General features: G+C 55.6%; 4 protein-coding genes across 11 annotated transcripts in view; all 4 read left to right on the top strand.

Moving 5' to 3' along the window:
* The window catches only part of LOC121272855 (cyclic AMP-responsive element-binding protein 3-like protein 4), a 73,232-nt gene extending 64,115 nt beyond the window's left edge, over positions 1-9,117 (top strand). For all 5 annotated transcript variants that reach the window (XM_041179686.1, XM_041179682.1, XM_041179683.1 and 2 more), the window contains 5 exons: positions 2,060-2,166; positions 2,883-2,951; positions 4,215-4,299; positions 6,014-6,110; positions 8,068-9,117. In XM_041179686.1, the coding sequence (XP_041035620.1) occupies positions 2,060-2,166; positions 2,883-2,951; positions 4,215-4,299; positions 6,014-6,110; positions 8,068-8,465 (756 nt within the window). In that variant the 3' untranslated portion in view covers positions 8,466-9,117. The remainder of the gene's footprint in view (positions 1-2,059; positions 2,167-2,882; positions 2,952-4,214; positions 4,300-6,013; positions 6,111-8,067) is intronic.
* Positions 9,118-20,865: 11,748 nt separating this feature from the next.
* jtb (jumping translocation breakpoint) lies at positions 20,866-31,721 on the top strand. Of its 2 annotated transcripts, none has more exons than XM_041179808.1 (7): positions 20,866-20,951; positions 22,939-23,093; positions 24,604-24,858; positions 28,191-28,231; positions 30,617-30,702; positions 31,101-31,180; positions 31,345-31,721. In XM_041179808.1, the coding sequence occupies exons 3-7, from the start codon at positions 24,728-24,730 to the stop codon at positions 31,499-31,501; spliced, it is 495 nt and encodes a 164-aa protein (XP_041035742.1). In that variant the 5' UTR covers positions 20,866-20,951; positions 22,939-23,093; positions 24,604-24,727; the 3' UTR covers positions 31,502-31,721. The 2 variants fall into 2 exon arrangements, with proteins under 2 accessions (XP_041035742.1, XP_041035744.1); XM_041179810.1 differs by lacking the exon at positions 20,866-20,951 and adding an exon at positions 22,266-22,301.
* Positions 31,722-31,734: 13 nt separating this feature from the next.
* LOC121272932 (prostate-associated microseminoprotein-like) lies at positions 31,735-38,615 on the top strand. Of its 3 annotated transcripts, none has more exons than XM_041179812.1 (3): positions 31,735-31,782; positions 37,188-37,296; positions 38,097-38,615. In XM_041179812.1, exons 1-3 carry the CDS (start codon positions 31,752-31,754, stop codon positions 38,269-38,271), a joined length of 315 nt encoding a protein of 104 aa, XP_041035746.1. In that variant the 5' UTR covers positions 31,735-31,751; the 3' UTR covers positions 38,272-38,615. The 3 variants fall into 3 exon arrangements, with proteins under 3 accessions (XP_041035746.1, XP_041035747.1, XP_041035745.1); XM_041179813.1 differs by lacking the exon at positions 31,735-31,782 and adding an exon at positions 35,051-35,306; XM_041179811.1 differs by lacking the exon at positions 31,735-31,782 and adding an exon at positions 36,244-36,387.
* A 1,455-nt stretch (positions 38,616-40,070) lies between these two features.
* LOC121272862 (leucine-rich repeat and immunoglobulin-like domain-containing nogo receptor-interacting protein 1) lies at positions 40,071-41,838 on the top strand. Its single transcript, XM_041179696.1, has one exon. It carries the CDS (start codon positions 40,071-40,073, stop codon positions 41,742-41,744), a length of 1,674 nt encoding a protein of 557 aa, XP_041035630.1. The 3' UTR covers positions 41,745-41,838.
* The last annotated feature ends 28,302 nt before the right edge of the window (positions 41,839-70,140 follow it).

The following is a 70,140-nucleotide window of genomic DNA, read 5'->3' as shown; positions in this document are numbered from 1 at the left end:
GTGAGTGAGCTTCGCAAAGTAAAGGAAAACCTGTTGAGAGACCTGCACACAATTTGTACCTCTGGAAAATGACAACGAGAAACAGGAAGAATTTAATGCCTCTCTGAACAAACTGAAGAACCGGTTAGCAGAGAAGACGCAGAAATGTTCAAGGTTCCAGGAGGAAGCCAACAGATACGAGAAGGAGACAGAAGAGCTGAGGAATCAGCTGAATGAAGCTAAAGAGGCTTTGAAAGCAAAAGCCGAAGAACTTTCCAAGACGCTGGTAGATAATGAAGTCATGGGGAGCTCAACTACCGAATTAAGACAAGTTGAGATTGCATTTGAGAGAAGTCTGGCCCACAGTGAACTCAAAAAAAAGGCCAAAACTAAACTCTGGTAGGAAGAAGACAAAAAGAAAGAAGGTTCCAAAAAGACAATAAAAGGTGGGAATGAAAAAGTTAACAACACGACAATGCAATAACAATAATAAAACAACGTGAACAACTTATGAAGACAGAAATGGAGAAGCAACGTCTTCATACAGTATTACATGTTAAATGTGTACTGGAGAACTTCAAACAGGAGCATGTTCAGAATGACTTCAGAGATGTGGCACTAATGGTGCGTTTATTATTTCTCTGAAGAAAATCAGCCTCCTCAAGGACTTCTGCAAACTTGTTTGCCCTGAAAGGGATGATAGAATGCCCCTTGAAGATCAAATAGAATTGGTGTCAAATCCACTGTGGGACCGGTTCGAAGGAGCTGCCAAACTGGTGGCCAATAGCACCTGTAAACACTTGAAGGAAACAATAAGCAAATAATTGAACTGTGCTTACTTTGATAGTATTCCAGTCCCTCACGGTGGGTTTGCTGGATGATGATGCTGAAGATAACATCAAATAGATACAAGTTACTTCCAAGGCCTTATCTGGAAAGGATTCTGTAGAGAAATATGAGGAAGTAACTCATCATCTGGAATTTGCCAAAGGTTGCACTCAGCCAAGAGCTGCTAAAAACAGAAAAGAGCACGCAACGACAGGAGGATGAAGCACCATCTTCGGATAAGTCTAAGCCTGATACTTCCCAATTCGGAGGGAAAGGTGGAGAAAAGTCAAGGGAACCAAAAGGTGACTCATGACTTGCATAGTCGTGAGCGACAATTTCCTTTTGGGGAAGCAGTATATGTAAAGAATTTCAGTGGAGGACCGAAGTGGTTACTTGGTAAAGTAAGCTCTGTGACCGGACCATTGTCGTACCACATGGAAGTGGATGGTGGATCACCCATAAGCATGTGGATCATTTAAGAAGAAGGGAGATACCCCAACAAAATGATGTTCCACTTGTATCCATTGCTGAACCTGTGGTTCCTGTTGAAGTTGCTCAACCAAGGATAGACACGCCCGATGTCTCTGCCGGAATGGAAGACACTGAACTGCCTGTGCCTGCACTAGGGGCCATCAAGCTTCGAATTAAACTGTAGGTCTTGCTCCCACAAATACTCAGGAGAATCGCTCTCCTCTTTTCCTCCACCCGTGATTTCGCTGGCTTGAAAGCAGAACACAAGATATTCTATATATTGAGACCAGTCATCTGTGGCTGGCTTAAAGGGATTGATTCTGTCAAACTGTGGCATCTTGGATGAGTATATCTCCCTTTCTTTTTAATTATCTTAGATACTCACAATCGCTGGGCGAGGTACAGCACCAGATCTGATTTATCATCATCGCCAGTTTGTTATCAAATTGATTTTCCAGGCAACTTTTCTTGGTGGACATGTTTAACTTTATTTACAAGACAGCAGCAGCAGCTACACTTGTGCATCAAACTCCATAACTAAAGAAGAATTCTCTCCTACAGGTTCCCCGTGCTGCTAACTCATTGGTTTACACAGATCATGTGATCTTACAACACAGGATTAGTCTTAAAGCTACAGTCCAAAGTTTATCAGAACTACAATTACCACAGCCTCCTTTCTTCCTCCCCTCCCTCCTTTTCCTGTAATGTACAGAAACAAACCTCCAGTTTGCTATCACATTATTCCAGTTTAAATGACCTACTCTCTTTCTCCTTTCCCCAGGCTGAGGAACGGATTTTGAAGAAGGTGCGGAGAAAGATCCGGAATAAGCAGTCAGCACAAGAAAGTAGGAGGAGGAAGAAGGAATACATTGATGGGTTAGAGAGCAGGTGAGGGGCAAAGACAGGATCAGGTAAGGGAAGGGGTTCAGAGAGCGAGTGAGGGGAAGGGGTCTCCACTGACTTTATTTTTACTCATTCACGGGGGGATGTGGGTGCCGCTGGCTGGGCCCAGCATTCACTGCCCATCCCTAATTGCCCCTTGAGAAGGTGGTGGTGAGCTGCCTTCTTGAACCGCTGCAGTCCGTGTGGTGTAGGTACACCCACCGTGCTGTTAGGGAGGGAGCTCCAGGATTTTGACCCAGTGACAGTGCAGGCCACTGGAGGGTGAGATTGCCATTGTTATTGCCGGAGCCAGGGTCGATTCCGGGTGGTCCGTCCGGTTTCATTCCCTCTTGACTTTCTAGTGGTTTGATACAATTGCTCGGCCATTTCAGAGGGGCAGTTAAGTGTTAACCAGGTTGCTGTGGGTCTGGAGTCACGTGTAGGCCAGACCAGGTAAGGACGGCAGATTTCCCTCCCTAAAGGGGCATTAGTGACCCAGATGGATTTTTACGACAGTTCACAATGTTCCATGGTCATCATTAGACATTTAATCCAGATTTTTTTTTATTGATTGAATTCAAATTCCACCATCTGCCTTGGTGGGACTCAAACCCGTATCCCCGGAGTATTACCCTGGGTCCCTGGATGATTAGTGACAATACCACTTTGCTACTCCCTCCTCACTGTGTTCTAACACACTCTATCGCCCTCTCTTCTCTCAGGGTTGCTGCCTGTACAGCTCAAAACCAGGAGCTTCAGAAACAAGTGCTACAGCTCGAACATCACAATGTGTGAGTATCCATCATGGCCACTTCCTCAAGTCTGCACTATCACTGGGGTCTTCGTCAGTGCTGACCCTCCGACAGTGCAGGACTCCCTCAGTCCTGACCCTCCGACAGTGCGGCGCTCCCTCAGCACTGACCGTCCGACAGTGCGGCACTCCCTCAGTACTGACCCTCCGACAGTGCGGCGCTCCCTCAGCACTGACCCTCTGACAGTGCGGCGCTCCCTCAGCACTGACCGTCCGACAGTGCGGCACTCCCTCAGTACTGACCCTCCGACAGTGCAGCACCTTCTCAGTTCTGATCCTCTGACAGTGCGGCGCTCCCTCAGCACTGACCCTCTGACAGTGCGGCGCTCCCTCAGCACTGACCCTCCGACAGTGCGGCGCTCCGTCAGCACTGATCCTCTGACAGTGCGGCGCTCCCTCAGTACAGACCCTCCGACAGTGCAGCACCCTCTCAGTGCTGATCCTCTGACCGTGCGGCACTCCCTCAGTACTGATCCTCCGACAGCACAGATCTACCTCAGTGCTGACCCTCCGAAAGTGTGGCACTCACGCAGCACTGACCATCTGACAGTGTGGTACTCTCTCAGGACTGACCCTCCAACAGTGTGGTGCTCCCTCAGTACTGGCCCTTCAACAGTGCAGCACACCCTCAGCACTGACCCTCTGACAGTGAGGCACTCAGCACTGATCCTCTGACAATGCAGATCTACCTCAATACTGACCCTCCGACAGTGCGGCACTCCCTCAGTACTGACCCACCGACAGTGCGGCGTACCTCAGTACTGACCCTCCGACAGTGCGGCACTCCCTCAGTACTGACCCACCGACAGTGCAGTGCTCCGTCAGCACTGAACCTCTCAGTGCGGCGCTCCCTCAGTACGGCGCTCCCTCAGTACTGACCTTCCAACAGTGCAGTGCTCCCTCAGTATTGATCCTCACACAGTGCGGCGCTCCCTCAGTACTGACCCTCCAACAGTGCAGTGCTCCCTCAGCACTGATCCTCACACAGTGCGGCGCTCCCTCAGTACTGACCCTCTGACAATGCGGCGCTCCCTCAGTACTGACCCTCCGACAGTGCGGCGCTCCCTCAGTACTGACCCTCTGACAGTACGGCGCTCTCTCAGCACTGACCCTCAGACGATGTGGCACTCCCTCAGCACTGACCCTCCGACATTGAGGCACTCCCTCAGTACTGACCCTCCGACAGTCCGGCTCTCCCTCAGCACTGGCCCTCTAGTTAATATCTGACATTTTGTATCTCTAGGTCTCTGCTAACTCAGCTACGTAGGTTACAGTCTCTGATTAAAGAGACTTCGAACAAGGCGGCACAGACCAGTACCTGCATCATGGTGAGTATCCGACAATGAAGGCAGTGCTGGGCGGTACACAGCAGGATCCCACAGGCTCAATGCTGCTGGATGAGCTCAGTGACCTCGGTCACCCTGGGGCAATGATAGGGGCTGAACGAGGCAGGCTTCCTTTCACAAATATCCAGAGTGCAGCAAACACCCCTTACTGCTACAAAGTCGAAGGTGCCTGGCAAGGATCGGATTGCTCTGGGCCCTGATTCCACACACAGGCAGCTGGTACCCACTATCAAAGCTAACTGGTGGAGAATGAGCGAGCCCAGTCCTCACTCACCCAGTGTTAGTGCACAGGTTGCTGAGCAGTGATTCTCTTCCACTTTCCCCCAATCCCCACCACCAACCAACCTGTGGCACTGAGGCAAATTTCATGCTGAGCTGCATTCAGCAAATTGGCAGAGTGTTCAGGGATGACAGGATTACACCAGGGCCTGCTCCTTCACCATCTGAACTAGCGAGATTGAACAATAAGCCTCACACAGAGAAGGGCGCTTACCCAGACTGTCAGCACATAGCCACGGGACGAGATTTTATATCAGCTGACCAAAAGCTTGGTCAAGGAGATCGGCTTTAGGGAGCAGAGAGGTTTAGGGAGGAAATTCCAGCGCTTAGGGCCCCAGGCAGCTGGAGGCACAGCTGACAATGGCAGAGGGATGGGAATTGGGGTCTGGGCAAGAGGCCAGAATTGGAGGAGCGCCGAGACCTCGGAGGGGTGTAGGGGCTGGGGGAGGTTACAGAGATAGGGAGGGGTGTAGGGGCTGGAGGAGGTTACAGAGATAGGGAGGGGTGTAGGGGCTGGAGGAGGTTACAGAGATAGGGAGGGGTGTAGGGGCTGGAGGAGGTTACAGAGATAGGGAGGGGTGTAGGGGCTGGAGGAGGTTACAGAGATAGGGAGGGGTGTAGGGGCTGGAGCAGGTTACAGAGATAGTGAGGGGTGTAGGAGCTGGGGAGGTTAGAGATAGGGTGGGGTGTAGGGGCTGGAGGAGGTTAGAGATAGGGCGGGGTGTAGGGGCTGGAGGAGGTTACAGAGATAGGGAGGGGTGTAGGGGCTGGAGGAGGTTACAGAGATAGGGAGGGGTTTAGGGGCTGGGGGAGGTTACAGAGATAGGGAGGGGTGTAGGGGCTGGGGGAGGTTACAGAGATAGCGAAGGGTGTAGGGGCTGGGGGAGGTTACAGATATAGGGAGGGGTGTAGGGGCTGCGGGAGGTTACAGAGAAAGTGAGGGTGTAGGGGCTGGGGGAGGTTACAGAGATAGGGAGGGGTGTAGGGGCTGGATGAGGTAACAGAGATGGGGAGGGAAGCAGGGGCTATATGAGGTTCCAGAGATACGGAGGGTTATGGGCTGGAGGGGTGCGGCTCTGGAGGGATTTGAAATCAAGGATGAGAATGATTAGAATGATGAGGTTGGACTGAGAGCAAACAGTCAGTTGGTACAGGGTTGATGGGTAAAGGGAATTTGGTTTGAGTTTGGATGATCTGTTTAAAGCAGAGAGGGTGAAAGATGGAACGAGTTGTTGTTGATGGGTCAGAAGCCCTGGTCAAACTGGAGACTGATCTGCTTCAAGCTGATACTGTGCAGTTCAAGGTATAAACCAAAGCTGTATTATTTCTCAGCTTCAATTCGAGTACTGTGTCTAAATGTGTCAGAATCTCGGTCAGACAGCACTTACTCTCTTTGTTTACGATCCCACTGCAACAGATTATGACTTTCTCCCTGATGCTGCTGATTATGCCCAGTTACAACCTGATCCGCTTGGAAACTCCAGTCAAGCAGCAGGGATACAAACCCACTGGAGGTATAGTATTTAGGCATGGTGACATCCTGCTCTGTCTCACTGGATTAGCAACAGTGAATTGTGCTGGAGGCAGTCTGTACAGGCGCCCTCATTACTGACCTTCCGACAGTGCTGCCCTCCCTCGGTACTGACCTTCCGACAGTATGGCGCTCCCTCGGTACTGATCCTCCAACAGTGCAGCACTCCCCCAGTAGTGACTCTCCAACAGTGCAGTGCTCCCTCAGTACTGACCCTCCAACAGTGCAGTGCTCCCTCAGTACTGACCCTCCGTCAGTGCGGCATTCCCTCAGTAGTGACTCCCCAACAGTTCAATGCTGCCTCAGTACTGACCCTCTGACAGTGCAGTGCTCCCTCTGTACTGACCCCCTGACAGTGCAGATCTACCTCAGTACTGACCCTCCGACACTGCGGCACCCCCTCAATACTGACCCTCCGACAGTGCGGGAATGAGACGGTTGCTGAGCTACTGGAACCACGGACACAAACAGCTCTTCAGAGATGCTCCCCAAAGACCTGAGCACGAAATATAGGCTCCTCTTTACACAGCAGAACTGAGGGAGCACCACACTGTCGGAGGGTCAGTACTGAGGGAGTGCCACACTGTCGGAGGGTCAGTACTGAGGGAGTGCCGCACTGTCGGAGGGTCAGTACTGAGGGAGTGCCGCACTGTCGGAGGGTCAGTACTGAGGGAGCGCCGCACTGTCGGACTGTCAGTACTGAGGGAGCACTGCCCTGTCACTCCCTCAGTACTGACCCTCCAACAGTGCAGCACTCCCCCAGTAGTGACTCTCCAACAGTGCAGTACTCCCTCAGTACTGACCCTCCGACAGTGCGGCACTCCCTCAGCACTGACCCTCTGACAGTGCGGCATTCCCTCAGCACTGACCCTCCGACAGTGCGGCACTCCCTCAGTACTGACCCTCCGACAGTGCGGCGCTCCCTCAGTACTGACCCTCCAACAGTGCGGCACTCCCTCAGTACTGACTCTCTGACAGTGCGGCACTCCCTCAGCACTGACCCTCCAACAGTGCGGCGCTCCGTCAGTACTGACCCTCTGACAGTGCAGCACTCCCTCAGTACTGACTCTCTGACAGTGCGCACTCCCTCAGCACTGACCCTCCAACAGTGCGGCACTCCCTCAGTACTGACTCTCTGACAGTGCGGCACTCCCTCAGTACTGACCCTCCGACAGTGCAGCACTCCCTCAGTACTGACCCTTCGACATTGCGGCGCCCCCTCAGTCCTGACCCTCCGACAGTGCGGCACTCCCTCAGTACTGACCGTCCGACAGTGCGGCACTCCCTCAGTACTGACCCTCTGACAGTGCGGCACTCCCTCAGTACTGACCCTCCTACAGTGCGGCACTCCCTCAGTACTGACCCTCTGACAGTGCGGCACTCCCTCAGTACTGACCGTCCGACAGTGCGGCACTCCCTCAGTACTGACCCTCTGACAGTGCGGCGGTCCCTCAGTACTGACCCTCTGACAGTGCGGCGCTCCCTCAGTACTGACCCTCTGACAGTGCGGCACTCCCTCAGTACTGACCCTCCGACAGTGCGGCGCCCCCTCAGTACTGACCCTCCGACAGTGTGGTGCTCCCTCAGTTCTGCTGTGTAAAGAGGAGCCTATATTTCGTGCTCAGGTCTTTGGGGAGCATCTCTGAAGAGCTGTTTGTGTCCGTGGTTCCAGTAGCTCAGCAACTGTCAGCCCCTTAGAAAGGGACAGGGGAAGGCCTTTTGGCTCCACAAGCCTGTTCTGCCCCTTATCGAGATAGTGGTGGAACTCCACCTGTCGCTTTGGTTCTGTAACCCTCAATACTGTTCCCCAACAAAAGCTCAGCAGATGAAGCGAACAACGGGAATAAGAGTAGCAAATTAAGGAACTGTTCTGTGAGGTTAGAGCTTTGTTATCCCTGCACAGTCTCATTCCCGGTTTCTTCCCACTTTCTTCCTCTCAGTTATTTCCAGGACAATCCTAACAGATCTGGAATCGACCCAGATATCGGAACTGGCTGAGAGCTCTCTCTCTGATGTCCTGGGATCTGTAGAGGTGCAGGAAGAAGCTGCCCCATTGGCTGACAACCTGAGACCCAACTCCCAAGACGGGCCAGTTATCAAAGGGAGCCGGTCAGGTCTCCTGCTCAAAGCCCGGGTTCCCCCGGTTAGTCACCTGGAAGATTCAGATCTCCAGAAAACCAGCAAGAATTCTTCGTCTGGACGACAGGAGGATTCGTCCGACTCTGGCACTCCCATCCCGAGCCCTGACCTGCTCCGTGGACACTCCCCGACTCCCAGCTCACCACACCCGGGCCAGCCATCTGAGACTACGAAATCTGGCCGTGCGGATGAGATGTGAAATGGGCTTTTCCATCTTTCAGACCTATAGTAGGGCAACTGGGTCACTACCTCAGGATCAGGTGCCTCTGTCCCTGTGTGAGGGACAGGCCACCGAGTGACCCCCTGTGTGAGGGACAGAGGCACCGAGTGACCCCCTGTGTGAGGGACAGAGGCACCGAGTGGACCAGTCAGTGGGGTATCAGCCACTGATGACACCGAACTCTAACCCCCACGCCGGCTCCCAGACACTTCATCTATACCTTGTCCCATCTTGATGGGACAAGCTGCTGATTGGACACTACATTTCTTTTATTGGTCTGGTATTTCTTCTATTGGTCTGGTATTTCTTCTATTGGTCTGGTATTTCTTCTATTGGTCTGGTATTTCTTCTATTGGTCTGGTATTTCTTCTATTGGTCTGGTATTTCTTCTATTGGTCTGGTATTTCTCCAATGGTCTGGTATTTCTTCTATTGGTCTGGTATTTCTTCTATTGGTCTGGTATTTCTCATTAATGAGGTTTGTAAATAGTCCTTCATAAAAATCCAAACATCCTCTCTCTCACTCTCTCCATGTGTGTTTGAGAGTGTGAGTGAGTGAGTGTTTGTGAGAGTGAGTGAGTGTGTGTGTGTGTGTGTGTGTGTGTGTGTGTGTGTGAGAGAGTGAGTGCGTGTGAGAGACTGAATGAGTGTGTGTGCAATGGAGTGAGTGTATGTGAGAGTATGTGTATATGTGTGTCTGTGAGAGTGTGTGAGAGAGGAAGTATAAGTGTGTGTATGTCTGAGAGTATGCGTGTGTGTGTGTGTGTGTGTGTATGAGTGTGTGTGTCTGAGAGTATGTGCCTGAGCATGTATGAGTGTGTGTGTGTGTGTGTGTGTGTCTGAGAATGTGTATGTCTGAGTGAGAGTTTGTATATTTGAGTGCGTGTGTGTATGTGTGTGTGTGTGTGTGTCTGTGAGTGTGAGAGAGTGTGTTTGTCAGAATGATTGTGTGTGTATATGTGTGTCTGTGAGAGTGTATGAGAGAGTATGGATGAGTGTGTGTGTCTGTGAGTGTGAGAGAGTGTGTTTGTCAGAGTGTGTGTGTGTGTATATGTGTGTCTGTGAGATTGTGTGAGAGAGTATGGATGTGTGTGTGTGTCTGAGAGTGTGTGTGTGTGTGTCTGAGAATGTGTATGTCTGAGTGTGAGAGTTTGTATATTTGAGTGCATGTGTGTGTGTTGTGTGTGTGTGTCTGTCTGTGAGAGTGCGTGTGTCAGAGTGAGTGTGTGTGTATATGTGTGTCTGTGAGAGTGTGTGAGAGTATGGATGAGTGTGTGTGTCTGTCTGTGAGAGTGCGTGTGTCAGAGTGAGTGTGTGTGTATATCTGTGTCTGTGAGAGTGTGTGAGAGTATGGATGAGTGTGTGTGTGTGTCTGAGAGTGTGAGAGAGTGTGTTTGTCAGAGTGAGCGTGTGTGTATATGTGTGTCTGTGAGAGTGTGTGAGAGAGTATGGATAAGTGTGTGTGTCTGAGAGTGTGTGTGTGTGTGTCTGAGAATGTGTATGTCTGAGTGTGAGAGTTTGTATATTTGAGTGCGTGTGTGTGTGTTGTGTGTGTGTGTCTGTCTGTGAGAGTGCGTGTGCCAGAGTGAGTGTGTGTGTATATGTGTGTCTGTGAGAGAGTATGGATGAGTGTGTGTGTCTGAGTGAGTGTGCATGTGTCTTAGAGTGTGAGATTGACAGAATATCCCTCTCTGCATCTATATATATCTGTATCTGTTCTAGAATGCTGTTTACATGAAATAAATTGTTTTGACATGTATATAAAAGCAAACTCTGGAGTTCCTGAAGGAAGTTGGCAGTATTTTTTTAATATAATGTATTGATTTATTTGGTTCCTGGTATCTGAAAGCTGCTCCCAGCCCTAGTATCACCAGCCCTAGTGTTTATTTAGTTCCTGGTATCTGAAAGCTGCTTCAAGCCCGAGCTGTCTTCACCATCTGTGCAAGAGGCAGCACCAGTCTTAACTTCGGGAGCAAAGGGAGAGTGTGATCTGCTTCCTGAAGGAGATCCGCTAGATTCTTCACAGTAGAAGATACACAAAGTAAACCAAGAGTAGTAGAATTGGGGGGAGGAACGTACAACAATCACGATCACTAGAGGAAGAGTACTAGGGAAACTAATGGGACTAAATGCTGACAAGTCCCCTGGACCTGGTGGCCTGTATCCATGGGTTTTAAAGGAAGTAGCTGTCAAGAAGTGGTTGTAATCTTCCAAAATTCCCTAGATTCCAGAAAGGTCCCAGCAGGTTGGAAAACCTCAAGTACGACAAATCTATTCAAGAAGGGAGGGAGACAGAAAGCAGGAAGCTATAAGTCAGTTAGCCTACCCGGAAGGGAAAAACAGTATAAACTGGGAATTGAGAGTACTGGTCCAAACCATCATTTCCTTCTGGGTAATGTCTGTCATTGGGAAAATGTAACAATCCACCATTAAGGAGGTAGTAGAGGACATTCAAAGTCACAAGACAATCGGGCAGAGTCAACATGGTTTTGTGAAAGGGGAATAAATTTGTTATTTTGAGGATGTAACATGCAGGGTGACCAGATGAACACGTGGATGGAGAGACGGTGCAGCCGGGAAGGATTCAGATTCTTGAGGCACTGGGACAGTTCTGGGGAAGGTGGGACCTGTACAAACCGGACGTGCTGCACCCAGGCAGAGCTGGGACTAGTGCCCTTGCGGGGGCTTTTGCTAGTTCTGTTGGGGGGTATTTAAACTAATGTGGCAGGGGGATGGGATCCTGGGAGTAGGATCAGATAGGTCAGATTCAGATCAGAAAAATGGAGGTAGAACATTAGCTAGGGACGTTGAGATAGACATGGAGTTACAGGAGAAGCAAAGTTTAAAAAGTGTCCAGCAAGGGAAATTGACGGGGTTAAACTGTTTATACTTCAATGCAAGGAGTATTACAAACAAGGTAGATGAGTTAAGGGCACAGATAGACAGACACATGGCAGCAGGATCATTGCTATAACGGAGACCTGGCTAAAGGAGGGACAAGACTGGCAGCTAAATATCCCTGGTTATAGAGTCTTCAAACACGATAGAACAGGAGATAAAAAAGAGGTAGCACTAATGGTTAAAGAATCAATTCCAGTTGTGAGAAGGGATGATATACTAAATGGGTCAACAAACGAGGCTTTATGGATTGAGCTTAGAAATAAAAAAGGGGCAGTCACACTACTGGGAGTATACTACAGACCCCCAAATAGTGAAAGGGAGATAGAAGAACAAATATGTAGGCAAATTTCTGCTTGTAAGAACAAGAGGGCAATAATAGTAGGAGACTTCAACTATCCTAATATCAACTGGGATTCAAACAATATAAGGGGCACTGAGGGAGAAAAATTCATGCAGTGTGTCCAGGGAAATTGTTTCAACCAATTAGTGACAAACCCGACGAGGAGATGCAATTCTAGACCTAGTCTTGGGGAATGAAGAAGGGCAAGTGGGTGAAATGACAGTTGGCGACCATATCGGGGACAGTGATCACAATTCAGTCAGATTTAGCATTACCATGGAAAAGGACAGAGATAAGGCAGGAGTAAAAGTCTTGAACTGGGGGAAGGCAAATTTTGCAGAAATGAGAAGGGACTTGGCTGAGGTGGACTGGACAGCACTGCTGGAGGATAAAACAATGGAAAACCAGTGGGAAGCACTAAAAAGCGAGATCCTAATTGTATGAAGTAGACATGTCCTCTACAAAAATAAGAGTGGTACTGCCAAATCTAGACCCTCCCCTGGTTGTCTAGAGGAATACAGGGGAAGATCAAACAGAAAAAGAAAGCATACGATAGGCACAAAGAACTAAGCACTGCAGACAGCCTAAATGAATATAGGAAGTGCAGGGATGAAGTAAATAAGGAAATCAAAGAGAGGGCATGAAAAAAGATTAGCAGGTAAACTTAAAGATAACCCAAAGATGTTTTACCAATACATTAATGCTAAAAGATTAGCTAAGGAAAAAGTGGGACCTATCAGAGATGAAGATGGAAACTTGTGTGTAGATGCAGAGGTTGTGGAATGGTTTTGAATGAATATTTTGTCTCCGTGTTTACAAAGGAAAGGGAGGGTGTAGATATAGCAATCCAGGAGGAACACTGCGAGATATTGGACGGGATAGTCATAAAGAGAGAGGAAGTACTCGAAGGGTTGAAATCCTTGAAAGTTGATAAGTCGCCAGGGCCAGATGGATTATTTCCGAGGCTGCTGAAGGAAGCCAGGGAGGAGATAGCAGATGCTCTGAGGATGGATTTTCCAATCTTCACTAGATACGGGGGAGGTACCGAAGGACTGGAGAAATGCAAACGTAGTTCCATTGTTTAAAAAGGGATCAAAGGAAATGCCAAACAATTATAGGCCAGTTAGTCTTACATCGGTGGTGAGCAAATTAGTAGAATCAATCCTGAGAGATAGGATTAACTGTCATGTGGAAAGGCATGGACTAGTCAGGGATGGTCAGCATGGATTTGTTAAAGGAAGGTCTTGCCTCACAAATTTGATTGAATTCTTTGAGGAAATGACAAGAAGGGTTGATGAAGGTAGTGCAGTGGATGTTGTGTACGTGGATTTAAAACATTTCACAAGGTCCCACATGGCAAATTGGTCAGAAATGTAAAAGCCCTTGGATTCAGGGTAATGTGGCAAACTGGATAAAAGGTTGGCTTTGTAACAGGAAACAAAGGGTAATGGTCGATGGATGCCCTTACGAATGGAAAGTTGTCTCAAGTGATGTTCCACAGGGCTCGGTGTTGGGACCCTTGCTGTTTGTGTTCTATATTAACGATTTGGATATGAATGTGGGGGGCATGATTGGGAAATTTGCAGATGACACAAAGATTGGCCGAGTAGTGGATAGTGTAGAGCATAGCCATAATTTCCAAAACGATATCGATGGGTTGGTGGAGTGGGCGGTAAAGTGGCAGATGGATTTTAAATTAGAGAAGTGTGAGGTCATACATTTAGGGAGGCCAAACAGTTACAGGGATTACACAATAAATGGGAATATACTAAGTGAGAGATCTTGGTGTACAAGTACACAGGTCTCTGAAGGCAGCAGTTCAAGTAGACAAGGTTGTAAAGAAGGCATATGGAATGTTGTCCTTCATTGGCAGAGGTATAGAATATAAAAATAAGGATATAATGTTGGAATTATATAAAGCACTGGTGAGGCCACAACTGGAGTATTGTGTGCAGCTCTGGTCACCACATTACAGGAAGGATGTAATAGCTCTGGAGAGAGTGCAGAGGAGGTTTACAAGAATGTTGCCAGGGTTAGAAAAGAGTAGCTACGAGGAGAGATTGGATAGGTTGGGGTTATTTTCCTTAGAACAAAGAAGGCCAAGAGGTGACTTGATTGAGCTGTACAAAATTATGAGGGGAATAGATAGAGTGGACAGGATAAAATTATTTCCCTTGGTGGAGAATTCTAGAACCAGGGGACATTGATTCAAGATAAGTGGCAGAAGGTGTAGGGGGGACATGAGGAAGAACTCTTTTATGCAGAGGGTAGTGGGTGTCTGGAATTCGCTGCCCAAGTTGGTGGTAGAGGCAGAAACTCTAAACTCTTTTAAAAAGTACCTGGATGTGCACCTTAAGTGCTGTAAGCTGCAGGGCTATGGGCTGGGTGCAGGAAGGTGGGATTAGAAAGGGCACCTGGGTATCCTGGGGCTGGCATGGACAAGATGGGCCGAATGGCCTCCTTCTGTGCTGTAACTTTTCTATGGTTTTATGGGTGGATAAAGGGGAATCAGTAGATGTAGTATATTTGGATTCCCAAAAGGCATTCAATAGGATGCCATAGAAAAGGTTACAGCACAAGATAAGAGCTCATGTTAGGGGTGTTAGGGGTGATATGTTAGCAGAGATAGAGGATTGGCGAACAAACAGCTAATTCGGGCACAGTCAAGGTATATTCCCTCAAAAGGGAAAGGGAAAGGTAGAGCAGACAAATCCAGAGCTCCCTGGATAACAGAAGAGACAGAAATGAGGATAAAGAAAAAGTGACAGGTGTCAGGTAGAAACTACAATTGAGAACCAGGCGAAATAAAGAAGGTTCAGAGGAGAGGGGAAGAAACAAATAAGAGAAGGAAAGAGGGAGTATGAAAAGAGGCTGGCAGCTAACATAAAAGGGAATCCCAAATTCTTCTATAGGCATATAAATAGTAAAAGGGTGGTAAAGGAGGAGTTGGGTTGATTAGGGACTAAAAAGGGGATTTACACATGGAGGCAGGGGGAATAGCTGAGGGATTAAATAAATACTTTGCATCTGTCTTTACAAAGGAAGAAGTTGCTACACAGGCCATGGTGAAAGAGGAGGTAATTAATACACTCGAAGGGTTTAAAATTGAAAATGAGGAGGTATTGGGTAGACTGTCTGCACTTAAGGTTGATAAGGTACCAGGACCAGATGAGATGCATCCAAGGATACTGAGGGAAGTGAGAGTGGAAATTGTGGAGGCTCTGGCCATAATCTTTCGGTTTTCTTCAGACTCCAGGGTGGTCCCAGAGGACTGGAGAATTGCAAATGTTACACCATTGTTCAAAAAATAGTGTAAAGGTAAGCTCAGCAAACACAGGCCAATCCGTTTAACTTCAGTTATGGGGAAACTTCTAGAAACAATAATTTGGAGCAAAGTAAATAGTCACATTGACAAATGTGGGTTATTAAGGAAAGCCAGTATGGATTCCTTAAGGAAAAATCATGTTTAACTAACTTGCTGAAGTTTTTTGAAGAGGTAACAGAGGGTTAATGAGGGCAATGCTATTGATGCAGTGTACATGGATTTCCAAAAGGCATTTGATACAGTATCGCACAACAGACTTGTGACCTCGACCTTGGTGTATAGGGCACAATTTCAAAGTTTGCGGATGATACAAAACTCGGGAGCTTTGTGAACTGTGAGGAGGATAGTGTCAAACTTCAAGAGGACAGGGAAAAGTTGCTGGAATGGGCGAACAGGTGGTAGATGAAGTTCAATGCAGAGAAATGTGTAATAATTCACTTTGGTAGGAAGAGACAGTGTAAAGTAAGGAGTGCAACTCTAAAGGAGGTGCAGGAGCAGAGGGACCTGGGTATATATGTGCGTAAATCATTAAAGGTGGCAGGAATATTGAGAGCATGGTTAATTAAAGCATACAGTATCCTGGGCTTTATTAATAGAGGCATAGAGTACAAGCGCAAGGAGGTTATGTTGGACTTGTGTAGGACACTAGTTCTGGAGTATAGTGTCCAGTTCTGGGCACTGCACTTTAGGAAAGATGTGAAGGCATTAGAGAAGGTTCAGAAAATATTCATAAGAATGGTTCCTGGGATGAGAAATTCAGTTATGAAGATTGTAAGGAACATATCTTTTTATTTTTTATTGGACTGTGCATTAGAATTACAATGGTTGCAGTTTGAAAGACATGTCCACTGGAACAGGGTGAGAGATATATATACAATGTTGCATATATACATGTCCACTGGAACAGAGTGTGCTATGAAAGACAGGATGGTGCCGAAAAGAGTCCTGGACCAAGAGAGCTCTGCTTAGCAACAATCTTTTAATTGGCTCCTGACCAGGTGACCAGGGTTTTATGTGGTAGCAGCACAGCAGAAAGCTCCTGGCCTGCAAAGAGGAAACATTTAAAATCTCATTTACTCATATCTTTATAACCTGCTCTCTCTCCGAGGAAACCCCTGTAAAAAGGAAAAGGGGAAAACCACCGTTAGAGACATTGAAATGCAAATTTTCAACCAGCAAACAAAATACTGAAAGTGCTGGAAGACCACCTCATGTCATCAACAAGAACTGAAAGGAAATTGGAAAATAGCGATCAAAATCAACCCATTCAACCCATCAAATCCTGTACTCCAGAATTGGTGCTATTGAACTGTTTTATCCCACCCTAAAAATCCATATTTTGTGTGTCTGTGTGTGTGTGTGTATAGGGATTTAAGAAGGGGTAGTCTGTGTGTGTGTCTGCGTCTGTGTGTGTGTATAGGGATTTAAGAAGGGTTAGAGTTGAAATTATTGAGTTAGAAGTCAGCAGTTCATATTTCTTTCTTTTGCCGCTGGTTAAAGACAATTTATTCAATAAACAGTTATTTACTGATGAAGTTTACAAAGCTGGTGCTTGTATTCTGTTAAATTAATTTAAACAATTAGGTGGAATTGAGGCAACCTGGTGGTTTTGATCAAACCTTTCTCACATTTCTCGCTGCTCGGGGAGCAGTGAAGCTGGATATTACAGCACACTATCCCCAGTGGGTCGTGACAAGATAGATTGGAAACGTTAGGACTGTTTTCCTTAGAGAAGAGGAGGCTGAGGGGAGATTTGAAAGAGGTGTTCAAAGTCATGAGGGGCCTGGACAGAGTAAACAGGGAGAAACTGATTCCACTTGTGAAAGGATTAAGAATGAGAGGACACAGATTTACGGGAGAATTTTCCCCCCGTTGGGGGGGCAGGTTGTGGGGGTGCGGGCGGGAGCAGGTCCAAACCCAATCGGCGCCCCCGATCGGGTCCACGCTGCCATTTTACATGGGCGGGGCCAATTAAGGCCCCCCCCCCACAGCGTGACGTGTGCCCGGAAGCGCTGAGCGCTCCCTGAGTTGGGGCCTACGCTCTTCCACTCATGCACGCAAAAGAGCACAGAAATTTCCCTGAGGAACCTCTGTGCCTCAGGGAGATTAGTTTAAGGTTTAAAAATTTAAATGAAGAAAATATTTTAAGACATGTCCCCTCATGTGACAGTGTCACATGAACTGAGATGTCTCAAGGAACAATAATGAAAATATTTATTTAATTTATAAACCCTTGATGAAACCTCATCCTGCCCGTGGATGAGGTTCCATGATAAATGCGAAGGCTGCCTGAATGGGCAGCTCAATTTATTACTTTAAGAGCTCTGAAAAAAATTCATACAGACACAAAATGTTAACCCTGTCTTTCTCACCACAGATGCTGTCAGACCTGCTGAGTTTTTCCAGCAATTTTTGTTTCAGATTTCAGTATTTTGCCTTTATATTTATATTGATAGATCCTAACTTTTATTTTGTTTAGAAACGTGGAGAGTGGCTACTGAGCAGAGTCACAGAAGTCAGGTGATGAACTTTTAACAAACAAATAAAACATTTATTAAACAAGCAAAGATGAACTATATTACAAAACTCCTTCACCCACAACTACACCTTACAGATATATACAGATTTGTAAGGATAACACAAGTTACAAAAGCTATCTTATGCTGTACAGGTCACAGTAAATACACAGTCTGTGGAAACCAATAGGTGACCTGTGGTCACACACACCACAGATGCCACCCAAAACAGACGCTATGGATCTCTCCTCAACTCCCCCCTCACTCTTGTCACACTGTGAGCCAACTGGTCTCACAAAGGTCCATTTGGCACATCTCCACTCTCCAAGAACTCGCTTTGGAATCTTCTCCCAAACCGATGCTTTCTCTCAGAGGTCTTCCACAAGGTTCCACCTCCAAGGTCTCAAACTCTCCTTCCAATGTTCCTGTCCCCTGGATCAGCACATGTATTCAAGCTTTCCTCCATGCACTCTCTCTCTCGCTGACTCAGCCCTGCCAGCAGAACCCCTAGTAACATGCCCATCGTAAAGAGTTACAGACCTTCAGCTGTCACTTTGGATCTTCCTCTCTGCTCCTTGCTTTCACTTCCACAGAACAGGACCTTTTCCAGATTCCTATCCTTGTCCTTTGGCTAGACTGTCCTTTTTGGGACCTTTCCTGTTCCACTCCCCTGGATTTTGGGACTTTCTTCTTTAGTTTCTGGAACCTGCTTCACAGTTCCTTCCTCTGTCCTGCTTCTCCTGGCTACTGGCTTCAACTCAGTTGAGGACTTGCTATCTGTCCCTCCTATGCTGGAACTGCTTCCAGCTGAACTCAAACTACCCTTCTGCCACAGTGGGGCCTCCTGTTGCTAGGCAACAGCACAGTTTTTTTTTTCTAAACCACTAACTCCGCCCCCACTCCCACCTTGAAAACACAGCTCTCCACTTCAAGGGTCATTAAAGCCATTAGTAATGCATGTATACAAAGAGAGCTATATACCTGCTGTCTCCACTCATAAATTAAACTAGATCCCAGATTTCACCTTTTAACTCACAAATAGGAAAACATATAAATTGAACTTAAACTTGAAGATATACCTTATTCCTATCACACCCAAATACACATATAACTTACTTAAACTGTCTATTTCCTAACATCTGAAAGGGAAGTATGTGCAGGGTTACGGGAGAATGGCACCAGGTGAGTTGCTCATTCAGAGAGCTGGTACAGACACGATGGGCTGAATGGCCTTCTCTTGTGCTGTAACATTCTGTGAATACAGAGAGCCAGGATAAATGGATCATTTTCAGGTTGGCAAACTGTAACAAGTGGAGTGCTGCAGGGCTCAGTGCTGAGGCTTCAACTATTTACGATCTAGAAGATGACTTGGGTGATAGGATAGCGAGCTGTGAGGAGCATATAAAGAGACTGCAAAGGGATATAGACAGGTTATGTGAATGGGCAGAAATTTGGTAGATGGTGCATAATGTGGGAAAATGTGAACTTGTTCATTTTGACAGGAAGAATAGAAAAGCAAAAATACTACTTAAATGGAGAGAGATTGCCGAATTCTGCAGTACAGAGGGATCTGGGTGTCCTGGTGCATGAGTCACAACACATTACTATGCAGGTACAGCAAGTGATTAGGAAAGCAAGTGGAATGTTGGCTTTTATTGCAAGGGGAATGGAGTATAAAAGTCTTGCTCCAGCTGTACACAGTCTTAATGAGACCACACCTAGATTAGTGCATACAGTTTTGGTTGCTGAATTTAAGGAGGGATATACTTACAAGGGGGTAGTTCAGAGAAGGTTCACGAGGCTGATTCCTGAAATGGAGGGATTTGTCTCATGAAAGGGTGGGCAAGTTGGGCCTATACTCATTGGAGTTTAGAGGAATGAGAGGTGTCCTTATTTAAACATATAAGGTCTTGAGGGGGCTTGACAGGGTAAATGTTGAGAGGATGTGGGAGAATCTAGAACTAGGGGACACAATTTTAAAATAAGAGGCCTCCCATTTTATGACAGAGATAAGGAGGAATTTCTTCTCTCAGAGAGTTGTTAGTCTTTGGAATTCTGTCCCCCAGAGAGCTGCAGAGGCTAGGTCATTGAATTTGTTCAAATCTGAATTGCATAGATATTTGACTGGGAGGCAGGGGTTATGGGGGAGGCAGGAAGGTGGAGTTAAAGTCACAGTCAGATCAGCCATGAATTTATTGACTGGAAGAGCAGGCTCGAGGGGCCGAATGGCCTATTCCTGTTCCTATTCCTTATGATCTAATGGCATATTTGCTGAACCCTACCGGAGACCTGCTGGAGTGGATCATACCCAAACTGGACCCTACAGGAGAGCTGCTGGGGGCAGTGTTGTCCAACTGGACCCTACAGGAGACTTGCTGGGGGGCAGTGTTGTCCAACTGGAACCTACAGGAGACCTGCTGGGGGCAGTGTTGTCCAACTGGACCCTACAGGAGACCTGCTGGAGTCAGTGTTGTCCAACTGGACCCTACAGGAGACCTGCTGGAGTCAGTGTTGTCCAACTGGACCCTACAGGAGACCTGCTGGGGGCAGTGTGGTCCAACTGGACCCTACAGGAGACCTGCTGGAGTCAATGTCCAACTGGACCCTACAGGAGACCTGCTGGAGTCAATGTTGTCCAACTGGACCCTACAGGAGACCTGCTGGAGTCAGTGTGGTCCAACTGGACCCTACAGGAGACCTGCTGGAGTCAGTGTGGTCTAACTGGACCCTACAGGAGACCTGCTGGAGTCAGTGTGGTCCAACTGGACCCTACAGGAGACCTGCTGGGGGCAGTGTGGTCCAACTGGACCCTACAGGAGACCTGCTGGAGTCAGTGTGGTCCAACTGGACCCTACAGGAGACCTGCTGGAGTCAGTGTTGTCCAAGCTGGGCTTCTGGAACCTGCTGGGAGAATTTCAGTTCTGAAGAGTCATATTTTGGGCCCTAAACATTAACTCTGTTTCTCTCTCCACAGATTAAGTTTGATCTGCTGACTATTTCCAGCATTTTCTGTTTGTTTTTCAGACTTCCAGCGCTAGCAGTATTTTGTTTTGATTTTGGTGACATGAGGAAACTATTCTTAACATTAACACAGACACTTCCATTGAAATGCATTAACTTCCGCAGGCGACTCCTCCTCCTCCGCCCCGCGGGCGGCGCTGTTCCCGGAGGCTCCTCCTCCTCCGCCCCGCGGGCGGCGCTGTTCCCGGAGGCTCCTCGTCCTCCGCCCCGCGGGCGGCGCTGTTCCCGGAGGCTCCATGTCTCTACCCCTGTCCTCCGTCAGGCGGCGCTGTATTGGCGCCGGGACCCGGGGCCACTCTTTCACAATTTGTTACCTCGTCGTCGTATAAGATAAAGATGGCGGCAGAGAAAAGCTGCGGGGGGGTGAGAGACCGGGAGAGGAGGGGGGAAGGGGGAAGGGGGATCCGGGATCCGCGGTGGGGAATTGGGGCCCGCTGAGGGAGAAGGGTCAGTGTTGAGGGAGCGCCGCACTGTGGGAGGATCAGTACTGAGGGAGCGCCGCACTGTGGGAGGATCAGTACTGAGGGAGCGCCGCACTGTCGGAGGGTCAGTACTGAGGGAGTGCCGCACTGTCGGAGGGTCAGTGTTGAGGGAGCGCCGCACTGTGGGAGGGTCAGTACTGAGGGAGTGCCGCACTGTCGGAGGGTCAGTACTGAGGGAGCGCCGCGCTGTCGGAGGGTCAGTGTTGAGGGAGCGCCGCACTGTGGGAGGGTCAGTACTGAGGGAGCGCCGCACTGTCAGAGGGTCAGTATTGAGGGAGTGCCGCACTGTGGGAGGGTCAGTACTGAGGGAGTGCCGCACTGTCGGAGGGTCAGTACTGAGGGAGCGCCGCACTGTCGGAGGGTCAGTACTGAGGGAGTGCCGCACTGTCGGAGGGTCAGTGTTGAGGGAGCGCCGCACTGTGGGAGGGTCAGTACTGAGGGAGTGCCGCACTGTCGGAGGGTCAGTACTGAGGGAGCGCCGCACTGTCGGAGGGTCAGTGTTGAGGGAGCGCCGCACTGTGGGAGGGTCAGTACTGAGGGAGTGCCGCACTGTCGGAGGGTCAGTACTGAGGGAGTGCCGCACTGTCGGAGGGTCAGTGTTGAGGGAGCGCCGCACTGTGGGAGGGTCAGTACTGAGGGAGTGCCGCACTGTCGGAGGGTCAGTACTGAGGGAGCGCCGCACTGTCGGAGGGTCAGTGTTGAGGGAGCGCCGCACTGTGGGAGGGTCAGTACTGAGGGAGCGCCGCACTGTCAGAGGGTCAGTATTGAGGGAGTGCCGCACTGTGGGAGGGTCAGTACTGAGGGAGTGCCGCACTGTCGGAGGGTCAGTACTGAGGGAGCGCCGCACTGTCGGAGGGTCAGTACTGAGGGAGTGCCGCACTGTCGGAGGGTCAGTGTTGAGGGAGCGCCGCACTGTGGGAGGGTCAGTACTGAGGGAGTGCCGCACTGTCGGAGGGTCAGTACTGAGGGAGCGCCGCACTGTCGGAGGGTCAGTGTTGAGGGAGCGCCGCACTGTGGGAGGGTCAGTACTGAGGGAGTGCCGCACTGTCAGAGGGTCAGTACTGAGGGAGTGCTGCACTGTCGGAGGGTCAGGACTGACTGAGGGAGCTCCACACTGTCGGAGGGTCAGGACTGACTGAGGGAGCTCCGCACTGTCGGAGGGTCAGGACTGACTGAGGGAGCTCCGCACTGTCCGAGGGTCAGGACTGAGGGAGCGTTGCACTGTCTGAGGGTCAGTACTGAGGGAGCTCCGCACTGTCGGAGGGTCAGGACTGACTGAGGGAGCTCCGCACTGTCCGAGGGTCAGGACTGAGGGAGCGTTGCACTGTCTGAGGGTCAGTACTGAGGGAGCGTTGCACTGTTAGAGGTCATTACTGAGGGAGCGCCGCACTGTCTGAGGTTCAGGACTGAGGGAACTCCGCACTGTCCGAGGGTCAGGACTGAGGGAGCGCTGCACTGTCGGAGGGTCAGTATTGAGGGAGCGCTGCACTCTTAGTGGGTCACTAATGAGGGAGCATTTCACTGTCAGAGGATCAGTACTGAGGAAGAAGTGAGCTGTCAGAGGGGAAGCATTGTGGGAGTGCTTATGTATTCTTACTGAAAAGATTCCATGCTTGGAAGCTCTGGGTGACTATGAGATTGAGGGCAGTGTTAGGCTATGTGACCAGTGACATGCTGGCTCTGAGCCTACTATGCCTCCATGGATGTTAGCAGCCTATCCCCAGCAAGAGTCTGACCCATCGGGAGAGGCGGATAGAAAGGAGTGAAGAAGATATTGTTATCGGATTGGTGCATTTACACTGTCTGTAGTAAATGAATATGCTGGAGTTTAGTCATTATTACATTGGGTTTCTACAACTCTTTTGCAGAGGCTGTGAACAGGATTAAAGAGATCATTGCAGGTGGAGTTATAAAGGCTGTCAGTACTTCCACCTCGCAGTTCAGTGGTCCAATGGTTACTGTGTACCACCAGCCGGCCCCTGTTACACATCCGACAACCACCACGGCAAAATCACAAGCTGGGGTAAGTATGTCGTTGCAGCATGTAGGACATTCATCTTTGAAATGGTCTCTAGGTTCATTCTCTCTGTGGCTTTGAGTGACTAAGAATTCAAAGCACCCAATAACATTCCATCACTCAAACTGTAAGGCAAAGGGGCTACAGTGCAGCTGGTGTGAGATGTGGACAGTTTTGGATGCACTGCTAAGTGAAGGGAGCTTTACTCTGTATCTAACCCCGTGCTGTATCTGCCCTGGGAGCGTTTGACGGGGACAGTGTAGAGGGAGCTTTACTCTGTATCTAACCCCGTGCTGTACCTATTCTGGGAGTGTTTGATGGGGACAGTGTAGAGGAAGCTTTACTCGGTATCTAACCCCATGCTGTACCTGTCCTGGGAGTCTTTGATGGGGACAGTGTAGAGGGAGCTTTACTCTGTATCTAACCCTGTGCTGTACCTATCCTGGGAGTGTTTGATGGGGACAGTGTAGAGGGAGCTTTACTCTGTATCTAACCCTGTGCTGTACCTATCCTGGGAGTGTTTGATGGGGACAGTGTAGAGGGAGGTGCATTTTGCATTGTGCTAATTGTACCTGAGGGGCAGGAGGAATGAGAAAGTGGAACCTGTTCAGTGCTTGTGGCTCTGCTGATTCTCTCCCCTTATAGAAACTGGGCCGAGAGAACAACCCCACTTCCAGTGAAAGCCGGGGGTTCACTGTGCAGCCCGACAGTAAATTTCACAAGATAAGCTTACACTCTGCTTCCTGATTTTGAGTGTGTTAATAGTTAGCTGTCACAGGCATTCATCTCTTCTGCCTGGCTGGAGACCAGGGTGAATACTTGAGGTGAAAGCGTCCAGCAGGTACTGTGTGCATGTACACCCTCATCAAGATATGCCCATCAACCTTCATGAAAATGGAATAGATGTCTGTTGTATCTTGGTAGAAGGATATTGTGAGTGTGGGACCGAGGACAGGGTTAGGCTGGGGTGTGTGATCTCCTTACTCCTGTGACTTGCTAATACGCTCTCAGCAGATTGAATGGGTGTAATAACATTTCAAGGGGGTTGACAGGGTAGATACTGAGAGGTTGTTTCCCCTCGTGGGAGAGTCTAGGACCAGAGGCATGATCTCAGAGTAAAGGGTCACCCACTTAAGAAAGAGATGAGGAGGAATTTCTTCTCTGAGGGTGGTGAATCTGTGGAATTCTTTACAGCAGAGGGCTGTAGAGGCTGGGTTGTTAAATATATTCAAGGCTGAGATAAACAGATTTTTAATCAGTAAAGAGATCAAGGGCTGTGGGGAAAAGGCAGTAAAGTGGAATTGAGGATTATCAGATCAGCCATGATCTCATTGAATGGTGGAGGAGACTCGATGGGCCGAATGGCTTACTTCTGTTCCTAAGTGTTATGGTGTTATGGACCGGGGGGGGTGGGGGGGGGTAGATGGGGGCCTGGGGCTGATGGGGATGTAATTGGGAGGTGAAAATTGAGCTCAGAGTTGATTCTTATCACCTGAATTCCTTTGTTATTTTCCAGAAACCTGCTCTCCAGCTCGAGATGGTTGGGAGGATTCGGAACTCAGGTGCCTGACGATCTTGAGAGTCCTTAGGCTGCTGCTGGATTTGTCGTTGAGCTGGGCCTGGATTCTCGCTCTGGAATCATGTCATTGAATTGTGAATCACAGGATCCCCAGGATAAAACCAGCGGCTACAGTAACAGACTGTCCCTGAGCTGTAGTAACAGTGCGTGGAGTCGTCTCACTCTCATCTCCCTCTTCATGTTAAATATCCAGTGAGTTACACCATAGAAACCAGTTGGAACAATAGTCATTAGAGCCTTGTTGTTGGTGCATCTTGTACCCTCACTCTTCCAGCATTTGTACAATCACCAGTGTGACTGCAGTTACTATCATACCCCGCAACATTTCCCAGTCCAAAACAAGGACTTTCCCAAATTCGGAGGACAGGGCTACAGAGAGAGACACGATGTGGGATCGACTCTCCATGAGGGGTGTGAGGGAGAGATACAAACATACGATTTAGGAGCAGGAGGCGGTCACTCAGCCCCTCGAGTCTGCTCTGCTGTTCAATAGGATGATGACAGACCTAATTTTAACCTCAACTCCTGCCTACCCCTGATAACCTTCGCCCCCATTGCTTATCAAGAATCTATCTGCCTCTGCCTTAAAAATATTCAAAGATTCTGCCTTTTGAGGAAGAGAATTCCAAAGTCTTTTGTTTTATCCATTCACAGGATGTGGGTGTCGCTGGCCGGGCCAGCGTTTATTGCCCATTCCTAATTGCCTTTGAGAAGTTGGGGGTGACAGGGTCTCACAACCCTTTTCCTCATCTCAGTTTTAATGGGCGACCCCTTATTTTTAAACAGTGACCCCTAGTTCTAGATTCTCCCACAAGCGGAAACATCCTCTTCACATCCCCCCTGTCAAGCTCTTATCAAGATCTTATATGTTTCAATCGAGTTGCCTTACTCTAGCCTAGTCTGTCCATCCTTTCCTCATGAGATAGCCCACCCATTCCAGGTATTAGTCTGGTAAACCTCTGAGCTGCTTCCAACGCATTTACATCCTTCCTTAAATAAGGGGACCAATACTGTACACAGGACTCCAGATGTGGTCTTGCCAATGCCCAATATAACTGAAACATAACCTCCCGACTTTTGTATTCAATTCCCCTCCCAATAAATAACTTTCTATTAGCTTTGCCAATGACCTGCTGTACCTGCATACTAACCTTTTTTCATTCATGCACTAGGACACCCAGATCCCTCTGAATCTCAGAGCTCTGCAATCTCTCACCATTTAAATAATATGCTTATTTTATTTGTCCTGTCAAAATGGACAACCTCACATTTTGCTAAATTATACTCCATTTGCCAAATCTTTGCCCACTCTACTCAACCTATATATATCCTTTTGTAGCCTCCTTATGTTCGTCTTCATAACTTATTTTCCTACCTAACTCCTTTGTGTCATCAGCAAACTTAGCAACCATATCATCATAACTTCATCCAAGTAATTTATGTAAATTGTAAAAAGTTGAGACTCCAGCTCTAATCCCTGTGGCACACCACTCATTACATCTTGCCAATCAGAAAATGAGCCATTTATGCCTACTCTCTGCTTCCTGTTAGCCAGTCAATCTTCAATCCACGCCCCTACACCATGAGCTCTTATTTCCCACAATAACCTTTGATGTGGCATCTTATCAAATGCCTTCTGGAAATCTAAGTACAGCACATCCACCAGTTCCCCTTTAACTACAGCACATGTTACTCCTTCAAAGAACTCCAATAAATTGGTTAAACATGATTTCCCTTTCACAAGACCATGTTGACTCTGCTTGATTGCTTTAAATTTTTCAAAGCGCCCTGCTATAACGTCTTTAATAATAGCTTCTAACATTTTCCCTATGACAGATGTTAAGCTAACTGGCCTGTAGTTTCCTGTTTTCTGTCTCCTTCCCTTTTTGAATAAAGGAGTTATATCCGCCATTTGCCAATCTAATGGAATCTTCTCCGAATCTAGGGAGTTTTGGAAAATTAAAACCAATGCATCAACTATCTCACTAGCCACTCCTTTTAAAACCCGGGGATGAAGTCCATCAGGACCCGGGCACTTGTCAGTCCGCAGCTCCAATAATTTACTCAGTACCACTTCTCTGGTGATTGTAATTTTCTTGAGTTCCTCCCTCCCTTCCATTTCCTGATTTGCAGCTGTTTCTAGGATGTTACTCGTATCCTCCATAGTGAAGACCGATGCAAAATACCTGTTCAATTCAACTGCCATCTCCTTATTTTCCATTATTAATTCCCCAGACTCACTTTGTTAACTCCTGTTTTTAAATTTTTTTTTGGAAAAATATACTTTATTCATAAAGTATCTGAAAGAACATTACAAAACATTTCAAAATGTGGCCATCACAAAAAGTGCAATCAGATTCCAGTTTTCCACATAATCATGAGGTGCTTCAATACAATCAATGAACATTACAGACATTTGAACATGGTCATTACAGACAGTGCAATGGTGTTTAAGTTATCGACATGGATCATGTTGCACTCTGAGGTGCTTCACTACAATTGTGATACATATAATATTCACTGAATACATTCATTGTGAGCTGTACAGCCCGAGGGGTCTATACAGTTCCCAGCCCCTCGGTGCACTGTGGCAGAAAGGTCTTAGACAGCGACCCTTCCCCATTGGGCCTCTGCGGTGGCTGCCCCAAGCTTAACTATGAGCCTCAGCACGTAGTCCTGGACCTTGGAATGTGCCAGTCTGCAACACTCGGTCGGGGACAACTCTTTGCGCTGGAAGACCAACAAGCTTCAGGCAGACCAAAGAGCGTCTTTCACCGAGTTGCTGATCCTCCAGCTGCAGTTGATGGTTGTCTCAGTGTGTGTCCCTGGGAACAGCCCGTAGAGCACAGAGTCCTATGTCACAGAACTGCTCGGGATGAACCTCGACAGAAACCACTGCATCTCTCTCCAGACCTTCTTTGCAAAGGCTCAATCCACAAGGAGGTGAACAACGGTCTCTTCCCCACCACAGCCACCTCGAGGGCAGCGTGCCGAGGGGGTGAGACTCCTGGCGTGTAGGAAGGATCTGACCGGGAGGTGCTTCTCTGCATAAATTTTTCAGTGAAGGACAGGTGGTTCAGCACGGTCCAACTACTTGGTGCGTTCCGCAGCAGCTTGGGCAGACCCAAAGTTGTTTGCTTTTTCCTTAAGTTTGATGCTTTCCTTAACATCTTTAGTTAAACACGGATTGTGGGTCCTCCCCTTAGAATTTTTATTTATGGTAGGAATACACTTACTCTGAGTATTCTGAAATATCCCGTGTGTGTGTGTGTGTGTATTTTCATCTGTGATTTACTCACCCAGATACTGTGAACAAAAGGTTTTCCAGGGAGCCTCATTGATGAGGTAGTGAGGGCCGAGGATGGTTGGAGAAGGGGATTTACGGTTCCTGGACCAGGAAAGCCAGGGGTCCTGCTCCTCATCGCCACCCAGTGACCTCAGCTAGAAAGTACAAGTGTGTGAGCACACAGCAGATGAGGACATTAAAGTACCAGAAGTCCTAACACTTGTTTTTAATCTTTCAGGTTCAGTGAATCTCTAACACCACATGAAGTGAAAGATTCAGGTACATCATTACTGCTTTATTAACAGTAGCAAGTGCTAGCATTTATATGGCAAATTTCACCAACTAAAATATCCTCAGATGCTTTACAGACAAAATTTAACCAAGCGCTTGGTCAAGTAAGTTGGTTTTGAGCATGTTTAGAGGAAGGCAGAGAGGTTTGGACAGGGAATTACAGAACCTCAACTCCACTTTCTGCCTGCCTGCTTAACCCACCAGTCCTACAGGGAGAAAAATCTGCTCAACATTGATTATAGTCAAGACTATGGCACTGCTGTCTGGTGTAGAGAATTCCAAAGACTAGCTCCATTGCTACCTGCAGGATCCCCAGACCAATCTCATTCCTAGTTACACCCTCCTGTCCCTGACCACGGACTGAAGTTGAAGCACCTGAGCTAAATGGTGTGATTGGACAGGTAACCCTGCCCCTCCCTGACATATCACAATGTCCAAAGTCCAGACTCCAGCTCAGGTCATGAGGACTCAACTGTGCTCTTCTCCACCGATGCTGCCAGACCTGCTGAGTTTTTCCAGGTATTTCTGTTTCTGTTTTGAACTCTGAGCCAAAGTTCCTCGAGCAGCAGATGTGGTTGTTGTGAATCTCTCAAATGTCCACCAGTACCCACGTACTACAGCTGCAACACATCACCTGGCCTGCCTGCCATCTTTATTTGATGGTCTATTTAGTTTTACTAATACTAGTTTAACCAGTTAAGCTATAAATTGAATATAATTACATCTTCCCAGTCTTGGCATAAACTACTGCCCCAGTTTAGAAGGGGTAAAACTCAGAACCTACCTGCTCACTGTCTCCCTCTGTCAAACTGTTCTTTGTCCTTGTAAACAACAAGAACAGCTCCTCTCCCCTCCCTCCCCAGATTGCTGAGCATCCTGTAGAAGCGGTACTCCATATGCTAGCAAAATCCTCCTGTATTTCTAACAGCAAGTACTGAAAAGACCTGACACACTCACTGCTGACTGGGTAACTGCTTCCAAGTAGCCACTTCATCAGCTGTGTAGCTGCCACTAACCGGCAGCTAGTTTACCACTGACTAACACTGAAAAGGAATAACAAGTTAAAGTTAAGTTCAATGCAAAACTTGACTAGATTTCAGAAAGAGATCCACCCGTAAAACACTGGGAATTCCTTCAGCAAATTCCCAAGTTGGGTCATTGGTCAAAGGTTCCAGTCAGCTGAAGACACACTGCCAATGTTGGAGTGATTAATCTCAGGTTACTCCAGAAGCCAGAATTGGAGAAAGAGTGAGGACTGAGAGGTTGTGCAGCTAGAGGAGATGATAGAGAGGGGAGTGAAAAAGCCAATGAGGGATTTCAAAACAAGACTGAGTTTTAAAATTGAACTGTTATTTAACGATAAGAGTCAGTACAGGTCAATGTGTCCAGGAGTGATAGGTGAAAGGGACTCGGTGCGAGTTAGGTTCTGGGCAGAGTGATGATGATGAGTGAAAGGGACTCAGTATGAGTTAGGGTCTGGGCAGAGTGAGTGATGGGTGAATGGGACTCGGTGTGAGTTAAGGTCTGGGAAGAGTGATGATGATGAGTGAAAGGGACTCGGTGTGAGTTAGAGTCTGGGCAGAGTGATGATGATGAGTGAAAGGGACTCGGTGTGAGTTAGGGTCTGGGCAGAGTGATGATGATGGGTGAAAGGGACTCGGTGTGAGTTAGGGTCTGGGCAGAGTGATGATGATGAGTGAAAGGGACTCGGTGTGAGTTAGGGTCTGGGCAGAGTGATGATGATGGGTGAAAGGGACTCGGTGTGAGTTAGGGCCTGGGCAGAGTGATGATGATGAGTGAAAGGGACTCGGTGTGAGTTAGGGTCTGGGCAGTGATGATGATGAGTGAATGGGACTTGGTGTGAGTTAGTGTCTGGGGATCAGAGTTTTGGATGAGCTGATGGAGGTTGGAAGTTCAGAGCGATTTGATTTTGTGGCTGTGTGTGTGTGTGAGAGAGAGAAATAGGTGTAAATAAGGCAGTGTGAGAAATCTGGGATAGTTAGAGCAGACACTAGAGCACAGGATGCTGTGGGCATGATGTTCTTTACAGTCTTTAAACTGTCTGCAGTTACAAGAGAGTGTTTGATGGGGACAGTGTAGAGGGAGATTTACTCTGTACCTACCCCCATGCTGTACCTGTCCTGGGAGTGTTTGATGGGGACAGTGTAGATGGAGCTTTACTCTGTATCTAACCCCGTGCTGTACCTGTCCTGGGAGTGTTTGATGGGGACGGTGTAGAGGGAGCTTTACTCTGTATCTAACCCCGTGCTGTACCTGTCCTGGGAGTGTTTGATGGGGACAGTGTAGAGGGAGCTTTACTCTGTATCTAACCCCGTGCTGTACCTATGGTTATATTTTCTTCTCTCTCTGTAGTGAGGACAGTTCCAGCCACACCATGCTGGCAGGTTGAGCAGTTCATGGTGGCAGAGGAATGTAAGAAATGTACACGGTTTGAGGTGGTGAGTATTAATGGAAAAGGTACAGGATGGGAGTGTGGGGAGATGTACAGGGGAGAGGTAGAGGTGTCCCCAGAGGGACAGAGAGCAGGTGTCCCTGTACGACACGAGTCAACTACAGGTATCTGTGCATCAAATATTTACATACTGCACCATGTGGGGTGCTGCACCCGGTGGGTGGGTGGTGTGTGCCCAGCATGGGGTGGGGGGAATGGTGCATGCTCCGGTGCGTGGGGGGCTGTGCCCGGCATGGGTGGGGGTGTGTGCCCGGTGGGTGGGGGGAGTTGTGTGCCCGGTGGGTGGGGGGAGTTGTGTGCCCGGTGGGTGGGGGAGTTGTGTGCCTGGTGGATGGTCAAATTGTTGTGAGTTGCCTCTTGTCTTGACTGTCGTGTTATTTATAGAAAACACATGAAGCCTGCAGCAGCACCGGGTTTGTGGAAAAGATTAACTGCTCCGAGTCACAGAAAGAGGAATATAAAAGGTATTGAAACCTTGGCTGGGTGTTTGTTGGGAATGTGTGTGTCTGCTCTCTTTGTGTTCTCTGTCTGAGGGACTGAGAACGACACTGGGTGGATTATTCACCCACTGACAAGAGGATTTGGTCTCTAGCTTCTGTCTCGGTAACTTTGTTCTTACCCTCTGCAGCTGCCGCTCCACAGGTATGGAGGAGACTCTGTTCTGGAGGTTCGAAGGGACCATGATTTTCCTTTCTGTCATCTTCGCTGTGCTGGTCATTCTCCGTCAGAGAGCACTCGACAGACTCGCCTCGGAGAAGGTCCGGAAACAAATTGAATCCATTTAAGCAGCTTTACAGCCTCGGCACCAGAACCCGGTGTGCTGGATGTACAGACTGTGGAAGCAGATTCACCTCATGGTGGAAGGACAGAACTGAATGATAATCAGTATTCTAGAGACTCCTGTGTAATGCTGCACCCATCAATGCAATCTCTCATAGCCTAAACCCATTCACTTGTTCAATACTGATGTGAAAGACAATTTAAACATTGCTTCAGTCTCCCTCACCTGGCTCCATTGGTATTTGTGTTGTGTTTATGCTCTGCTGTGGGTTACATTCTAAGCAAGGTGAGCCATTCACATACAATACAGGTTAGGAGGTAGTATTTCTCTGCTTTCCGTGGCTAAGAATTGGCTGAAGGTTTTGGGAGCAGTTCATAGCTGTCCTGAACATGTCCTTTGGGATGCCAGTGAGTGGCCACCTCAAACCAGGTGACAGTGGGAATGGATAGCTGCAGAACACCACAGGAAAATGGCTTCAAATCTCTCTCTCACACGCTGCAGGAAAGGTGGGGTAAAAACTGGACCACATTGACAATAGAACAATGTTCAGAGCTGAGCTGCAGTGCAGGGAACTTTACTCTGTATCTAACCCTGTGCTGTACCTGTCCTGGGAGTGTTTGATGGGGACAGTGTAGAGGGAGCTTTACTCTGTATCTAACCCCGTGCTGTACCTGTCCTGGGAGTGTTTGATGGGGACAGTGTAGAGGGAGCTTTACTCTGTATCTAACCCCGTGCTGTACCTGTCCTGGGAGTGTTTGATGCGGACAGTGTAGAGGGAGCTTTACTCTGTATCTAACCCCGTGCTGTACCTGTCCTGGGAGTGTTTGATGCGGACAGTGTAGAGGGAGCTTTACTCTGTATCTAACCCCGTGCTGTACCTGTCCTGGGAGTGTTTGATGGGGACAGTGTAGAGGGAGCTTTACTCTGTATCTAACCCCGTGCTGTACCTGTCCTGGGAGTGTTTGATGGGGACAGTGTAGAAGGAACTTTACTCTGTATCTAACCCCGTGCTGTACCTGTCCTGGGAGTGTTTGATGGGGACAGTGTAGTGGGAGCTGATGCACAGCCAGCTTTCTATGCATTTCTGCTTGTTCCCTGTTGCTGGAGTTATTATCTGGCCTCGGTGACGTTTGGAACTCTCTTTGTTGACTGTTTTTGGAGACCGGATGATTACAAAGGCAGAGTAAACACTCTGCTTAAACAGTGATAGCACTCACTGGTTTACTGCTGGAAGCTTCTGGAACTTTGTAAAAAGATTCAATCCCCCACTCCTCCTTATCTTCCTGCAGTAATTCTAGCAGCTTCTTATAGTTAGTGTGGGGCTGGCCACAAGCTCAGGTAACCATCCAGGACTAAGTCTAATAGCATTTTCACAGTATTGCAGATCATTACACACACACGGCAAGAGGTGAGCTTAATGGGAGGGGGCACCCACCACGGACAAGAGAGAGCCAGGAGGGTCCGGAGTCAGAGCGCTGGGTGAGCTGGATTCCAGCTCCTCTTTCAGGAAGAATGGGAGCCAGGAAGGGAAGGGGCCAGTGCTGAAGCAGTGCCGCACTGTCAGAATGGGGGGGGGGGGGGCAAGCGCCATACTATGGGTGGAGCCAGAGAACATCGCTAGAGTGTTGAATAAATACTTCACATCCGTCTTTCCCCAAGAAAATGAGAATGATTGTACTGAACTCAGGGAGAGAGACTGCGAGGTTCCTGAGTAAATTGATATAGGGAGTGACAAGGTATTGGAGGTGTTGGCAGGCTTAAAAGTGGACAGATCTCCAGCTCCGGATGATTTGTGTCCCAGACTGCTGAGGGAGGCAAGGGAGGAGATCGCAGGGGCTCTGACCCAAATTTTTAATTCCTCTCTGGCCAGGGGAGAGGTGCCAGAGGCCTGAAGAACAGCTAATGTGGTTCCGCTATTTAAGAAGGGTTGTAGAGATAAGCCAGGGAACTACAGGCCAGTAAGTCTCACGTCAATGGTAGGGAAACTATTGGAGAAAGTTCTGAAGGAGAGAATCTATCTCCACTTGGAGAGGCAAGGTTTGATCAGGGATAGTCAGCATGGCTTTGTCAGAGGGAAGTCATGCCTAACAAATTTGATTGAATGTTTTGACGGGGTGACCAGGTGTGTAGATGAGGGGAGTGCAGTTGATGTAGTTTATATGGATTTCAGCAAAGCCTTTGACAAGGTCCCACATGGGAGACTTATAAAGAAGGTAAACGCACATGGGATACAGGGTAATTTGATAAGGTGGATTCAAAATTGGCTTAGTTGTAGGAGACAGAGGGTGATGACAGAAGGATGCTTTAGTGACTGGGAGCCAGTGTCCAGTGGTGTACCACAGGGATCTGTGCTGGGTCCCCTATTATTCATCATTTACATAAACAACAGAGATGACTATGTGGGGGGTAGGATCAGTAAGTTTGCGGATGACACAAAGATTGGCCGGGTGGTTACCAGTGAGGTTGAGTGTCCTGGGCTACAGGAAGATATAGACGGGATGGTCAAATGGGCAGATAAGTGGCAGATGCAATTTAACCCTGAAAAGTGTGAGGTGATACACTTTGGAAGGAGTAATTTGACAAGGAAGTATTCAATGAATGGCATGACACTAGGAAGTTCTGAGACACAAAGGGACCTTGGCACGTGTGTGTCCATAGATCTCTGAAGGCAGAGGGGCATGTTAGTGGGGTGGTGAAAAAGGCATATGGGACACTTGCCTTTATCAATCAAGGCATAGATTACAAAAGTAGGGAGGTCATGTTGGAGTTGTATAGAACCTTGGTGAGGCCACAGCTGGAGTACTGTGTGCAGTTCTGGTCGCCATATTATAGGAAGGATGTGATTGCACCGGAGGGGGTGCAGAGGAGATTTACCAGGATGTTGCCTGGGATGAAACATTTAAGTTATGAAGAGATGTTGGATAGACTTGGGTTGTTTTTGTTGGAGCAGAGAAGACTGAGGGGCGACCTGATCGAGGTGTACAAGATTACGAAGGGCATGGACAGGGTGGATAGGGAGCAGCTGTTCCCCTTAGTTGAAGGGTCAGTCACAAGGGGGCATAAGTTCAAGTTGAGGGGCAGGAGGTTTAGGGGGGATGTGAGGAAAAACTTTTTTACCCAGAGGGTGGTGAGGGTCTGGAATTCGCTGCCTGGGAGGGAGGTGGAGGCGGGTTGCCTCACATCCTTTAAAAAGTACCTGGATGAGCAATTGGCACATCATAACATTCAAGGCTATGGGCCAAGTGCTGCTAAATGGGATTACGTAGGTAGGTCAGGTGTTTCTCATTTGTCAGTGCAGACTTGGGCCTCTTCAGCACTGTGATTCGGGGGGGAGAGAGGCAAGGGTGTGCTGCACTGTTGGGGGAGGGGGCTGAGGGAGTGCTGCACTGTCTGTGTTGTCAATTTTCAGATAAGACATTAAACCGAGGCCCTGTCTGCCCTTCTCCACAGTAAAAGATCCCTCAGCCACTCCTCCCTGGTCCTGGGCAGTATTTACCTTTCAACTGACATCACTGATCAGGCAGTGTCCAGAACAAATTGCTGCAAACATCAGATAAGAGGAACAGAAATACAGATTGAGCTCTGATCACTGGGTCTGATGGGTCTCCTTGTTACTCTGAGGCCTTGCTATTTAACAGCGCTGCTATCAACTGTGTCCCAATGAATCGCTGGTAAATAAAAGATGAGGGAGAACGTGCCTTATCACAGAGGCAGATGGTGAGAAGACGCAGGCACCGAGGACAGGAGTGATCGATGCCCATCTGACACTGTCAGAACTGGGAGGGATAGAGCAATGGAGCAGTATAAAGGTGAGATAGGGACCAGCTCCAAGTTACTGGGAGATGAGTGGGACCAGACAGTGAAAAATACTGTGGCAGCGAAAAGGCAGAGACAGACCCGAGTCAGAGGAATACTAAAGGATAGTTTCAGAAAGACAAGCAGGCAGGGTTAGAGACAGTGGGGAGGGGGGTAGGCAGGCTGAAAGGCAAACAGGCAGGGTGAGAGGGGCTGTGGGGTGGACAAAGGGGCTGCGGAGTGGACAGAGAGGGTGAGAGAGGCTGCAGAGTGGACAGAGAGGGTGAGAGAGGCTGTGGGGTGGAGAGAGGGTGCAGGGTGGACAGAGAGGGTGAGAGAGGCTGTGGGGTGGACAGAGAGGGTGAGAGAGGCTGTGGGCTGGAGAGAGGGTGAGAGGCTGTGGGGTGGAGAGAGGGTGCAGGGTGGACAGAGAGGGTGAGAGAGGCTGTGGGGTGGACAGAGAGGGTGAGAGGGGCTGCAGAGTGGACAGAGAGGGTGAGAGGGGCTGCAGAGTGGACAGAGAGGGTGAGAGGGGCTGCAGAGTGGACAGAGAGGGTGTGGGGTGGACAGAGAGGGTGAGAGGGTGTGGGGTGGACAGAGGGTGAGAGGGGCTGCAGGGTGGACAGAGAGGGTGAGAGGGGCTGCAGGGTGGACAGAGAGGGTGAGAGGGGCTGCAGGGTGGACAGAGAGGGTGAGAGGGGCTGCAGGGTGGACAGAGAGGGTGAGAGGGGCTGCAGAGTGGACAGAGAGGGTGAGAGGGGCTGCAGAGTGGACAGAGAGGGTGAGAGGGGCTGCAGAGTGGACAGAGAGGGTGAGAGGGTGTGGGGTGGACAGAGAGGGTGAGAGGGTGTGGGGTGGATAGAGAGGGTGAGAGGCTGTGGGGTGGACAGAGAGGGTGAGAGGCTGTGGGGTGGACAGAGAGGGTGAGAGAGGCTGTGGGGTGGACAGAGAGGGTGAGAGGGGCTGCAGAGTGGACAGAGAGGGTGAGAAAGACAAACGGATTTAGCCAGCTGGAGTGTGCAATGAGATTTCTGTGGCTGCTGTTGGTTCTGTCCCCACAGGCCAGTGCTGGAGAATGTTTCTTTAATGGAAAAGGTATGAATAATTACCAAAGACTAATAGACTTTGGGAAGGTGTGAGGGGACCTGTCAACCTGGGTGGTGGCTGTTCCCATGGAGAGGGGGAGACTGTGAAGAGGGGTGACTCCTGAGGAAGGGGATTGGCTGAAGAGATATGGATCCTGGTTGATGGGGTTTATGATGGGGGGGAGGGGGGGTTGGTTTCTGATGGTGGGGGGGTTGTGTGAAGAGGTGGATCCTGTTTGAGGGGTTTATGATGGGGGGGTGGTTTCTGATGGGGGGTGTGAAGAGGTGAATCCTGTGGGGAGGGGGTTATGATGGGGGGGGGGGTGTGAAGAGGTGAATCCTGTTTGAGGGGTTTATGATGGGGGGGTTGGTTTCAGAGTGGGGGGTGTGAAGAGGTGGATCCTGCCTGAGGGGTTTCTGAGGGGGGGGGGGGTGAAGAGGTGGATCCTGTTTGAGGGGTTTGGTTTCTGAGGGGGGTGTGAAGAGGTGGATCCTGTTTGAGGGGTTTGGTTTCTGAGGGGGCTGTGAAGAGGTGGATCCTGTTTGAGGGGTTTGGTTTCTGAGGGGGGGGGGGGGGTGTGAAGAGGTGGATCCTGTTTGAGGGGTTTATGATGGGGAGGTTGGTTTCTGAGGGGGGGGGGGGTGGTGTGAAGAGGTGAATCCTGTGGGGAGGGGGTTATGATGTGGTGGGGGGGAGGGGGCAAGAGGTGAGGAGCTGCACCCTTTGGGGATGGGGTTTGATCAGCTGGCGGTTTCTGTGGACTTGTCAGGATTGTCATTATTTTGCGCTTATTCCTTTTCTCTCTGCAGCCTCCTGCGAACACAAAGGTGTCAGGCTGGAGATTGGAGACACTTGGGTCAATGAGGATTGTTACCAATGCGTCTGTCTGAATCCTTTGGGAGTGGGCTGCTGTGACAAGTGAGTATAACCCAAACCAGAGGACAGAACCATCAGCCTGTACTGTACGTGTCCTGGGAGTGTTTGATGGGGACAGTGTAGAGTGAGCTTTACTCTGTATCTAACCCCGCGCTGTACCTGTCCTGGGAGTGTTTGATGGGGACAGTGTAGAGAGAGCTTTACTCTGTATCTAACCCCGTGCTGTACCTGTCCTGGGAGTGTTTGATGGGGACAGTGTAGAGAGAGCTTTACTCTGTATCTAACCCCGTGCTGTACCTGTCCTGGGAGTGTTTGATGGGGACGGTGTAGAGAGAGCTTTACTCTGTATCTAACCCCGTGCTGTACCTGTCCTGGGAGTGTTTGATGGGGACGGTGTAGAGGGAACTTTACTCTGTATCTAACCCCGTGCTGTACCTGTCCTGAATCCCTGTACCTGTCCTGGGAGTGTTTGATGGGCACAGTGTAGAGGGAGCTTTACTCTGTATCTAACCCCGTGCTGTACCTGTCCTGGGAGAGTTTGATGGGGACAGTGTAGAGGGAGCTTTACTCTGTATCTAACCCCGTGCTGTACCTATCCTGGGAGTGTTTGATGGGCACAGTGTAGAGGGAGCTTTACTCTGCATCTAACCCTGTGCTGTACCCGTCCTGGGAGTGTTTGATGGGGACAGTGTAGAGGGAGCTTTACTCTGTATCTAACCCCGTGCTGTACCTGTCCTGGGAGTGTTTGATGGGGACAGTGTAGAGTGAGCTTTGCTCAGTATTTAACTGTAACAGTGGGAGGCGAGGGGTTGCAGATTCTCACTGTGTTTATTCCCTCGCAGTGTGGCACAGCCGGTTGATTACCCAGAATGGTGTGAAGTCATTCAGCGGCCCAACTCCTGTCTTCTGGCAGTCGTTATGAGGGCCAATCAAAAGATCCCGTGCATCAGCAAAGCTGGCATGGGCCGCCTGCAGCTCCGGAGCAGGCACAGGGAAGGCAAGAACCCATTCTTCTAGCAACTGAGATCCCAGGAAGTGGCCACCGCACCCCCACATCAAACACATTCAGTATGGCTTGATATTTAGATTCTGTTCATATCTCTTCCGCAGAATAGTCTGATTTCCTATTTAGCCTAAGTAGTCCCTGTTATTAAAAAGGGAAAGGAGTTTGCCATGTGGGGCCCACGACACAAGTCAGATCCCAGAAAGGCTGCTTCATGTTCCAGACGATGGTGCAGGTTTAACAGGTGAGATGGTTAAGATGGTTATACTGATTGCCAGGGAGTAGAGTGTTCCTGTATGTGTAAGATGTTCAAGGAGACTCGCTGTTTCAGCCATGGTCTGCTCTGTAATAAAGAAAAATCCTGCAGTAACACCTTGTTCTGTGTGCTGTTTGATGGGGACGGTGTACAAGCAGCTTTACTCTTTACTTAACACGTCGATCCAGATCAATGTGGGTCCTGCTCGGGGATTTCACACTGAGCTGCCGCTTTCTCTTTCTACACCTTCACCTGTCCATGTCCAATGTTTAAATATTCAGAGGAACAATGTTTATGCTGAAATCTGATCAAGCCCCAAGTGCTGGAACATCAGTCACGGGCTGCAGCTGGTGTTTAACCTGTAACCGGATCCTGCCCTCCCCGGATAAAAACACACAGACAAACAGCAGCTTCTCAGCCAGCCACTGCAGACTGCCAGCCGCAGGCAAGAACGGAACAAATCCTACCAACTCTTTGAGATAAAGATACTCATGAGGTAAACGTGACTTTCAGTCAAATCTAAAAAAATATAAGCCACCGGATAGGAGGAGGCCAGTCGGTTCATCCCTCGGCAACCCTCGCCAGCCTCCATCGAAGTCCATTCTTCCGTAATCATAAGGGGGGAGGACTGAAGGTCATTGGGTGCAGAATGAAAGAATCAGATGGGCTCAAGAAGCAACGAGGTGTTTGTGGAGTGGGAGGTCAAGGAGCGGGGGGGGTGATGACAGGGGGGTTTTGGGGAGGTAATGGAAGGTGCAGGAGGTGGATCCGAAGGGGATGGTCGTTTGGTTGGGGGGGTTCCCGAGGTAAATGATCTTGGGAGGTTTAGGGCTGGGGAAACAATCTGGTTCGGGGGTGTGGAGGGTCCCAGGAGGCTCTCGTTAGGTGGGGCCAGGGGAAAGGGAACCCGAGGGCAGAGGGTACAGTCGGGTGGGAGGTGTGGAGATTTTGCTGGGGACCCCGGGGTGAGGGTGCTGGGTCCCTGGGTGAAGGATTGTGTTGGGACCCTGGGGTGGGGGTGGATTTCACTGGGTCCCCGGGGATGGGGGTGGGGACCCTGGGGTTGGGGTTGGGGGGGGTCGTTTTGCTGGGTCCTGGGGGGGGGGGTGGGGGTGTGTGGATTTTGCGGGCTCCCTGGGGAGGGGATGACACCGTGATGGACACCCCGGGGGGAAGGGACTAGGTTTGCTGGGTCCCTGGGAGAGGGGAGGGGGGTGGATATTGCTGGGGAGACGGGGCGGGGTTTGTTGGGTCCCTGTTTGGGGGGGGGGGGGGTTTGCTGTGGAGAGGGGGAGGGGTTTTGCTGTGTCCCTGGTGGGGGGGGCGGGGGGTTTGTTGGGGAGGGGGAGGGGATTTTGCTGGGTCTCGGGGAGAGGGGGGGTTGGTTTGAGGTGGGGGGGGAGAGAATTTTGCTGTGTCCCTGGTTTGGGGGGGGGGGGGTGTGGTGGGGGAGGGGGTGGGTTTTGCTAGGCCTCCCCCCCCACCCCCCCCTCCCCCCTCCAGCCGCACTGACCCCCCCCCCCCCCGCTTGTGTTTGTCTTACAGGCCGGAGGGAGGATGTTGACTGGAGCGGGACCCCGGGCTGGATCGCGGCTCCTCCTCCTCCTCCTCCTGCTCCTGACTCCGGGGCTCGGCTGCCCCTCCCAGTGCCGCTGTTGGCCCCTCAACCGGACGGTCAGCTGCTCGGGCCGGGGCCTGGAGGCGGTTCCGCGGGGGATCCCGGCCGGGACCCGGGCCCTGGACCTGAGGGGGAACCGGCTGCGGTACCTGGCGCCGGGGGCGCTGAGCGGCCTGGCCGCCCTCGACCGCCTGGAGCTGGCGGGGAACCCGCTCCTCGTCCTGCTGGACCACACCTTCCGCGGCCTGGGCCGCCTCAGCCGCCTGGAGCTCGGCGGCCCCCAGCTGAGCTACGTCGGGCCGCGGGCCTGGGCCGGCCTGGGCGGCCTGCAGCAGCTGACGCTGGAGGGGGCGGCGCTCCGCTCGCCGCCCGCCGCCGCCCTCGCCGCCCTGGCCAACCTCACCGCCCTCCGCCTGCGCCGCCTGCCCAACGTCGCCGCGCTGCCCGGCCGCCCCTTCCGCTCCCTCGGCCGCCTCCGCCTGCTGGAGCTGGACGCCTGGGCCTCGCTGGCCTCGCTGGGCCCCGACAGCCTCCTGGGCCTCAATCTGCTCTGGCTCTCCGTCACCCGCTGCAACCTCAGCGCCGTCCCCTACGCCAGCCTCCGGTCGCAGGCCTACCTGCGCTCCCTCGACCTCTCCCACAACCCCATCGGCGACATCCGGGCGCCGCTGCTGCAGCACGTGACCCGCCTGGAGGAGCTGCGATTGGTCGGCGCCCGCCTGGTCCGCGTCGAGCCCGGCGCCTTCCGCGGCCTGGTCCGCTTCCGGCTGCTGGACGTCTCGGCCAATCGGCTGCCCAGCCTCCCGCAGTCGGCCTTCCGGTCGGCGGCCGCCCTCCAGAGCCTGGGCCTGGGCCGCAACCCGCTGGCCTGCGACTGCCGCCTCCTCTGGGTGGCCCGGCGGCGGCGGCGCCTCCGCTTCCTGGAGCCCGGGCCGACCTGCGCCTCCCCCGAGCGGCTCCGCGGCCGCCGCCTGGCCGAGCTGGGCGACACGCTGCCCGGCGGCTCCTTCACCTGCCGCAGGCCCAGGATCCGCGACAAGCGGCCGCAGCGGCTGCGGGCCCGGGAGGGGGAGAGCGTCACCTTCCGCTGCTCGGCCGACGGGCAGCCCGACCCGGACATCCTGTGGCTCAACCCCCGGCGCCAGCGGCTGGGCGGCCCGGGCCTGGGCTCCGGCCCCGCCGTCGGCCGAAGCCGCCTCCTGGCCAACGGCAGCCTGGAGATCGCCTCGGTGCGGCTGCTGGACGCCGGCACCTACCTCTGCGTGGCCCGCAACGCCGGCGGCAACGACACGGCCTCGGCCTGGCTGCAGGTGCGGCCGCTCTCGCCGCAGGAGCTGGGCCTGCTCGGCCCGACCGACCGGGCCCCGCGGGCCGGCCTCCGGCCCGGGTATCCCTTCGACACCCAGACGCTGCTGGTGGCCACCACCATGGGCTTCGCCTCCTTCTTCACCGTGGTCACCGTCTGCTTCACCCTCCTCTCCATCTGGAGCCGGGCCAGCGGGCCCATCAAACACAACAACATCCAGGTGGACTTTGTACCGCACGGGGGCGGTAGCGGCGGAGGAGGAGGAGACGGAGGAGAGGAAGCCCAGTTCAACATGAAGATGGTCTGAGGGGAGGTGCCACGGCCGCCTGGCCCCGCCCCCAGGGTGACACCGCTCACGCTCCGCCCCCAGGGTGACACGGACCCGGCCCCGCCCCCGCCCCCGCCCCCAGGGTGACATCGCCCACGCCCCGCCCCCCCCCCCCCCCCGGTAGACCTGGCCCCGCCCCTAGGGACGCCCCGCCCCCAGGGTGACACCGCCCTCAGGGTGGCCGCGCCCCGCCCCCGGGAGACCGGCCCCGCCCCTAGGGTGGACATCGCCCTTAGGGAAAGGTGCCCTCGCCCCGCCTCCCAGAGACGTGCCCTGGCCCCGCCCCCGCAGATAGACGTGCTCTCGCCCCTCCCCCACGGAGACCTCGCTACGCCCCCCGGGAGACGTCACCGCTCCCTCGGCTGAGGTTGCTGGCCCACCCCCAGGAGTCGTCGCCACCACCCCGATCACGTCATCGCCTCCCGGCACTGAGCGTGGCAACACGGCTCCGCCCACCAAGCTCTGTCACCAGGTCCCCGCCCCTTTGCTCCATGTTGATGACATCGGATGTGGCTCCTCCCCTTGTTCACGTCACGCAGTTCCCGCCCCCTCTATCACTTCCGTATTAAATATTTGTTGAACCCAATCCGAGTCTCGGTTTGTCCTTCAGCGCGGGGGGTGGGGGGGGGGCGATCAGAGACTGACGGGGGGGGATCAGAGACTGACGGGGGGGGATCAGAGACTGACTGGGGGGGGATCAGAGACTGACTGGGGGGGATCAGAGACTGACGGGGGGGGATCAGAGACTGACTGGGGGGGATCAGAGACTGACTGGGGGGGATCAGAGACTGACTGGGGGCGATCAGAGACTGACTGGGGGGATCAGAGACTGACTGGGGGGGGATCAGAGACTGACTGGGGGGGGATCAGAGACTGACTGGGGGGGATCAGAGACTGACGGGGGCGATCAGAGACTGACTGGGGGGGATCAGAGACTGACTGGGGGGGGGAATCAGAGACTGACTGGGGGGGGGGATCAGAGACTGACTGGGGGGGGGATCAGAGACTGACTGGGGGGGGATCAGAGACTGACTGGGGGGGGATCAGAGACTGACTGGGGGGGATCAGAGACTGACGGGGGGGGGATCAGAGACTGACTGGGGGGGGATCAGAGACTGACTGGGGGGGGATCAGAGACTGACGGGGGGGGATCAGAGACTGACGGGGGGGATCAGAGACTGACTGGGGGGGGATCAGAGACTGACTGGGGGGGGGGATCAGAGACTGACTGGGGGGGGATCAGAGACTGACAGGGGGGGATCAGAGACTGACGGGGGGGGATCAGAGACTGACTGGGGGGGATCAGAGACTGACTGGGGGGGGGGATCAGAGACTGACTGGGGGGATCAGAGACTGACTGGGGGGGATCAGAGACTGACTGGGGGGGGATCAGAGACTGACTGGGGGGGGGGATCAGAGACTGACTGGGGGGGGATCAGAGACTGACTGGGGGGGGGGATCAGAGACTGACTGGGGGGGGGGATCAGAGACTGACTGGGGGGGATCAGAGACTGGACTGGGGGGGATCAGAGACTGACTGGGGGGGGGGATCAGAGACTGACTGGGGGGGGGGATCAGAGACTGACTGGGGGGGATCAGAGACTGACTGGGGGGGATCAGAGGCTGACGGGGGAGGGAATCAGAGACTGACGGGGGGGATCAGAGACTGACTGGGGGGGGGATCAGAGGACTGACTGGGGGGGGGATCAGAGACTGACTGGGGGGGGATCAGAGACTGACTGGGGGGGGGGATCAGAGACTGACTGGGGGGGATCAGAGACTGACTGGGGGGGGATCAGAGACTGACTGGGGGGGATCAGAGACCTGACGGGGGGGGATCAGAGACTGACTGGGGGGGATCAGAGGCTGACGGGGGGGATCAGAGGCTGACGGGGGGGATCAGAGACTGACTGGGGGGGGGGATCAGAGACTGACGGGGGGGATCAGAGACTGACGGGGGGGATCAGAGACTGACTGGGGGGGGGGATCAGAGACTGACTGGGGGGGATCAGAGACTGACTGGGGGGGATCAGAGGACTGACGGGGGGGGGGGATCAGAGACCTGACTGGGGGGGGATCAGAGGCTGACGGGGGGGGATCAGACAGGCTGACGGGGGGGATCAGAGACTGACTGGGGGGGGGGGATCAGAGACTGACTGGGGGGGGGATCCAGAGACTGACTGGGGGGGATCCCGAGACTGACGGGGGGGGATCAGAGACTGACGGGGGGGAACAGAGACTGACAGGGGGGGGGATCAGAGACTGACTGGGGGGGGATCAGAGACTGACGGGGGGGATCAGAGACTGACGGGGGGGATCAGAGACTGACTGGGGGGGGGGATCAGAGACTGACTGGGGGGGGATCAGAGACTGACTGGGGGGGGATCAGAGACTGACTGGGGGGGATCAGAGACTGACGGGGGGGGGGATCAGAGACTGACTGGGGGGGATCAGAGACTGACTGGGGGGGGGATCAGAGACTGACTGGGGGGAGATCAGAGACTGACGGGGGGGATCAGAGACTGACGGGGGGGATCAGAGACTGACTGGGGGGGGGGATCAGAGACTGACTGGGGGGGATCAGAGACTGACTGGGGGGGGATCAGAGACTGACTGGGGGGGATCAGAGACTGACTGGGGGGGGGGATCAGAGACTGACTGGGGGGGGATCAGAGACTGACTGGGGGGGATCAGAGACTGACGGGGGGATCAGAGACTGACGGGGGGAGGGAATCAGAGACTGACTGGGGGGGATCAGAGACTGACGGGGGGGATCAGAGACTGACGGGGGGATCAGAGACTGACTGGGGGGGGGGATCAGAGACTGACGGGGGGGGGGATCAGAGACTGACTGGGGGGGGGATCAGAGACTGACTGGGGGGGATCAGAGACTGACTGGGGGGGGGATCAGAGACTGACGGGGGGGATCAGAGACTGAGGGGGGGATCAGAGACTGACTGGGGGGGGGGATCAGAGATGACTGGGGGGGATCAGAGACTGACTGGGGGGGGATCAGAGACTGACTGGGGGGGATCAGAGACTGACGGGGGGGATCAGAGACTGACTGGGGGGGATCAGAGACTGACGGGGGGATCAGAGACTGACGGGGGGAGGGAATCAGAGACTGACTGGGGGGGATCAGAGACTGACGGGGGGGGAGATCAGAGACTGACGGGGGGGATCAGAGACTGACGGGGGGGATCAGAGACTGACTGGGGGGGGGGATCAGAGACTGACTGGGGGGGATCAGAGACTGTGGGGGGGATCAGAGACTGACGGGGGGATCAGAGACTGACTGGGGGGGATCAGAGACTTACTGGGTGGGATCAGAGACTGACTGGGGGGGGATCAGAGACTGGACTGGGGGGGATCACGAGACTGACTGGGGGGGGGGATCTAGAGACTGACTGGGGGGGGGTCCAGAGATGACTGGGGGGGGGATCAGAGACTGACTGGGGGGGGATCAGAGACTGACTGGGGGGGATCAGAGACTGACTGGGGGGGATCAGAGACTGACTGGGGGGATCAGAGACTGACTGCGGGGGGATCAGAGACTGACTGGGGGGATCAGAGACTGACTGGGGGGGATCAGGAACTGACTGGGGGGGATCAGACGACTGACTGGGGGGGGGGAATCAGAGACTGACGGGGGGATCAGAGACTACTGGGGGGGAATCAGAGGCTGACGGGGAGGATCAGCGGCTGCCGGGGGGGCTCAGAGACTGACTGGGGGGGGGATCCCGAGCCTGACGGGGGGGATCCGAGGAGCTGACAGGGGGGATCAGAGACTGACTGGGGGGGGGATCAAGAGACTGCCAGGGGAGGGGGATCAGAGACTGACGGGGGGGGATCAGAGACTGACTGGGGGGGATCAGCGGGCTGAGGGGGGGATCAGAGGCTGACGGGGGGGACAGAGACTGACAGGGGGGATCAGAGACCTGACTGGGGGGGGGGATCAGAGACTGACTGGGGGGGGGGGATCAGAGACTGACTGGGGGCTCAGAGACTGACTGGGGGGATCAGAGACTGACTGGGGGGGATCAGAGACTGACGGGGGGGGATCAGGAGGACTGACTGGGGGGGGGATCAGAGACTGACGGGGGGATCAGAGACTGACTGGGGGGGGGATCAGAGACTGACGGGGGGGGATCAGAGACTGACTGGGGGGGATCAGAGACTGACTGGGGGGGATCAGAGACTGACTGGGGGGGATCAGAGGACTGACTGGGGGGGATCAGAGACTGACTGGGGGGGGGATCAGAGATGACTGGGGGGGGGATCAGAGACTGACTGGGGGGGATCAGAGACTGACTGGGGGGGATCAGAGACTGACTGGGGGGGGGGATCAGAGACTGACTGGGGGGGATCAGAGACTGACTGGGGGGGGGGATCAGAGATGACTGGGGGGGATCAGAGACTGACTGGGGGGGATCAAGGCTGACGGGGGGGGATCAGAGGCTGACGGGGGGGATCAGAGACTGACAGGGGGGATCAGAGACTGACTGGGGGGGGGGATCAGAGACTGACTGGGGGGGATCAGAGGCTGACGGGGGGGATCAGAGGCTGACGGGGGGGATCAGAGACTGACAGGGGGGATCAGAGACTGACTGGGGGGGGGGGATCAGAGACTGACTGGGGGGGATCAGAGGCTGACGGGGGGGATCAGAGACTGACGGGGGGATCAGAGACTGACAGGGGGGGGGGAACAGAGACTGACGGGGGGGGGGATCAGAGACTGACTGGGGGGGGATCAGAGACTGAGGGGGGGGATCAGAGACTGACTGGGGGGGGGATCAGAGACTGACTGGGGGGGGATCAGAGACTGACGGGGGGAGGGATCAGAGACTGACCTGGGGGGGATCAGAGACTGACGGGGGGGGAGATCAGAGACTGACGGGGGGATCAGAGACTGACGGGGGGATCAGAGACTGACTGGGGGGGGGAATCAGAGACTGACTGGGGGGGATCAGAGATGACTGGGGGGGGGATCAGAGACTGACTGGGGGGAGATCAGAGACTGACTGGGGGGGGATCAGAGACTGACTGGGGGGAGATCAGAGGCTGACGGGGGGGAATCAGAGACTGACTGGGGGGGATCAGAGACAGACTGGGGGGGGGATCAGAGACTGACTGGGGGGGGGATCAGAGACTGACTGGGGGGGATCAGAGACTGACTGGGGGGGATCAGAGACTGACAGGGGGGATCAGAGACTGACTGGGGGGGGATAGAGACTGACGGGGGGGATCAGAGACTGACGGGGGGAGGATCAGAGACTGACGGGGGGAGGGAATCAGAGACTGACGGGGGGGGATCAGAGACTGACTGGGGGGGGATCAGAGACTGACTGGGGGGGGGGATCAGAGACTGACGGGGGGGGATCAGAGACTGACTGGGGGGGGGGATCAGAGACTGACGGGGGGAGGGAATCAGAGACTGACTGGGGGGGATCAGAGACTGACTGGGGGGGGGGATCAGAGACTGACTGGGGGGGATCAGAGACTGACTGGGGGGGATCAGAGACTGAAGGGGGGGATCAGAGACTGACTGGGGGGGGGGATCAGAGACTGACTGGGGGGGGATCAGAGACTGACTGGGGGGGATCAGAGACTGACTGGGGGGGGGGATCAGAGACTGACTGGGGGGGGATCAGAGACTGACGGGGGGGGATCAGAGGCTGACGGGGGGGATCAGAGGCTGACGGGGAGGATCAGAGACTGACGGGGGGAGGGAATCAGAGACTGACTGGGGGGGATCAGAGACTGACTGGGGGGGGGGGGGATCAGAGGACTGACGGGGGGGATCAGAGACTGACTGGGGGGGATCAGAGACTGACTGGGGGGGATCAGAGACTGACTGGGGGGGGGATCAGAGATGACGGGGGGGGATCAGAGACTGACTGGGGGGGGGATCAGAGACTGACTGGGGGGGATCAGAGGCTGACGGGGGGGATCAGAGACTGACGGGGAGGATCAGAGACTGACTGGGGGGGATCAGAGACTGACTGGGGGGGATCAGAGACTGACTGGGGGGGGATCAGAGACTGACTGGGGGGGGGGATCAGAGACTGACTGGGGGGGGGGATCAGAGACTGACTGGGGGGGGGATCAGAGACTGACTGGGGGGGATCAGAGACTGACGGGGGGGATCAGAGTGACTGGGGGGGGGGATCAGAGACTGACTGGGGGGGATCAGAGACTGACTGGGGGGGATCAGTGACAGACGGGGGGAGGGAATCAGAGACTGACTGGGGGGGATCAGAGACTGACGGGGGGAGGGAATCAGAGACTGACTGGGGGCGATCAGAGACTGACTGGGGGGGATCAGAGACTGACTGGGGGGGGGGATCAGAGACTGACTGGGGGGGGGATCAGAGGACTGACTGGGGGGGATCAGAGACTGACTGGGGGGGATCAGAGGCTGACGGGGGGGAGGGAATCAGAGATGACTGGGGGGGGGGATCAGAGACTGACTGGGGGGGGGATCAGAGACTGATGGGGGGGGGGATCAGAGACTGACTGGGGGGGGGATCAGAGACTGACTGGGGGGGGGATCAGAGACTGACTGGGGGGGGGATCAGAGACTGACTGGGGGGGATCAGAGACTGACTGGGGGGATCAGAGATGACTGGGGGGGGATCAGAGATGACTGGGGGGGGGGATCAGAGACTGACTGGGGGGGATCAGAGACTGACGGGGGGAGGGAATCAGAGACTGACTGGGGGGGATCAGAGACTGACTGGGGGGGATCAGAGACTGACTGGGGGGGGGGATCAGAGACTGACTGGGGGGGGGATCAGAGACTGACGGGGGGGGGGATCAGAGACTGACTGGGGGGGATCAGAGACTGACAGGGGGGATCAGAGACTGACTGGGGGGGGGGATCAGAGGACTGACTGGGGGGGATCAGAGACTGGGGGGGGGGGGGGGATCAGAGACTGACTGGGGGGGGGGATCAGAGACTGACTGGGGGGGGATCAGAGACTGATGGGGGGGGGATCAGAGACTGACTGGGGGTATCAGAGATGACTGGGGGGGATCAGAGACTGACTGGGGGGGATCAGAGGCTGACGGGGGGGGATCAGAGACTGACTGACTGGGGGGGATCAGAGACTGACTGGGGGGGATCAGAGACTGACTGGGGGGGGGATCAGAGGCTGACTGGGGGGATCAGAGACTGACTGGGGGGGATCAGAGACTGACTGGGGGGGGGGATCAGAGACTGACTGGGGGGGCGGAATCAGAGACTGACGGGGGGGATCAGAGACTGACTGGGGGGGATCAGAGACTGACTGGGGGGGGGGATCAGAGACTGACGGGGGGAGGGAATCAGAGACTGACTGGGGGGGATCAGAGACTGACTGGGGGGGATCAGAGACTGACTGGGGATCAGAGACTGACTGGGGGGGATCAGAGACTGACTGGGGGGGGGGGGGGATCAGAGACTGACTGGGGGAGGGAATCAGAGACTGACGGGGCGGGGGGGATCAGAGACTGACTGGGGGGGATCAGAGACTGACTGGGGGGGATCAGAGACTGGGGGGGATCAGAGACTGACTGGGGGGGGGATCAGAGACTGACGGGGGGGGGGATCAGAGACTGACGGGGGGGGGGATCAGAGACTGACGGGGGGGGGGATCAGAGACTGACTGGGGGGGATCAGAGACTGACTGGGGGGGGGATCAGAGACTGACGGGGGGGGATCAGAGACTGACTGGGGGGGGGATCAGAGACTGACTGGGGGGGATCAGAGACTGACGGGGGGAGGGAATCAGAGACTGACGGGGGGAGGGAATCAGAGACTGACTGGGGGGGATCAGAGACTGACGGGGGGAGGGAATCAGAGACTGACGGGGGGAGGGAATCAGAGACTGACGGGGGGGGATCAGAGACTGACTGGGGGGCGGATCAGAGACTGACGGGGGGAGGGAATCAGAGACTGACGGGGGGGGATCAGAGACTGACTGGGGGGGATCAGAGACTGACTGGGGGGGGGATCAGAGACTGACGGGGGAGGGAATCAGAGACTGACTGGGGGGGGGGATCAGAGACTGACTGGGGGGGATCAGAGACTGACGGGGGGGGGATCAGAGACTGACTGGGGGGGATCAGAGACTGACGGGGGGGATCAGAGACTGACGGGGGGGGGGATCAGAGACTGACTGGGGGGGATCAGAGACTGACTGGGGGGGATCAGAGACTGACTGGGGGGGGATCAGAGACTGACTGGGGGGGGGATCAGAGACTGACTGGGGGGGGATCAGAGACTGACTGGGGGGGATCAGAGACTGACGGGGGGGATCAGAGACTGACGGGGGGGGGGATCAGAGACTGATGGGGGGGATCAGAGACTGACTGGGGGGGATCAGAGACTGACTGGGGGGGGATCAGAGACTGACTGGGGGGGATCAGAGACTGACTGGGGGGGGATCAGAGACTGACTGGGGGGGATCAGAGACTGACTGGGGGGGGGGATCAGAGACTGACTGGGGGGGATCAGAGACTGACTGGGGGGGATCAGAGACTGACGGGGGGGATCAGAGACTGACGGGGGGAGGGAATCAGAGACTGACTGGGGGGGATCAGAGACTGACTGGGGGGGATCAGAGACTGACTGGGGGGGATCAGAGACTGACTGGGGGGGATCAGAGACTGACTGGGGGGGATCAGAGACTGACGGGGGGAGGGAATCAGAGACTGACTGGGGGGGATCAGAGACTGACTGGGGGGGGGGATCAGAGACTGACTGGGGGGATCAGAGACTGACTGGGGGGGATCAGAGACTGACTGGGGGGGATCAGAGACTGACTGGGGGGGATCAGAGACTGACTGGGGGGGATCAGAGACTGACTGGGGGGGGGGATCAGAGACTGACGGGGGGGGATCAGAGACTGACTGGGGGGATCAGAGACTGACTGGGGGGGATCTGAGACTGACTGGGGGGGATCAGAGACTGACTGGGGGGGATCAGAGACTGACTGGGGGGGGATCAGAGACTGACTGGGGGGGGGGATCAGAGACTGACTGGGGGGGGGATCAGAGACTGACTGGGGGGGATCAGAGACTGACTGGGGGGGATCAGAGACTGACGGGGGGAGGGAATCAGAGACTGACTGGGGGGGATCAGAGACTGACGGGGGGGGATCAGAGACTGACTGGGGGGGATCAGAGACTGACTGGGGGGGGGGATCAGAGACTGACTGGGGGGGATCAGAGACTGACTGGGGGGGGGGATCAGAGACTGACTGGGGGGGGGGATCAGAGACTGACGGGGGGGGGATCAGAGACTGACTGGGGGGGGGGATCAGGAGACTGGGGGGGGGGGATCAGAGACTGACGGGGGGGGGATCAGAGACTGACTGGGGGGGATCAGAGACTGACTGGGGGGGGGATCAGAGACTGACTGGGGGGGGATCAGAGACTGACTGGGGGGGGATCAGAGACTGACTGGGGGGGGGGATCAGAGACTGACTGGGGGGGATCAGAGACTGACGGGGGGGCGGAATCAGAGACTGACTGGGGGGGGATCAGAGACTGACTGGGGGGGGATCAGAGACTGACTGGGGGGGATCAGAGACTGACTGGGGGGGGATCAGAGACTGACTGGGGGGGGATCAGAGACTGACAGGGGGGATCAGAGACTGACGGGGGGGGATCAGAGACTGACTGGGGGGGATCAGAGACTGACTGGGGGGGGGGATCAGAGACTGACGGGGGGGGGATCAGAGACTGACTGGGGGGGATCAGAGACTGACTGGGGGGGATCAGAGACTGACTGGGGGGGATCAGAGACTGACTGGGGGGGGGGATCAGAGACTGACTGGGGGGGATCAGAGGCTGACGGGGGGGATCAGAGGCTGACGGGGGGGATCAGAGGCTGACGGGGAGGATCAGAGACTGACTGGGGGGGATCAGAGACTGACTGGGGGGGGGATCAGAGACTGACGGGGGGGGATCAGAGGATGAGGGGGGATCAGAGACTGACTGGGGGGGATCAGAGACTGACTGGGGGGGGGGATCAGAGACTGACGGGGGGGGATCAGAGACTGACTGGGGGGGGGGATCAGAGACTGACGGGGGGGGATCAGAGACTGACCGGGGCGATCAGAGACTGACTGGGGGGGGGATCAGAGACTGACTGGGGGGGGGGATCAGAGACTGACTGGGGGGGATCAGAGACTGACTGGGGGGGGATCAGAGACTGACTGGGGGGGATCAGAGACTGACTGGGGGGGGGGATCAGAGACTGACTGGGGGGGATCAGAGACTGACTGGGGGGATCAGAGGCTGACGGGGGGGATCAGAGGCTGACGGGGGGGATCAGAGGCTGACTGGGGGGGATCAGAGATGACCTGGGGGGGGATCAGAGACTGACTGGGGGGGGGATCAGAGACTGACTGGGGGGGGGGCTCAGAGACTGACGGGGGAGCTCAGAGACAGAGGGGGGATCAGAGACTGACGGGGGGGGAGATCAGAGACTGACGGGGGGAGGGAATCAGAGACTGACTGGGGGGATCAGAGACTGACTGGGGGGGGGATCAGAGACTGACTGGGGGGGATCAGAGACTGACTGGGGGGGGATCAGAGACTGACGGGGGGGGATCAGAGGCTGACGGGGGGGGAACAGAGGCTGACGGGGGGGATCAGAGGCTGACGGGGGGGATCAGAGACTGACAGGGGGGATCAGAGACTGACTGGGGGGGATCAGAGACTGACTGGGGGGGGGGATCAGAGACTGACGGGGGGAGGGATCAGAGACTGACTGGGGGGATCAGAGACTGACTGGGGGGGGGGATCAGAGACTGACTGGGGGGATCAGAGACTGATGGGGGGGATCAGAGACTGACTGGGGGGGCATCAGAGACAGATGGGGGGATCAGAGGCTGACGGGGGGAGGGATCAGAGACTGACTGGGGGGGGATCAGAGACTGACTGGGGGGGGGATCAGAGACTGACGGGGGGCGATCAGAGACTGACTGGGGGGGGGATCAGAGACTGACGGGGGGGATCAGAGACTGACTGGGGGGGGGATCAGAGACTGACGGGGGGGGGGGATCAGAGACTGACTGGGGGATCAGAGACTGACTGGGGGGGGGATCAGAGACTGACTGGGGGGGATCAGAGACTGACGGGGGGGGAATCAGAGACTGACTGGGGGGATCAGAGACTGACTGGGGGGGATCAGAGACTGACTGGGGGGGGATCAGAGACTGACTGGGGGGGGATCAGAGACTGACTGGGGGGGATCAGAGACGACTGGGGGGGGATCAGAGACTGACTGGGGGGGGGATCAGAGACTGACTGGGGGGGATCAGAGACTGACTGGGGGGGATCAGAGACTGACTGGGGGGGGATCAGAGACTGACGGGGGGGGGGGGGATCAGAGACTGACTGGGGGGGGGGATCAGAGACTGACGGGGGGGGATCAGAGACTGACTGGGGGGATCAGAGGCTGACGGGGGGGATCAGAGGCTGACGGGGAGGATCAGAGACTGACTGGGGGGGATCAGAGACTGACTGGGGGGGGGGATCAGAGACTGACGGGGGGGATCAGAGACTGACTGGGGGGGGGGATCAGAGACTGACGGGGGAGATCAGTGACAGAGGGGGGGATCAGAGACTGACGGGGGGGGAGATCAGAGACTGACGGGGGGAGGGAATCAGAGACTGACTGGGGGGGATCAGAGACTGACTGGGGGGGGGGATCAGAGACTGACTGGGGGGGATCAGAGACTGACTGGGGGGGGATCAGAGACTGACGGGGGGGGATCAGAGGCTGACGGGGGGGATCAGAGGCTGACGGGGGGGATCAGAGGCTGACGGGGAGGATCAGAGACTGACTGGGGGGGATCAGAGGCTGACGGGGGGGATCAGAGGCTGACTGGGGGGGATCAGAGACTGACTGGGGGGGGGGATCAGAGACTGACGGGGGGGATCAGAGACTGACTGGGGGGGGGATCAGAGACTGACTGGGGGGGATCAGAGACTGACTGGGGGGGATCAGAGACTGACGGGGGAGATCAGTGACAGAGGGGGGGATCAGAGACTGACGGGGGGAGGGGATCAGAGACTGACTGGGGGGGGATCAGAGACTGACTGGGGGGGGGGATCAGAGACTGACTGGGGGGGATCAGAGACTGACTGGGGGGGATCAGAGACTGACTGGGGGGGGATCAGAGACTGACGGGGGGGGATCAGAGACTGACGGGGGGAGGGAATCAGAGACTGACGGGGGGGATCAGAGGCTGACTGGGGGGGATCAGAGACTGACTGGGGGGGATCAGAGACTGACGGGGGGGGACTCAGAGTGACGGGGGGGATCACGAGGCTGACGGGGAGGTTCAGAGACTGACTGGGGGGGATCAGAGACTGACTGGGGGGGGATCAGAGACTGACTGGGGGGGGATCAGAGACTGACGGGGGGGGATCAGAGACTGACTGGGGGGGGATCAGAGACTGACGGGGGGGGATCAGAGGCCTGACGGGGGGATCCAGAGGCTGACGGGGAGGTTCAGAGACTGACTGGGGGGGATCAGAGACTGACTGGGAGGGGATCAGAGACTGACTGGGGGGGGATCAGAGGACTGACTGGGGGGGGGGGATCAGAGACTGACTGGGGGGGGGATCAGAGGCTGAGGGGAGGATCAGAGACTGACTGGGGGGGGGGATCAGAGGCTGACGGGGAGGCTCAGAGGACTGACTGGGGGGGATCAGGAGACTGACCTGGGGGGGAATCAGAGACTGACTGGGGGGGGGGACTCAGAGACTGACTGGGGGGGGGATCAGAGACTGACTGGGGGGGGGGATCAGCGACTGCCGGGGGGGATCAGAGATGACGGGGGGGGATCAGAGACTGACGGGGGGAGGGAATCAGAGACTGACAGGGGGGATCAGAGACTGACGGGGGGAGGGAATCAGAGACTGACGGGGGGAGGGAATCAGAGACTGACGGGGGGGATCAGAGACTGACTGGGGGGGATCAGAGACTGACTGGGGGGGGGGATCAGAGACTGACGGGGGGAGGGAATCAGAGACTGACAGGGGGGATCAGAGACTGACGGGGGGAGGGAATCAGAGACTGACGGGGGGAGGGAATCAGAGACTGACTGGGGGGGAATCAGAGACTGACTGGGGGGGGGATCAGAGACTGACGGGGGGGAGGGAATCAGAGACTGACAGGGGGGATCAGAGACTGACGGGGGGAGGGAATCAGAGACTGACGGGGGAGGGAATCAGAGACTGACTGGGGGGGATCAGAGACTGACTGGGGGGATCAGAGACTGACTGGGGGGATCAGAGACTGACTGGGGGGGGGATCAGAGACTGACGGGGGGGGGATCAGAGCTGACTGGGGGGGATCAGAGACTGACTGGGGGGGATCAGAGACTGACTGGGGGGGATCAGAGGACTGACTGGGGGGGGATTCAGAGATGACTGGGGGGGGGGATCAGAGGACTGACGGGGGGGGGGATCAGAGACTGACTGGGGGGGATCAGAGACTGACGGGGTGGGATCAGAGATGACTGGGGGGATCAGAGACTGACGGGGGGAGGGAATCAGAGACTGACAGGGGGGATCAGAGACTGACTGGGGGGGATCAGAGACTGACTGGGGGGGATCAGAGACTGACAGGGGGGATCAGAGACTGACTGGGGGGGGGGACAGAGACTGACGGGGGGAGGGAATCAGAGACTGACAGGGGGGATCAGAGACTGACTGGGGAGGGGATTCAGAGACTGACTGGGGGGGATCAGAGACTGACAGGGGGGATCAGAGACTGACTGGGGGGGGGGATCAGAGGCTGACGGGGAGGATCAGAGACTGACTGGGGGGGGGGATCAGAGACTGACTGGGGGGGGGGATCAGAGACTGACGGGGGGGGCTCAGCGACTGCCTGGGGGGGGATCAGAGACTGACTGGGGGGGATCAGAGACTGACTGGGGGGGATCAGAGACTGAACTGGGGGGGGGATCAGAGCCTGACTGGGGGGGATCAGAGACTGGGGGGGATCAGAGACTGACTGGGGGGGATCAGAGACTGACTGGGGGGGATCAGAGACTGACGGGGGGAGGGGATCAGAGGACTGACGGGGGGAGGGAATCAGAGACTGACGGGGGGGGGGATCAGAGACTGACGGGGGGGATCAGAGACCTGATGGGGGAATCAGAGACTGACGGGGGGAGGAATCAGAGACTGACGGGGGGAGGATCAGAGACTGACGGGGGAGGGAATCAGAGACTGACTGGGGGGGATCAGAGACTGACTGGGGGGGGGATCAGAGACTGACGGGGGGGGGATCAGAGACTGACGGGGGGGGGATCAGAGACTGACCGGGGGGGGATCAGAGACTGACGGGGGGGGGAATCAGAGACTGACTGGGGGGGGGATCAGAGACTGACAGGGGGGGGGATCAGAGACTGACTGGGGGGGATCAGAGACTGACTGGGGGGGGGGATCAGAGACTGACTGGGGGGGATCAGAGACTGACTGGGGGGGGATCAGAGACTGACGGGGGGGGGATCAGAGACTGACGGGGGGAGGATCAGAGGCTGACGGGGGGTTCAGAGACTGACTGGGGGGGAATCAGAGACTGACTGGGGGGGGGGATCAGAGGCTGACGGGGGGATCAGAGACTGACTGGGGGGGATCAGAGACTGACTGGGGGGGGGATCAGAGACCTGACAGGGGGGGAACAGAGAGCCTGACTGGGGGGGGGGATCAGAGGCCTGACGGGGAGGATCAGAGACTGACTGGGGGGGATCAGAGACTGAGGGGGGGGATCAGAGACTGGGGGGGATCAGAGACTGACGGGGGGAGGGAAATCAGAGACTGACTGGGGGGGATCAGAGACTGACTGGGGGGGGATCAGAGACTGACTGGGGGGGATCAGAGACTGACTGGGGGGGATCAGAGCTGACTGGGGGGGGGATCAGAGACTGACGAGGGGGGCTCAGAGACTGACTGGGGGGGATCAGAGAATGACTGGGGGGGGGATCAGAGACTGACGGGGGGGATCAGAGACTGACTGGGGGGGGGATCAGAGACTGACTGGGGGGGGGATCAGAGACTGACGGGGGGGGGATCAGAGACTGACTGGGGGGATCAGAGACTGCCGGGGGGGGATCAGAGACTGACTGGGGGGGATCAGAGACTGACTGGGGGGGGGATCAGAGACTGACTGGGGGGGATCAGAGACTGACTGGGGGGGATCAGAGACTGACTGGGGGGGGGAATCAGAGACTGACTGGGGGGATCAGAGACTGACTGGGGGGATCAGAGACTGACGGGGGGGGATCAGAGACTGACGGGGGGGATCAGAGACTGACAGGGGGATCAGAGACTGACGGGGGGAGGGAATCAGAGACTGACGGGGGGGATCAGAGACTGACGGGGGGGATCAGAGACTGACAGGGGGGGATCAGAGGACTGACTGGGGGGGGATCAGAGACTGACTGGGGGGGGGGATCAGAGACTGACGGGGGGAGGGATCAGAGACTGACAGGGGGGATCAGAGACTGACGGGGGAGGGGATCAGAGACTGACGGGGGAGGGAATCAGAGACTGACAGGGGTGATCAGAGACTGACGGGGGGAGGGAATCAGAGACTGACGGGGGGGGATCAGAGACTGACTGGGGGGGATCCAGAGACTGACTGGGGAGGGAATCAGGGACCTGACTGGGGGGGGGATCAGAGACTGACGGGGGGAGGGAATCAGAGACTGACTGGGGGGGATCAGAGACTGACTGGGGGGGATCAGAGACTGACTGGGGGGGATCAGAGACTGACTGGGGGGGGGGATCAGAGACTGACGGGGGGGGGGATCAGAGACTGACGGGGGGGGGGATCAGAGACTGACTGGGGGGGATCAGAGACTGACGGGGGGGATCAGAGACTGACAGGGGGATCAGAGGACTGACGGGGGGAGGGAATCAGAGACTGACTGGGGGGGATCAGAGACTGACTGGGGGGGATCAGAGACTGACTGGGGGGGATCAGAGACTGACTGGGGGGGATCAGAGACTGACTGGGGGGGGATCAGAGACCTGACAGGGGGGATCAGAGACTGACGGGGGGGATCAGAGACTGACTGGGGGGGGATCAGAGACTGACGGGGGGGATCAGAGACTGACTGGGGGGGGATCAGAGACTGACTGGGGGGATCAGAGACTGACGGGGGGGGGATCAGAGACTGACTGGGGGGGGGGATCAGAGACTGACTGGGGGGGGATCAGAGACTGACTGGGGGGGGAACAGAGACTGACTGGGGGGGGGGATCAGAGACTGACTGGGGGGGGATCAGAGACTGACTGGGGGGGGATCAGAGACTGACTGGGGGGGATCAGAGACTGACTGGGGGTATCAGAGACTGACTGGGGGGGGATCAGAGACTGACGGGGGGGGATCAGAGACTGACGGGGGGGATCAGAGACTGACTGGGGGGGGGGATCAGAGACTGACGGGGGGATCAGAGACTGACTGGGGGGTGATCAGAGACTGACGGGGGGATCAGAGACTGACTGGGGGGGGGATCAGAGACTGACTGGGGGGATCAGAGACTGACGGGGGGGGATCAGAGACTGACTGGGGGGGATCAGAGACTGACAGGGGGGATCAGAGACTGACGGGGGGGGATCAGAGACTGACGGGGGGATCAGAGACTGACGGGGGGAGGGAATCAGAGACTGACGGGGGGGGATCAGAGACTGACTGGGGGGGGGGATCAGAGACTGACTGGGGGAGGGAATCAGAGACTGACGGGGGGGGATCAGAGACTGACGGGGGGAGGGAATCAGAGACTGACGGGGGGGGATCAGAGACTGACTGGGGGGGGGGATCAGAGACTGACGGGGGGAGGGAATCAGAGACTGACGGGGGGAGGGAATCAGAGACTGACGGGGGGAGGGAATCAGAGACTGACTGGGGGGGGATCAGAGACTGACGGGGGGAGGGAATCAGAGACTGAGTGGGGGGCGGAATCAGAGACTGACGGGGGGGCATCAGAGACTGACGGGGGGAGGGAATCAGAGACTGACTGGGGGGGATCAGAGACTGACGGGGGGATCAGAGACTGACTGGGGGGGATCAGAGACTGACTGGGGGGGGATCAGAGACTGACTGGGGGGGGATCAGAGACTGACTGGGGGAGGGAATCAGAGACTGACTGGGGGGGATCAGAGACTGACTGGGGGGATCAGAGACTGGGGGGGATCAGAGACTGACGGGGGGAGGGAATCAGAGACTGACTGGGGGGGATCAGAGACTGACTGGGGGGATCAGAGACTGACGGGTGGGGATCAGAGACTGACGGGGGGGATCAGAGACTGGGGGGGATCAGAGACTGACGGGGGGAGGGAATCAGAGACTGACGGGGGGAGGGAATCAGAGACTGACGGGGGGGGATCAGAGACTGACGGGGGGAGGGAATCAGAGACTGACGGGGGGAGGGAATCAGAGACTGACGGGGGGGGATCAGAGACTGACTGGGGGGGATCAGAGACTGACTGGGGGGGGGATCAGAGGACTGACGGGGGGAGGGAATCAGAGACTGACTGGGGGGGATCAGAGACTGACTGGGGGGGGGATCAGAGACTGACGGGGGGGCGGAATCAGAGACTGACAGGTGGGGGGATCAGAGACTGACGGGGGGAGGGAATCAGAGACTGACGGGGGGGATCAGAGACTGACTGGGGGGGATCAGAGACTGACAGGGGGGGGGGATCAGAGACTGACGGGGGGAGGGAATCAGAGACTGACTGGGGGGGATCAGAGACTGACTGGGGGGGGATCAGAGACTGACGGGGGAGATCAGAGACTGACGGGGGGCGATCAGAGACTGACAGGGGGGGGATCAGAGGCTGACGGGGGGGGATCAGAGGCTGACTGGGGGGGATCAGAGACTGACTGACGGGGGGGATCAGAGACTGACGGGGGGCGGAATCAGAGACTGACGGGGGGGGATCAGAGACTGACGGGGGGGATCAGAGACTGACGGGGGGGATCAGAGACTGACTGGGGGGGGATCAGAGACTGACGGGGGGGATCAGAGACTGACGGGGGGGATCAGAGACTGACTGGGGGGGGGATCAGAGACTGGGGGGGATCAGAGACTGACTGGGGGGGGGGATCAGAGACTGACTGGGGGGGGATCAGAGACTGACTGGGGGAGGGAATCAGAGACTGACGGGGGGGGGGATCAGAGACTGACTGGGGGGGATCAGAGACTGACTGGGGGGGATCAGAGACTGACTGGGGGGGATCAGAGACTGACTGGGGGGGGGGATCAGAGACTGACGGGGGGGGGGATCAGAGACTGACTTGGGGGGGGATCAGAGACTGACGGGGGGGGGGATCAGAGACTGACGGGGGGGGGGATCAGAGACTGACGGGGGGGGGGATCAGAGACTGACTGGGGGGGATCAGAGACTGACTGGGGGGATCAGAGGCTGACGGGGGGGATCAGAGACTGACTGGGGGGGGGGATCAGAGACTGACGGGGGGAGGGAATCAGAGACTGACGGGGGGGCGGAATCAGAGACTGACTGGGGGGGGATCAGAGACTGACGGGGGGAGGGAATCAGAGACTGACTGGGGGGGGGGATCAGAGACTGACTGGGGGGGGGGGATCAGAGACTGACTGGGGGGGATCAGAGACTGACGGGGGGGGATCAGAGACTGACTGGGGGGGGGGATCAGAGACTGACGGGGGGGGGGATCAGAGACTGACTGGGGGGGATCAGAGACTGACTGGGGGGGGATCAGAGACTGACAGGGGGGGGATCAGAGACTGACTGGGGGGGCGGGATCAGAGACTGACTGGGGGGGATCAGAGACTGACTGGGGGGGGATCAGAGACTGACTGGGGGGGGGATCAGAGACTGACTGGGGGGGGATCAGAGACTGACTGACGGGGGGGATCAGAGACTGACTGGGGGGGATCAGAGGCTGACGGGGGGATCAGAGGCTGACGGGGGGATCAGAGACTGACTGGGGGGGATCAGAGACTGACAGGGGGGATCAGAGACTGACCTGGGGGGGGGGATAGAGACTGACGGGGGGGATCAGAGACTGAATGGGGGGGGGGGGATCAGAGACTGACGGGGGGCGATCAGAGACTGACGGGGGGATCAGAGACTGACGGGGGGGATCAGAGACTGACTGGGGGGGGGGATCAGGAGACTGACTGGGGGGGGGATCAGAGACTGACTGGGGGGGGGATCAGAGACTGACGGGGGGGCGGAATCAGAGACTGACAGGTGGGGGGATCAGAGACTGACTGGGGGGGATCAGAGACTGACTGGGGGGGATCAGAGACTGACGGGGGGGGATCAGAGACTGACGGGGGGGATCAGAGACTGACAGGGGGGATCAGAGACTGACGGGGGGAGGGAATCAGAGACTGACTGGGGGGGATCAGAGACTGACTGGGGGGGATCAGAGACTGACTGGGGGGGATCAGAGACTGACTGGGGGGGGGGATCAGAGACTGACAGGAGGGATCAGAGACTGACGGGGGGAGGGAATCAGAGACTGACTGGGGGGGATCAGAGACTGACTGGGGGGGGGGATCAGAGACTGCGGGGGGAGGGAATCAGAGACTGACTGGGGGGGATCAGAGACTGACTGGGGGGGATCAGAGACTGACTGGGGGGGATCAGAGACTGACTGGGGGGGATCAGAGACTGACTGGGGGGGATCAGAGACTGACTGGGGGGGGATCAGAGACTGACTGGGGGGGATCAGAGACTGACTGGGGGGGATCAGAGACTGACTGGGGGGATCAGAGACTGACTGGGGGAGGAATCAGAGACTGACGGGGGGGGGGATCAGAGACTGACTGGGGGGGATCAGAGACTGACTGGGGGGGATCAGAGACTGACTGGGGGGGATCAGAGACTGACTGGGGGGGATCAGAGACTGACGGGGGGGGGGATCAGAGACTGACTGGGGGGATCAGAGACTGGGGGGGATCAGAGACTGACTGGGGGGATCAGAGACTGACTGGGGGGGGATCAGAGACTGACTGGGGGGGGGATCAGAGACTGACGGGGGGGGGGATCAGAGACTGACGGGGGGGGGGATCAGAGACTGACGGGGGGGGGGATCAGAGACTGACTGGGGGGGGGATCAGAGACTGACGGGGGGGGATCAGAGACTGACGGGGGGAGGGAATCAGAGACTGACGGGGGGAGGGAATCAGAGACTGACTGGGGGGGATCAGAGACTGACTGGGGGGGATCAGAGACTGACTGGGGGGATCAGAGACTGACGGGGGGAGGGAATCAGAGGACTGACGGGGGGAGGGAATCAGAGACTGACTGGGGGGGATCAGAGACTGACTGGGGGGGATCAGAGACTGACGGGGGGAGGGAATCAGAGACTGACTGGGGGGGATCAGAGACTGACTGGGGGGATCAGAGACTGACGGGGGGAGGGAATCAGAGACTGACTGGGGGGGATCAGAGACTGACGGGGGGGGGGATCAGAGACTGACTGGGGGGGATCAGAGACTGGGGGGGATCAGAGACTGACTGGGGGGGATCAGAGACTGACTGGGGGGGGATCAGAGACTGACTGGGGGGGGATCAGAGACTGACGGGGGGGGGGATCAGAGACTGACGGGGGGGGGGATCAGAGACTGACGGGGGGGGGATCAGAGACTGACTGGGGGGGGATCAGAGACTGACGGGGGGGGATCAGAGACTGACGGGGGGAGGGAATCAGAGACTGACGGGGGGAGGGAATCAGAGACTGACTGGGGGGGATCAGAGACTGACTGGGGGGGATCAGAGACTGACTGGGGGGGATCAGAGACTGACGGGGGGAGGGAATCAGAGACTGACGGGGGGAGGGAATCAGAGACTGACTGGGGGGGATCAGAGACTGACTGGGGGGATCAGAGACTGACGGGGGGAGGGAATCAGAGACTGACGGGGGGAGGGAATCAGAGACTGACGGGGGGGGATCAGAGACTGACTGGGGGGGGATCAGAGACTGACGGGGGGAGGGAATCAGAGACTGACGGGGGGGGATCAGAGACTGACTGGGGGGGATCAGAGACTGACTGGGGGGGGGGATCAGAGACTGACGGGGGAGGGAATCAGAGACTGACTGGGGGGATCAGAGGACTGACGGGGGGGATCAGAGACTGACGGGGGGGGGGATCAGAGACTGACTGGGGGGGATCAGAGACTGACTGGGGGGGGGATCAGAGACTGACGGGGGGAGGGAATCAGAGACTGACGGGGGGCGGAATCAGAGACTGACGGGGGGGATCAGAGACTGACGGGGGGAGGGAATCAGAGACTGACGGGGGGAGGGAATCAGAGACTGACTGGGGGGGATCAGAGACTGACTGGGGGGGATCAGAGACTGACTGGGGGGGGATCAGAGACTGACTGGGGGGGATCAGAGACTGACGGGGGAGGGAATCAGAGACTGACGGGGGGAGGGAATCAGAGACTGACGGGGGGGGATCAGAGACTGACTGGGGGGGGGATCAGAGACTGACGGGGGGAGGGAATCAGAGACTGACGGGGGGGGATCAGAGACTGACTGGGGGGGGGATCAGAGACTGACGGGGGGAGGGAATCAGAGACTGACTGGGGGGGGGGATCAGAGACTGACTGGGGGGGATCAGAGACTGACTGGGGGGGATCAGAGACTGACTGGGGGGGGATCAGAGACTGACTGGGGGGGGATCAGAGACTGACTGGGGGGGATCAGAGACTGACTGGGGGGGGGGATCAGAGACTGACTGGGGGGGATCAGAGACTGACTGGGGGGGATCAGAGACTGACTGGGGGGGGGGATCAGAGACTGACTGGGGGGGGATCAGAGACTGACGGGGGGGGATCAGAGGCTGACGGGGGGGATCAGAGGCTGACGGGGAGGTTCAGAGACTGACTGGGGGGGATCAGAGACTGACTGGGGGGGGGATCAGAGGCTGACGGGGAGGATCAGAGACTGACTGGGGGGGATCAGAGACTGACTGGGGGGGGATCAGAGACTGACTGGGGGGGGGGATCAGAGACTGACTGGGGGGGGGGGATCAGAGACTGACGGGGGGGATCAGAGACTGACTGGGGGGGGGGATCAGAGACTGACGGGGGAGATCAGTGACAGAGGGGGGGATCAGAGACTGACGGGGGGGGAGATCAGAGACTGACTGGGGGGGGATCAGAGACTGACTGGGGGGGATCAGAGACTGACTGGGGGGGGGGGATCAGAGACTGACTGGGGGGGGATCAGAGACTGACTGGGGGGGGATCAGAGACTGACTGGGGGGATCAGAGACTGACTGGGGGGGATCAGAGACTGACTGGGGGGGATCAGAGACTGACTGGGGGGGGGGATCAGAGACTGACGGGGGGAGGGAATCAGAGACTGACAGGGGGGATCAGAGACTGACTGGGGGGGATCAGAGACTGACGGGGGGGATCAGAGACTGACTGGGGGGGGATCAGAGACTGACTGGGGGGATCAGAGACTGACTGGGGGGGGGATCAGAGACTGACAGGGGGGGATCAGAGACTGACTGGGGGGGGGATCAGAGACTGACAGGGGGGGATCAGAGACTGACTGGGGGGGGGGATCAGAGACTGACTGGGGGGGTATCAGAGACTGACTGGGGGGGGATCAGAGACTGACTGGGGGGATCAGAGACTGACTGGGGGGGGATCAGAGACTGACGGGGGGGGGATCAGAGACTGACGGGGGGGATCAGAGACTGACTGGGGGGGGATCAGAGACTGACTGGGGGGGGGATCAGAGACTGACAGGGGGGGATCAGAGACTGACTGGGGGGGGGATCAGAGACTGACTGGGGGTATCAGAGACTGACTGGGGGGGGATCAGAGACTGACTGGGGGGATCAGAGACTGACTGGGGGGGGGATCAGAGGCTGACTGGGGGGATCAGAGACTGACTGGGGGGGATCAGAGACTGACTGGGGGGGGGATCAGAGACTGACGGGGGGAGGGAATCAGAGACTGACAGGGGGGGATCAGAGACTGACGTGGGGGGATCAGAGACTGACTGGGGGGGATCAGAGACTGACTGGGGGGCGGAATCAGAGACTGACAGGTGGGGGGATCAGAGACTGACGGGGGGAGGGAATCAGAGACTGACAGGTGGGGGGATCAGAGACTGACTGGGGGCCGGAATCAGAGACTGACAGGTGGGGGGATCAGAGACTGACGGGGGGAGGGAATCAGAGACTGACTGGGGGGGATCAGAGACTGACTGGGGGGGATCAGAGACTGACGGGGGGAGGGAATCAGAGACTGACTGGGGGGGATCAGAGACTGACTGGGGGGGATCAGAGACTGACGGGGGGGCGGAATCAGAGACTGACTGGGGGGGATCAGAGACTGACTGGGGGGGATCAGAGACTGACGGGGGGGCGGAATCAGAGACTGACAGGTGGGGGGGATCAGAGACTGACTGGGGGGGGATCAGAGACTGACGGGGGGAGGGAATCAGAGACTGACGGGGGGAGGGAATCAGAGACTGACTGGGGGGGAATCAGAGACTGACAGGTGGGGGGGATCAGAGACTGACTGGGGGGGATCAGAGACTGACGGGGGGGCGGAATCAGAGACTGACTGGGGGGGATCAGAGACTGACTGGGGGGGATCAGAGACTGACGGGGGGGCGGAATCAGAGACTGACTGGGGGGGATCAGAGACTGACGGGGGGGCGGAATCAGAGACTGACAGGTGGGGGGATCAGAGACTGACTGGGGGGGATCAGAGACTGACGGGGGGGCGGAATCAGAGACTGATTGGGGGGGATCAGAGACTGACTGGGGGGGATCAGAGACTGACGGGGGGGCGGAATCAGAGACTGACTGGGGGGGATCAGAGACTGACGGGGGGGCGGAATCAGAGACTGACAGGTGGGGGGATCAGAGACTGACTGGGGGGGATCAGAGACTGACGGGGGGGCGGAATCAGAGACTGACAGGTGGGGGGATCAGAGACTGACTGGGGGGGGATCAGAGACTGACGGGGGGAGGGAATCAGAGACTGACTGGGGGGGATCAGAGACTGACTGGGGGGGATCAGAGACTGACGGGGGGGCGGAATCAGAGACTGACAGGTGGGGGGATCAGAGACTGACGGGGGGGGGGGAATCAGAGACTGACCGGCGGGGGGGGGCGGAATCAGAGACTGACAGGTGGGGGGATCAGAGACTGACCGGGGGGGGGGGAATCAGAGACTGACGGGTGGGGATCAGAGACTGACCGGGGGGGGGGGGAATCAGAGACTGACAGGTGGGGGGATCAGAGACAGACGGGGGGGGGGGAATCAGAGACTGACAGGTGGGGGGATCAGAGACTGACCGGGGGGGGGGGGAATCAGAGACTGACGGGTGGGGATCAGAGACTGACGGGGGGGGTGGAATCAGAGATTGACAGAGGGGGGATCAGAGACTGGTGGGGGGGGGATCAGAGACAGATGGGGGGGATCAGAGACTGACAGGGGGGGGGATCAGAGACAGATGGGGGGGGATCAGAGACTGACAGGGGGGGATCAGAGACTGACGGGGGGGGGTGGGATCAGAGACAGACCGGGGGGGATCAGAGACTGACAGGGGGGTGGGAATCAGTGACAGATGGGGGGGGGGGTGGAATCAGTGACAGACGAGGGTGGGGGGAGGAATCAGTGACAGACAGGGGGGGGGTAATCAGTGACAGACGGGGGGGGGAGGAATCAGTGACAGACGGGGGGGGGCGGGGAATCAGTGACAGATGGGGGGGGGGGAATCAGTGACAGACGGGGGGGCGGGGAATCAGTGACAGACGGGGGGTGGGGGGGAGGAATCAGTGACAGACGGTGGGGGGCGGGGAATCAGTGACAGACGGGGGGGGGGGAGGAATCAGAGATTGACGGAGGGGGGATCAGAGACTGGTGGGGGGGGTGGAATCAGAGATTGACAGAGGGGCGATCAGAGACTGGTGGGGGGGGGGATCAGAGACAGATGGGGGGCATCAGAGACTGACGGGGGGGATCAGAGACAGATGGGGGGGATCAGAGACTGACGGGGGGGATCAGAGACAGATGGGGGGGATCAGAGACTGACAGGGGGGTGGGAATCAGTGACAGATGGGGGGGGTGGGGAATCAGTGACAGACGGGGGGTGGGGAATCAGTGCAGACGGGGGGGGGGAGGAATCAGTGACAGACAGGGGGGTGGGGAGGAATCAGTGACAGACTCGGGGGGGGGGGGAGGAATCAGTGACAGACGGGGGGGGTGGGGAATCAGTGACAGACGGGGGTGCGGGGAATCAGTGACAGACGGGGGGGTGGGGAGGAATCAGTGACAGACGGGGGGGGGGTGGAATCAGTGACAGACGGGGGGGGCGGGAAATCAGTGACAGACGGGGGGGGCGGGAAATCAGTGACAGACGGGGGGGGGCGGGAAATCAGTGACAGACGGAGGGGGGGGAAATCAGTGACAGACGGGGGGTGGGAATCAGTGACAGACGGGGGGGGGAGGAATCAGTGACAGACGGGGGGGGGGCGGGGAATCAGTGACAGACGGGGGGGGGAGGAATCAGTGACAGACGGGGGGGGGAATCAGTGACAGACGGGGGGGGGCGGGAAATCAGTGACAGACGGGGGGGGGAATCAGTGACAGACGGGGGGCGGGGAATCAGTGACAGACGGGGGGGGGAGGAATCAGTGACAGACGGGGGGGTGGAATCAGTGACAGACGGTGGGGGGGAGGAATCAGTGACAGACGGGGGGTGGGGAATCAGTGACAGACGGGGGGGCGGGGAATCAGTGACAGACGGGGGGGGTAGGGGAGGAATCAGTGACAGACGGGGGGGGGGGGGAATCAGTGACAGACGGGGGGCGGGGTAATCAGTGACAGACGGGGGGGAGGAATCAGTGACAGACGGGGGGGGGCGGGGAATCAGTGACAGACGGCGGGGGGGGAGGAATCAGAGATTGACGGAGGGGGGATCAGAGACTGGTGGGGGGGGAATCAGAGACAGATGGGGGGGATCAGAGACTGACAGGGGGGGGATCAGAGACAGATGGGGGGGGATCAGAGACTGACGGGGGGGGATCAGAGACAGACCAGGGGGGATCAGAGACTGACAGGGGGGTGGGAATCAGTGACAGATGGGGGGGGGGGGAATCAGTGACAGACGAGGGGGGGGGAGGAATCAGTGACAGACGGGGGGGGGGGTAATCAGTGACAGACGGGGGGGGGAGGAATCAGTGACAGACCGGGGGGGGCGGGGAATCAGTGACAGACGGGGGGGGGAGGAATCAGTGACAGACGGGGGGGGGGGGGATCAGTGACAGGCGGGGGGGGGGAAATCAGTGACAGACGGGGGGGGGAATCAGTGACAGACGGGGGTGGGGGAATCAGTGACAGACGGGGGTGGGGGAATCAGTGACAGACGGGGGGGGGGGCGGGGAATCAGTGACAGACGGGGGGGGGAATCAGTGACAGACGGGGGGGGGAATCAGTGACAGACGGGGGGGGGAGGAATCAGTGACAGACGGGGGGGTGGAATCAGTGACAGACGGGGGGTGGGGAATCAGTGACAGACGGGGGGCGGGGAATCAGTGACAGACGGTGGGGGGGAGGAATCAGTGACAGAGGGGGGGGTGGAATCAGTGACAGACGGGGGGTGGGGAATCAGTGACAGACGGGGGGCGGGGAATCAGTGACAGATGGGGGGGAGGGGAGGAATCAGTGACAGACGGGGGGGCGGGGAATCAGTGACAGACGGGGGGGGGTGGGGAATCAGTGACAGACCGGGGGGGCGGGGTGGGGAATCAGTGACTGGCAGCTGCCTGTTGCAGGTAAATGAGAGTTTGGTGCCTCACACTTTACCAGGCACAGAGCTGACGCTGTGTAAAGTGAGACAAGGCAGGTTTCAAAGGGTCATGAGGACTCGAAACATCAACTCTTTTCTTCTCCGCCGATGCTGCCAGACCTGCTGAGTTTTTCCAGGTAATTCTGTTTTTGTTTTGGATTTCCAGCATCCGCAGTTTTTTTGTTTTTATCTCTGTGTTTAATTGACTGCCACTGCTCTTCAAGAAATGCCTACCTCCTTGAAGAAGTTCTGTTCGTCTCTGCGACAAGATTTCCGTATCTCTCTGTTGTCTTGCTCACCTTCATTGCTTTCCATTTCTCTCCTGGTGTTTGACAAGGTGTTTACCAAAACCCGCTTTCACAGCCATATCTCCTTTCTCAGTGACTGTCTCCGTCTCCGACTTACCCCACGTGGATTTCAACTGAAATTCCACCCCTCATGTTTCGAACCCACCCAGGATTACAGGTATCTCCGGGACATAAAACCTTTCTCGGACTGCTGTTCCCGTCACTTTCTGAAATCCACGCTCAGTGCCATGCGCCGCCATATGAACACACTCGACCTCTCCCTCCAGCAGCACCGCCGTACCCTTTTTCAAAGCTGCACGTGCCCCCAGTTTCATTTTATCCTTCGGCTCGGGAGAGGGAAGTTGGGATTAAGGGACAGGTACATTGGTGGAGGGTGGTGTTCTGGGAGCGAGTGAGTTGGAATAAGGGACAAATAAGTTGGTGGAGTGTGAGATTCCAGGAGAGACTGAATTAGAATAAGGGACAAGTGCATTGGTGAAGGGTTAAATTCCAGGAGAGAGTGATTTGGAATAAGGGACAAGAACATTGGTGGAGGGTGAGATTAAAGAAAAGAGTGAGTTGGAATAAGGAACAAGTGCATTGTTGGAGGGTGAGATTCTAGGAGAGAGTGAGTTGGAATAAGGGACCAGTGCATTGGTGGAGGGTGAGATTCCAGTAGAGTGTGAATTAGAATAAGTGACAAGTGCATTGGTGAATGGTGAGATTCTAGGAGAAAGTGAGTTAGAGTAAGGGGCAGTACATTGGTGGAGTGTGAGATTCTGCGAGAGAGTGAGTTGGAATAAAGGACAAGTGCATTGGTGGAGAATGAGATACTGGTAGAGATTGAGTTGGAGTAAGGGACAAGTACATTGGTGGAGAGTGAGATTCTGGGAGAGAGTGAGTTGGAATAAGGGACCAGTGCTTTGGTGGAGGGTGAGATTCCAGGAGAGAGTGAATAGGAATAAGGGACAAGTACATTGGTGGAGGGTGAGATTCCAGGAAAGAGTGATTTGGAATAAGGGACAAGTGCATTGGTGTAGGGTGAGACTCCAGGATAGAGTGAGTTGGAGTAAGGGACAAGTACATTGGTGGGGGGTGAAATTCCAGGGGAGAGTTAGTTGGAGTAAGGGGAAGTACATTGGTGGAGGGTGAGATTCCTGAAAAGAGTGACTTGGGGTAAGGGACAAGTATATTGGTGGAGGTTGAGATTCCATGAGAGAGTGAATTAGAATAAGGGACAAGTGCATCGATG

This window comes from Carcharodon carcharias, chromosome 36 (assembly GCF_017639515.1).
Source record: "Carcharodon carcharias isolate sCarCar2 chromosome 36, sCarCar2.pri, whole genome shotgun sequence".
Taxonomy (NCBI): Eukaryota; Metazoa; Chordata; class Chondrichthyes; order Lamniformes; family Lamnidae; genus Carcharodon; species Carcharodon carcharias.
The sequence above is the reverse complement of the archived record's forward strand: the minus strand, read 5'-3'. Positions and strand labels throughout refer to the sequence as shown.

Coding starts and splice junctions, on each gene's coding strand:
- jtb (XM_041179808.1), top strand. CDS start 24,728: ATGTCATTGAATTGTGAATCACAGGATCCCCAGGATAAAACCAGCGGC. Junction 24,859..28,190: donor CTCTTCATGTTAAATATCCA/GTGAGTTACACC, acceptor TTAATCTTTCAG/GTTCAGTGAATCTCTAACAC. Junction 31,181..31,344: donor CAGAAAGAGGAATATAAAAG/GTATTGAAACCT, acceptor TACCCTCTGCAG/CTGCCGCTCCACAGGTATGG.
- LOC121272932 (XM_041179811.1), top strand. CDS start 36,315: ATGAGATTTCTGTGGCTGCTGTTGGTTCTGTCCCCACAGGCCAGTGCT. Junction 36,388..37,187: donor ATGTTTCTTTAATGGAAAAG/GTATGAATAATT, acceptor TTCTCTCTGCAG/CCTCCTGCGAACACAAAGGT. Junction 37,297..38,096: donor GGAGTGGGCTGCTGTGACAA/GTGAGTATAACC, acceptor ATTCCCTCGCAG/TGTGGCACAGCCGGTTGATT.
- LOC121272862 (XM_041179696.1), top strand. CDS start 40,071: ATGTTGACTGGAGCGGGACCCCGGGCTGGATCGCGGCTCCTCCTCCTC.